This window comes from Poecilia formosa, unplaced genomic scaffold (assembly GCF_000485575.1).
Source record: "Poecilia formosa unplaced genomic scaffold, Poecilia_formosa-5.1.2 Scaffold31, whole genome shotgun sequence".
Lineage (NCBI taxonomy): Eukaryota > Metazoa > Chordata > Actinopteri > Cyprinodontiformes > Poeciliidae > Poecilia > Poecilia formosa.
The window spans coordinates 1,044,144-1,107,863 of NW_006799970.1; the positions used below are offsets into that span (position 1 = coordinate 1,044,144).

General features: G+C 39.6%; 3 protein-coding genes across 8 annotated transcripts; all 3 read left to right on the plus strand.

The window, feature by feature from the left end:
• The first annotated feature begins 2,603 nt into the window (after positions 1 to 2,603).
• On the plus strand, positions 2,604 to 11,729 carry pde9ac (phosphodiesterase 9ac). 3 transcript variants are annotated; one of them, XM_007549412.2, is made up of 19 exons: positions 2,604 to 2,789; positions 3,034 to 3,224; positions 4,763 to 4,833; positions 5,185 to 5,262; positions 5,853 to 5,896; positions 5,976 to 6,030; positions 6,213 to 6,283; positions 6,362 to 6,449; positions 6,517 to 6,598; positions 6,703 to 6,777; positions 6,879 to 6,965; positions 7,069 to 7,173; positions 7,412 to 7,494; positions 7,781 to 7,937; positions 8,261 to 8,374; positions 8,618 to 8,722; positions 8,812 to 8,940; positions 9,029 to 9,112; positions 11,259 to 11,729. In XM_007549412.2, exons 2-19 carry the CDS (start codon positions 3,156 to 3,158, stop codon positions 11,304 to 11,306), a joined length of 1,545 nt encoding a protein of 514 aa, XP_007549474.1. In that variant the 5' UTR covers positions 2,604 to 2,789; positions 3,034 to 3,155; the 3' UTR covers positions 11,307 to 11,729. The 3 variants fall into 3 exon arrangements, with proteins under 3 accessions (XP_007549474.1, XP_016525644.1, XP_007549473.1); XM_016670158.1 differs by having other exon boundaries at positions 2,605 to 2,789; positions 3,031 to 3,224; positions 9,017 to 9,112; XM_007549411.2 differs by having other exon boundaries at positions 2,605 to 2,789; positions 9,017 to 9,112.
• Positions 11,730 to 32,181: 20,452 nt separating this feature from the next.
• Positions 32,182 to 53,711, plus strand: oafa (OAF homolog a (Drosophila)). Its single transcript, XM_007549413.2, has 4 exons — positions 32,182 to 32,937; positions 49,636 to 49,770; positions 51,192 to 51,372; positions 51,835 to 53,711. Exons 1-4 carry the CDS (start codon positions 32,707 to 32,709, stop codon positions 52,107 to 52,109), a joined length of 822 nt encoding a protein of 273 aa, XP_007549475.1. The 5' UTR covers positions 32,182 to 32,706; the 3' UTR covers positions 52,110 to 53,711.
• A 513-nt stretch (positions 53,712 to 54,224) lies between these two features.
• On the plus strand, positions 54,225 to 59,595 carry tlcd5a (TLC domain containing 5a). Of its 4 annotated transcripts, none has more exons than XM_007549414.2 (3): positions 54,225 to 54,558; positions 57,395 to 57,598; positions 57,760 to 59,595. In XM_007549414.2, the coding sequence occupies exons 2-3, from the start codon at positions 57,400 to 57,402 to the stop codon at positions 58,272 to 58,274; spliced, it is 714 nt and encodes a 237-aa protein (XP_007549476.1). In that variant the 5' UTR covers positions 54,225 to 54,558; positions 57,395 to 57,399; the 3' UTR covers positions 58,275 to 59,595. The 4 variants fall into 4 exon arrangements, with proteins under 4 accessions (XP_007549476.1, XP_016525735.1, XP_016525737.1 ...); XM_016670249.1 differs by lacking the exon at positions 54,225 to 54,558 and adding an exon at positions 55,695 to 56,234; XM_016670251.1 differs by lacking the exon at positions 54,225 to 54,558 and adding an exon at positions 55,699 to 56,234 and having other exon boundaries at positions 57,489 to 57,598.
• Positions 59,596 to 63,720: the final 4,125 nt, after the last annotated feature.

Sequence of the window (63,720 nt, forward strand, 5' to 3'; positions counted from 1 at the left end):
CAGACAGATGTGTACATTTCACATCTGTCTCAATATGAAGTGGTCCAGGTTTCATAAATCTCAGGTTGCGTTTTAAAGATTCTCTACTTGGTGTATAATAAATGAGATGAAGTTGAGTGAATGTGATTGTGAATTGGAAAGCAGATACAAACTTCAGTATTATTAAAGAGAATTATTTACCAACTGTGCTATTAAAAGTTCAATTTCAAGAAGTCGTGTCATCGTTTTCCCAAGCAGGCCACCTAGTTGAACAAACTGTTGTTTTATTTTGACTCCTACTGCAATACATGAAGTGACTCAGTGCAACTTTGCGTTGCAACTGACAGATAACGTATTTTTTCCAAGGCTCACTTGCTTGTTTGTGTTGCCTTGGGCGGTGAGATGTAAGACCCACACAGCGAGCCCCTTGATTGGTGTAAAAATAACACGCAAAAGCTTTCATACTGCTTTTAACTATTCCCCCTCTGGAGACAGACACCAGCTCCTCCACTAGCTTCCACAGGACTAGCGAGTATAGATAATGGAGGGGCTAATACGAAGCACTAAGGAAAATGACACATGCTTCAAATGTATTATAAAAATCTGACGCTGTATTCAACCCTCCTGAACCAATCACTAAATGCTTCACAGTAATTGAATCTCACAATTCCACCTCTTCAATAAAAGCTTCTAAAGTTTGTTAGGGAGTGTTAGGAAACCAACAGCATGATGAAGATTAAGGACAGAGACCAGGAATAAAGTCTACCAGGACATTTTCATCCACCTACCATAAAGGAAAAACAATCCTCTAAGAGGCCTATAACTCCAGAGGAGTTATCTGGAAAGCTACAAGTCTTGGACTATGCAAATATGTCCTTTGAGGCAGAGATCCTCGGGTGTTTGCATTTTGGGTTTCGTTCACATTTGTCACTTTATTATTGCTCAACAGGTCTTGGCAAACTCAGTTCATTAGTATTTCCTTAAAGGTCTTTTCACATATGTTCTTTCTTCTGTCTTTAGTTTCTTCACTTTTCATTCTTGCGTTTCGTCTGGTGTTGCCCCAACATGACAGCTCTGTCCATGCATAAGAGGAGCAGTTAAGCAACTCTATGATTTATTTCCCCCTGCTTTATGTTGCCAAGTACCTAAAGAAACACTGAAATAGCATAAAATGTAAAAACAAGCCAAAAAAAAAAAACAAAAAATGAAATTGGTAATGAGGTGTATTTACATGTGAACTAGATGTGTAAAAATTGAAACAGGCCCGATCTATTAGTATAATCAGGATAATGCGTTCTCCTCAGAAGTCCAGCTGCACATGTTTTGTAATGGAAATCCTCCCGATGTTATCGATTGCTTTTATCCCGAAATGGATCTTCTCTCGCCGAAGGTGCGAGTCCCGTGGTTGCATAACCTCATCAGATCCGCTCGGTTTGATCTGCTCATTGCTGTCTTTGTATTAATGGATGCACCATTTGTTCACTGGTGCTCACTCGCACTCATGAATACGCATGCAGCACGCTGTCCTCACATGACAGCAGAGAAAGACAAAAACACGCAGAAAAGTGGTGCATAATAATCACTCGTGCGACGTGAAACGTCGTCAGATGGGTAGAAGTGGGTGAGCGGTGTTGTGCTTCGGAAAGCTCCTTTTAATCTCTGGTGATCTCACTTACTGAACGCTGGTCACACGGTCTGTCCTGTGATGTTCCACCTTCTCCTCCTGGTGTGGCAGGAGAGCTGGGAAGGGGTGTAATTAGACTCTGGGGGAAATGCATCACTGCAGAGCACAAAGACGATGTGTGTTTGTGGGTCTGCAGGTGTGTGGAGGGAAGGTGTCCTCTGAGTTGACAGGAGGTGATCTACGCTCTCCAGTTCCAATTAATCACCTCCTGCCGCCTGCTTGAGCCGCCGCTGCAGATGTCCTTGTTAACACCAGTCAGTCAATCTGAAATTCCCTGCAGAAAGACTATTTTATTTTTTAAAATCGTTACTTTTTTTGAAATATCTTTATAACTTTATTCAAATCATGGTAGGCTGATGGAGCCTTACTTATAGGTATTTTGAATTTTCTCAATTCCTTTTTTTTAATCATCAAGAAATATTAGAATTTTCATCACAATGCAAAAGCAAATAATTCATTTTTATTATAACTAACCAAAAGCTGTACGGCAGACAAACTGATTTGACTTTGATTTCATAGCTACTTTTTGTCTCTTGTCTTAACAACACTGTTATACCATTTTAATGCTATTTAACTTGCTGATTTATTTTAAATTCCCAAAAACCAATTGACCTTTCAACTCAGCAGAACAGGTTCCACTATTACCAAACTGAAACCTGTTTGGTAACACCCCCATGCTGGCAGGGGGGGGGGGGTTGATGTTGTTTTTTTTTTCTTTTCAAATGCACTCTTCATAAAACCTGATCCAGCTCGAGGTATTTTGCAACGAAGAACCGGCTGAGGCGAAATCATTTGCAAACATAGTTGAACATCTTCAGCCTCATCTGAACCCATTCAGGTAAAAAACCTCTTACTCTTTCAGACCTGATGATTGTCTCTTTCTTCTCCATAGTAACAGCCCCATGGCAACAAGTGCTGCTTATATTCACTGCTTTCACATGTCCAGGCGTCACCAGCCTCATCACTCACAGCCTCCCTCTCCTCTCTTACTGTATGTCAGAGGGCGTGCATGCGGTTGTCTGCGTCTAAACGCGCCGCCGTCATGTGAGATGCGAGTAAGCCGGATCTTCTGCACCTGGGACTTTGTTTCCAGTCTCCACGGGGGAGAAGGAGGACGGCTGACACCGTGAGTTCAGTACATGCACTGTTTTTTTTTGTTTTTTTTAAGCGTTGTATCTATTACATGTGTTTTATCGATTTATTACATCCATTGTCTCACTGAAAGTTACAAATACGACTTAAGTGCTAAGTTGTTGACATAGTGTTTGTTGTTATTGCTTGAGTTTTTTTTGTTTGTTTTTTTTCAGATTTGTATTTATTGCTTGAATAGCTGTGCAAATCATACCAAAACATCAACCTATTTCCAGCAGATCCTGAGACGCAGAACAGGGATTTTGATTCTTCAGGGTTGCTATTTTGGTCTCCAAAGCAAAACGTCTTCAGGTGTTTAGCAAAGGAGACCAAAAAAAAAAAAAAAAAAAAAAGCAGCACCATGGGGTCCAGTTCCTCATCCTTCCCCCCCGGAAACATTTACCTGGATGTTGATGGGAAGGTGCAGAAGGTGAGACTAATTTTGCATGTTCAAATGAAGAGTTTGAAGTATTGAACTTGATAAGTATTATGTATCAAATGGATCCACACTTAAATATGCACAGACTGGATTATGCATGAATGAAATTGTCAAGGAGCATAGAAAAGAAAAAACATATTAAAGAGCATTAAAGGTTATTGTCACCGTCAGGAACAGCATCATTTCATTACTGAAAAGACTAAATCTTTGTTACTCAAACCCTTTGCAGTTCACAAGCTAATTTATGGATTTATTATTTTGTTATGCCTGCAAAAAGACAATGAGCACCAGAGAGAGAGAAAGAGAAAGCTTGAACAGCAAATGCAATAACATGAATAAATACAAACAAAATAAATATGAATAAATGTCTATAAACAACAAAAAAGATATGTTTGAAATATTTTCGTCTTATATCATTTTTCAAGTAGGTTTGTCATTATATATTTGACCTATCATGTATCAGAGGATCCTTTTTTTTATTTATTAGAGCTAGCTAACATAAGCAACATAACTTTGACACAAGCAGAATCAAAATTAATATTGCTGTTTGTTTTTTCTCTCATATTTGCCTGTCTTTGAGTTTGTTGGTAAATTGTAGCTCAGTCATTTCAAATTAAATGAGTTCACTCTCAATAACATGGAAGAAAGAGCGCCAATCTTTCCAGAAAGGGAGTTTACAGCAACATTACCGTAAAACAAACTAAGATTAACAAAAACTTCCAAACATAAGTTACCTGTTCAAAAGCAACTGCAGTTTCCCAGAGGATTCAAGAACCATAACGAGGATCTAAAATTAGACACTGATGTCAGTGAGCCTTAACAACACTCGCGTCTCTTCCTGCATCCAGAAAACATTTTTGAAACACATAGTGCTCTAAGTGTTAATAGATCTTGAATAATGTTTAAATAAATCCAGCTCAGCCTTCAATAAGCAGCGACAACAGACAGCTTCTGGCTCAGGTTTTTGACATATCCTGAGAGCTCTTCATCTAGTGATGTAAAACGCTTTTTAAGTGGAGGCCTGGCTGTGACACACGCCTCTACAGGAGCTTCAAGCCCATGATCTGGACAGCGATGTGGTTTGTTTTTCTGCCTTACAGCTGGGTCTAATGCCCCCGCTCCCATGAAAGCTACAGTTTTCTGGATCGTTGCTGTAAATCATTGTTCATTCCTTCAATTACACGGCCTGCAAGTGCTGACTTACTCTTGTAAACTAGGCTGATTTGTTTGCATGTGACATCTTTAAGGGCTCCGGGAAAAATCTCACACTCCAGCTGTTGTTTTCTGTCAAAGTGTTCCCATGCAGCAACGCTGCCTTTAGCTTATTCTGATTTATTCCTGAAACAGTCTAATACTCATTTCATTTTCTTAGATGTTTTTTTTAATATATTAAAAGAAAAAAAATACAATAAATTGTATGACCTCAATGTTATAAATTTGTGTAACAAACGCTTTTTATGCGAATTGTTTGTCATACGCTCTCTGCCGTCTGACCTTGGATTTGATTTTGTTGAATTACGACATTTCAGGTGGTTTTCAGTCGGCACTGCAGTCCGTGTGACATCAAGGAACTTCTGTGTTCCTCATCCAACCTTCCCAGGTTTGTTGTTTGGTTTGGTTTCACATCCCAAAATAAGAAACGTAAATATACATATGTATGTATATATGTATGTATTTTTCCGTATGGCTGCATACACTTTCAAAAGTCTGCACACCCCGTAAAGTTTTTCAAATTATTTTATGTTACAACCATAAACTTGAGGGGCTGAATAAAAATAAAAAAATTTAAAAAATTAGCCCACCAAACTATTCAGATTGGCAGTGTTAAGAAATACACTGAAGTTTGTGGTTTTAATGTAGCAAAATGTAAAACCAAAGGGTGTTGAACATTTTTGCGAGGCATTGCATATAATGCTCACATTTTTCTTCAAATCTCATTCTCTTTCAACAGGAACACTGCCATTAAAGTTCTAAATCCAGAAGGTGCCATGGTTTCTATTGATGCCACAATGCCCGCCAACTCTCCGAAGTAACTTACCAGACATACTGTAGAAATATTACAGCTTTGTTTCATTTTCCTCACTTTCCATTTTCTTAAAAAGGGCGGTGTTACGTAAAACCAACTCTTTTGACTCCCACAGTCAGCTCCTCCAGGCTAGCGGCAGCAACAATTAGCAAACATCTGGTGGAACTGCAAGTCTGCAGAGCTCTTCATGCAAACTACTTCTCTGTCCAACACTCCTAATAGTTGTAGATGGGATAAAATGAACAAACATTGTTGTGACAATGTGGAGGTGGAGTATTGGAAAGAGCAGGAGCTTCTTAAAGAGACAAAGGCCCTATTTCAAGGTGTCAAGTTTTGAAGTCGAAAGTCTGTTAAGTCATGTTTTTTACATGCAGCATTTTATTAACAACTGAAGGTAAAATAGTTACTTGATTGTGCTATAAAACAGCACAATGTTCCTGGGAAATACATAATACTGCCCTTTTAAGACGTGGTTACATCCTTTGATGGTTTCATCAGCTCTTTAGGAGCACTAAATGAACTTCAAAGTGACAGATGATATGAAAAGGGAAAGACAAATCTAACTAAAGTGTTCACATCTGATTTCTTAACAGTTTTCTATACAAAGTTGTCCCACTATCTACCGATCAGCCAGGAGGTAAACAATTTAAGAAAACCGTATGAGAAATTATTGAACTGGTGTTCAACGGCTCATCAGATTTTTATTCCTGCCACAGACAGGGAGGACATGTTTCAGAGCGTGTTGTCCCAGGTGGCAGAGCAGTTCACCAGGTAACACGTATTCATCTTTCGTTGTGTCCGAAGCTTTCCCGTCTCCGTTTCGCAAAATACCCGTGTTAACGTTCTCGAAACTGAAGCACTTCCACGACAGCCCATTTCGCTACCCTCAGAGGTAAACTGAATCACTTGTAAACAAAGCTGATTTCTCATTTGTTCTCATCTGTTTGAGACAGAGCCTTTCGCATCAGCGAGCTGAAGTCTGAGGTCACCAACAGGTTGGCAGCGTTGGAAAAGAGAGTGGAAAGTGAGTGATCAACAAAAACAGAGAAGCATCTAGAAAACTCTGATAGGGAACTCAAATTTGTCACCCGCCCCGTTTCAGTGGAGGGTTTGAAAGTAGTCGAAATCGAAAAATGCAAGAACGATCTGAAGAAACTTCGGGACGAGATGACTTCAAGAGGTGGAAGTAGGTGAGACTTCACGCCGAGTACTTTAAAACAACAATAAAAGATCGATTTACTCTACTTCTGACCTCAGGGTAAGCTGTTCGTGCAAATTCAATTTCTCAGAAGATGGGAAGAAGGTCACACCTAGAAGAGACGTCCCCACTTACCCAAAGGTATTTTTCTCCACAACGCATCCTCCGAAGTTCACAAAAGGTGTGTGTGTGTGTGTGTGTGTGTGTGGATTTCCTGACCGTGTTCGTCGATCTGCCATATTCAGTACACACTTTCTCAGGAGACCATCGAGGCGCTGAAGAAGCCGACATTTGACGTTTGGCACTGGGAACATAATGAGGTTTGGTGATTTCCATCATTACACTTTAGTGTTATCCCTCCCACCTCCAAAAATGAAGGTCAACATATATATTTTTTTTCTTTCTCCGTTTGTGGCGACAGATGCTGAGTTGTCTGGAGTTCATGTACCATGACTTGGGACTGGTGAAGGAATTTAACATGAACCCCATCATACTCAAACGCTGGCTGGTAAATAAAGCAGACACCCGTCGATCTATGTATTTCTGTTCGAAACACAGATTAAAGTAATATTCTGCAATACAAAAACAGTGGGTGTTCTTTACTTCTTTAGCTGGCAATACAGGAAAACTATCGCAACAATCCTTTCCACAACTTTCGCCACTGCTTCTGTGTTAGTCAGATGATGTATGGCATGATTCACCTTTGCAACCTGCAGGTACGGTAGATGTTTGGGCTCATTCTGGGCCTTTCAAAATTATTCGCACGTCCTCAACTTTAACAAAGTATGATGCATGCAATATTGAAGCTTGTTTTATTGTGGCAAGACGTACAAACATTCAAGAGATACGAAGCACTGAACACATCTTAATCTTATTTACTAAAACCAGATTAAAGACGGTATTTCCAGTGAATTTCCAGGCAACAGGCTTGTTTCATCATCCGTTGTCCTGCAGGGTAAGCTGACCCTCACAGATCTGGGAATTTTAATGACAACGGCAGTGTGTCATGACCTGGACCACCCTGGCTACAACAACACGTAAGACTCACTCCTACGTCTTTGGTGCTGTTTTTATGTGCAGCACTGGAGAAGCCCACTGACCCTCGTTATGTTTTGATATACTCTGCTCAACATTGTTGTTGATGAGCTGTGAAACTAGTTCAGCCTGGAGAGAATTCAGGTATGAAAACATTCCCAGCGAGCAAATCGTGTTGATACGTTTGTGTCTGAGTTTCATGCAGGTGAGAACCTTATCAGAAAAGCTTCATGAGAACCCACTATCCAGCCATCTCAGGTCCATTTTACTATGCCGTCCGTTTATCAGATACCAGATCAACGCTCGCACAGAGCTGGCGGTGCGCTACAACGACATCTCCCCGCTGGAGAACCATCATTGTGCTGTGGCCTTTCAGATCCTTTCGCTTCCTGAGTGCAACATCTTTGCAAATGTTGATCCAGAGGCATTTAAAAAGATTCGACAGGTGAGATTATGGATATTTGACTCGAATCTTTTACAGTGCTGTCACAAAATCTGTGTGTCATTCTGATTCTGATTTCACGAGAAATCAGCAAAAATCTTCTTATTTCTGTCCAGACTCATGAAAAAAAAAACTTATCTTAACTTTTTAGACTTTTTTGTGGCATGATGATGGGTTCTCTGACAAACTCAGTATTTGGCAACAAAAAAGTTAGTCAAAATAAATCAATGTGACAAAATTTGACTACGTTTGTATGCCAGTGTATGTTGACTTCAGATCTAAATAGTAATAAAAAAAAGATTTCAACTTTCCTTTCATGTTTTCAGGCTATTATCACCCTCATTCTGGCCACCGACATGGCCAGGCATGGTGAGATTCTCGAAGGCTTCAAGCAGAAACTGGACAACTTTGATTTTAGCAACGAGGAGCACGTAATGTGTGTACGTAAACATTTCCACCAACAAAATCCCCATCTGTTTATTTTACTGTACTGCTACCCTCATGAATCTGGCCTTTTGTGACCAAACGTGTCGCAGCGAGGCCACAACGCTTTTCTGATGAATGAGAAATTAAAACGAGAAGTACGAGCAAAACAGATTATTTTCACAGCTGCACTTGTTTTAGTCCTCAGCTCTTGGACACGTTGAATTTGAGTTTGAACAGGCTTGTGTTTATTATTCCAGTTGCAGAAGGTGTTGATCAAGTGCTGCGATATTTCCAACGAGGTGAGGCCAACTGAGGTTGCTGAGCCGTGGGTGGACTGTTTACTGGAGGAGTACTTCATGCAGGTGACTTGAGCGCCACGGGAATTTCCTTTCATCAGAACGATCTGATCTTCGTGACAAAATGCTAATGCGGTGACCTCTTCGGTTTGAAGAGTGACAGGGAGAAGTCGGAGGGCCTCCCAGTAGCTCCCTTCATGGATCGAGACAAAGTTACCAAACCCACAGCTCAGATTGGATTCATCAAGTTTGTCCTCATCCCCATGTTTGAGACCGTCATGAAGGTATTGGACAAACGTGAACACAGCACTCTCTTTTCTACAAAAATAGTTGTTTACTCTACATGTGTATTTTGACCAGCTATTCCCTCAGATTGAAGAAATCATGGTTCAGCCTTTGAGAGACTCTCGAGACCATTATGAGGAGCTGAAGCAGCTTGAAGACTCAATGACAGTGGTAGGATCTGAGTTTTTTTGGTTGTTGTTTTGTTTTTTGTTTTTTTTTGCTTTGCATCCCTTATTTAGTTCAATTTAGCTACACAGAGAAAGCAATGTGTGAGAGACACCAAATTATTGACATTTTTCTAAAGCAGTCACAGGGCACTGACTGCTTTTTCCTAAGATGCATTTGTTCTAGATTTCACTCAGTCCAGCAACATTCAAACATTAGTGGAGACGCAGGAAACAGCAGGGATGATTTTTGCATTAAAAAAACAAACAAACTCATAAACATCCAACTCTCCCTCCAGTCCTCCAGCCAGACAATATTTAATACATAATCTGTAACAAACCCGAGCCATGAAACTAATCTATTTCCCTCATCTTTTGCCAGAAAACGAACGAGAACATTTTCCCCCTGCTTTAAAGTTCCAGTGTGAAACTTTCAGAGACATCTATTTGCATGACATATTTGCTGCAGTAAAAACAAGAATAAAGGAGCAAAAACTGTTACTGTTTACATCCAATAAAAGAATTAAAACGTCTCTCTTACTCTTGTGAAATCTACCATCGAGTCTAAACACACACGCAACACTGACAACACACACACTTCTAATCACAGGTCGTGATTAAGATAAGAGTTTACGAGCATTTTTAAGATTTTAAAGTTATACATGATTGCAAAGTTCATTGGCATTAAACACGCACAATTACTTTATAACTTGAAGTATAATTCCTAATTCTGACAATAAAGCATGCCCACCAGTCATGGTGCATAAAAGGAAGATTGCATAGTGCCAACATAATAAAAATAATAACAAAGAAAAACACCATAAGCATTTTCCTACTTTTCCCTGATGGCGTACAAAAGGCTGTGAAAAACTCTGAGTCTTCACACACACCAGCAGAAATCAAAGCTAGCATGTGCTGACAGATTAGATCAGAGCATGAGGATTTGATTGGGAAGCTATAATGTAGAGAGTCTGTTTTGTACCAGGATGAAGTCACTCAAATGTTCACACACACACAAACACACACACACACACACACACACACAAACACAGGCTCTCGTCACATGCAAACGTAAAGGTATCTTTTGTTTAGTGAGGCAGAGAAGACAAAAAAATGTGTGTGTGAAATAAAATCAGCTGAATTCTTAGTTGTGTTTTGTGCGTTTTAGTGTGAGTGCGGTGAGCGCTCCGAAGACATTTATAGCCAGGAATGTTGCTGCACTTTCTCCGCGTTTGATTTGTCATTTCAGCTTTAAGAGATCAATTTGCTCCCATAATCCCATGTAATTGAGTTTTCTGGCAAATCTAAATCGTTCACTTTGAAAGCAAGCATAAAATGTTTTAGAGGGCTTACATGAAAGACAGAAACAAAACATGTTTGAGTGCAGATGTGATATAAAAGACTTTGGTGAAAACAAGCTGGTAAAAAAAAAATGCGTATTTAGTCTTTTCTATTTTTCCCCCTTGTAGTTATGATTTTTTTTCTGTTGAGGAGCTGAAATCATAACTTCTTTGATGTATTTCATAAATTTACTCCTCACTAACAACCTGGCTCTAAAACTTTGCCTCTTGCAGAAGTATTTAAAGAACCGTTTATGTATTTTGTTTGGATGTTATGTGACGGACCAACACAAAGTAGAACATGTTTAATATCTCCGAAGTTCTTCCTGTTTCTCATGTGTTTGTTCACAGATTCTCCTCATCAAATTTGACTAAGACCTAGCCATTTTGGAAAGAATTCGGGGCTTTTTTGTTTTTGTTTTTTATCTCTTGATGTGCAAACCTGGTAGAAAAATATCCCCCATAACCTGCAGCCATAACCTCAGGCGAACATGGCAACAAGGCCTTGAAATCAGGGGGGATACCACACTTTTCAAGTTTTGTTGTTTTTTTTTTAAACATTATGAACACAATGTAGAATTTTCTTTTGTACCTCCAAATAACTTCAACTTTGTGGTTGTGACGTTACAAAATGCAAAAAATAAAAGCTTTTGCAAGGCCCTGAATCAAGGCTTTTCAATACTGAATCGTCTTGCGCTGTCTGAACTGGGCAGTGGGTGTCTATTGATCTAAAACCCAGTCTTAACATAAACTTTTGTCCTTGAGGCAAAAATAATTCCTGCCTGTCTGAATTCGGTTCTTTTTTGATTGCAGGAGTCGTCTTTCATGAGCCGATTGAAGAAAGACTTGAAAAGTGAGTGAGGCCCCAGTGAAGAGATCCAGGGCTGCATACTGAAGATGACAGCTGAAGCAGGGGCCTTAGATAAAAGCGACACAGCTCTGCAGCATGCTGAACTAAAATTAGGCAATGCATTTCCTGAACTTTGACTTTGATTTTTACAGCAGATGATGAAGGGAGGTGCTGACCTCCCGTGCATATTTATGCGGTGAAAGCACTAGCCTCTATAAATGTGCATTTTCTTTTTATGTATTTATTTTTGGCAAAAGAGTCTAAGGGGATCGCTTTCTCCAAACAGAAAGTAATTTATTTTAATTTGTGATGTGCTTTCACAAACTATAGAACAAGTTTTCTAGTTTACCAAAGTTTTAGCTGTTTAAATAAATAAGTGAAATAAAATGAACCAGAGTGGCACATCCATCCATCCATCCATCCATCCATCCATCCATCCATCCATCCATCCATCCATCCATCCATCCATCCAACCATCCAACCATCCATCCATCCATCCATCCATCCATCTTCTTCTGCTTCATCCGGGGTCTGGTCGGGGGGGCAGCAGCTTCAGAAGGGAGGCCCAGACTTCCCTCTCCCCAGCCACTTCTTCCAGCTCCTCCGGGGGAACCCCAAGGCGTTCCCAGGCCAGCCGAGAGACACAGTCCCTCCAGCGTGTCCTAGGTTTTCCCCGAGGCCTCCTACCGGTGGGACGTGCCCGGAACACCCCACCAGGGAGGCGTCCAGGAGGCATCCTGACCAGATGCCCGAGCCACCTCAACTGGCTCCTCTCGACGTGGAGGAGCAGCGGCTCTACTCTGAGTCCCTCCCAGATGACCGAGCTTCTCACCCTATCTCTAAGTGAGACCCCAGACACCCTGCGGAGGAAACCCATTTCGGCCGCTTGTATCCGTGATTTCGTTCTCTTGCTCATGATCGACCGGTAAATCGAGAGCTTTGCTTTTGGACTCAGCTCTCTCTTCACCACGACGGACCGGTACAGCGCCCGCTTCACGGCAGACGCTGCACCAATCCGCCTGTCGATCTCCCGGTCCCTTCTTCCCTCATTCATGAACAAGTTCCCCAGATACTTAAACTCTTCCACTTGAGGCAGGACGACCCCCCTGACCTGGAGAAGGCACTCTACCCTTTTCCAGCTCAAGACCATGGTCGTGCCAGAGTGGCACATTTTAAATGAAATTCTTGCAGTAAAGTTTCACTTGGTATTACAAATTAATGTTTTTCCCAAGAACGATACTGTGTCATACCTTCATGTTTTAATTAATTGTCCTTTTGCTTTTACTTTTTAGTGAAATACAGTGCATGAAGTGTGTTACAGACAGTGCAACTCGCCAAGCCCTGTGTACTTGTGTTCAATATAGTTTATATAGGAGACAAAAAAAAATGCTCCAACTATTCAGGACCTCGTGCTGCACCAGATGTTACACAGTAAACTGCAGCATTAGTACACACTAAATAAGGAAAAGCTTCATTCTCGAAAGTTATATTCATTTACTCAAATTTTTATTCTAATTTAGTCATTTCTGCTGCTTGAGTTAAAGCCACAATTGCTTTTTGTTGTTGTTGTTGCTGTTAAAACATTAAACTTACATTTTTAAAACTGTCACAAATATGTACTTATGGTAAGGGGCTTAGTTTTACCATAATTAGAGAGTTTTGCTTAAGATCTTGTACTGTACAGTGTTGGGTCGGTTGGTAACTCTCTGCTCTAAAATGTAATTCGGTTAAACTTTGAATACTCTCTTACTTCATAACAGACTTAATCTCAAGTTTAATCCAGTTAATTTCAACACCACTATAAAGTTATGTCAAATGCAAATTTGATCCGGTTTTAATGCAGTGCAGTGAGAGTCAACAGCTTTTACAAAACAAAGAGAAACCAGCCAATCACATCCAATCTTTACTCTGATTTGCACCTTCGTCCTGAGAAAACATGGGGTGACTGTGAAGCCAAAATAAACTCTCCTTTAATAGGAAAAGATAAAAAACCTCAAGTAGCAGCAATTTGCCTTGTTCAGTTTAAAACTAAGCAGGCAGGAAAATACATGGAACAAAAATATGAGACCTGAAGCGGCAATTAAATCAAAAATAGTCCCAACTGTTAATGGAGAACAAAATCAAACTGAAAAGTGAAAACTGGTCCAAAGCTAAGACAACCCAAACTTAGCTTAAAAAAAAGAAAAAGAAATAGTTCTAGGCTCAGTCTTAAAAATAGACAGGGTGTCTGGCTCACAGATAAAGACTGGGAGTTGGCTCTACCGGACAGCAGCCTGATAACTTCCAGACCTGCCTCCCATTTTAGAAGCAACAGGAACCACAAATAAAACCTGCAGTCCAGGAGTGAAGGGCTGTGCTGGAAATAAAAGGAACTACGAAGTCGTCAAGATAAGATGGAGCCAGACTATTTATGGCATCATACGTACAACAAACAACTTTAGATATCATGAGAATTTTCTTCGGATCATTTGATCAAGGTCGTTTTTAGACCTCATTGTGATAAAGAGTAACAATAGCCCAGCTCCTGGTTTGACGTTCTGCATCTCTTTCTGCACCTACTTTTGGAAAAGTTTTTGCAAACAAAGACGGAAGAGGAAAGTGTTAGTAGGGTCAGTGTCCTGCAGCTTTTAGATGCGTCTCTGACGCATCACACCTGAATCAAATGGCTCATTATGCGGTCAAGTTCTCCACAGTCCAGCGAATGACCTCAGTGTTCGACTCAGGCGTGCTGAAGTAGAAACGAGCCTAAAAGTTGCAGTCGGCTTCAGTATGTGGGTTGTTCTCTGCCCCTGCGCCACCACAGCGCCCCATGATAAGGTCCACTTTTGAGGTACCGGTCAGGACTCTGATGGAGACATTTTGGATGAGCTGCATTGGTGGACTTAGTTTTTACCTGTAAAAACACTGTGACAGTAACGTAACCCTCTCAAGGAAACAGCAGACACCAGTTTCTCTGTCTTGTTGACAGAAAAACAAGATCTATGTTTTGATGTCTCACATCTTTCCCTCTCTGAACACATTCTCAGTCTACAACAGAGTGCAACTTCAAAATAGTCATATACACAACTCATGTGATTTAAAAGTTCAGGCAAAAGCACGATAAGTTATAGGAACGTAGTTAACGGCTGGTTTTTATGTTCGTGTAAAGCGTAGAAAACCTTCCACTTGTTCCCACTCCACCATCATTACCCAAAGCGTTTCTTTCAGCTGTTCTACGGCAAACGCCTGATACACCTCTCATGGGTCAAACTCATCCCTACTGTTTCCCAAGTCACGACAACCCAAAGGTGTAGTCATGGAAACCCGCTCCACAGTCCACACCCAGTTCTCCTGCCACAGATTCCCTGTGAGCCACATGGACGCTGGTGGTTTTCCTCCAGGTACTTCACGCTGTTTTTATGGATGCCTTTTTATGCAGCATGTTGTAAATTGCTTTATTACTTCACCCTAAGGCTACATCTGACATCCACTAAATGCCACCTGTGTAGATCTGACGAAACTATATGACTACACACCGGCAAACGGCGCGGATCAACAACGTTTGTGCTCTGCTTTAGGTGGACGGTTTGCCTGAAGTTTTTGTAATTTATGTGGCATGACTAAACTACATTTGCAGCCCATCAGCGTGCAATCTATTTTGATTAATGTGTTCATTTGCCTGTCAGTCTGAGTGTTATTCTGACTTAAGCTACTAAAGAGATAATCTTGAGGCAACAACAGAGAAAACAGCAGACCACATGCTTCAGTGGCTGCTCAGATGAAAGAGGAGAAAAAGCTCATTTTGGACTTGAATAAAGGTAATTTACCCACCACCTTCACCACATAGCGTGACAGAGCGTTGAGAATTATCATGTAAGGAATGCCGTAATCAAATGATGTTTTACCTCATCGTATTACTGCCCTGTTTATCGCAGTGCTACCGATAAATAAGATGAGTCATATATAATTAATGCCTAAGGTATGCTTAATTAAAAATAGATGATGGAACATGTTCATTTTAGAGATGTTTTTTTCTGGGGGCTGGGGGGATTGTGAGAGGCGAGCAGCTTTCAATCTCTTTTTTTGTTTTTTCTTCTTTTTTTACAACAGTTTCCAACTTGTTGACTGGTGTTTTTCATGAAATCAACACTAATTAAATCTGCTCATATTTAAACCTCTGTAGCTGTTTTGTTTGCCTGCAGGCAGGGCGTCACATCACAGCACATTCAGCTGCTCTGTTTGTGGACATGAAGGGAAATACATTAATTATATCTGGAATAGTTTGACATTTAATGATTTTATATATATATATATATTTTTTTTTTCTTCCTTATATTTCCTCATGCTGAGCTAAGAGGCTGCTTTATGCGTGCATGTTTTTTTTTTTGTTTTTTTTTGACAATTAAACCACAGACCTTCAGTGTTCGGAGCCGAAATGTCACATACCTCCCACAACTTTCATTGAGCTCTAAATCTGCACTGGTGGTCTCACAAATCCTGATCTCGGAGCCAGGAGAGAGTTTGAAAAAGAAACACGGGGGTAATTTGATCACGCTTAATCCCTTTTTATCTGGTTTCATCCACACTTTATCAGATTAAAGAGCACGTGAGAAACACGCAGTCAGGAATGCTGATTGAAGCTGATAAAATGTTTGTTGTTTGAAAAGAAAAAGGGAAAAGCCCACTTTGTGTGACAGCACAGGTAATTTCTTGTAATTGACGATGCAGCGATTGACATGTTGTGACTTTCGATTATTTGTAACACAGACGAGATAAAAATATAAATAATTCCAACACGATACCAAGCAGGGTCTCTCGTAATTTGAATGCCATTTCTATCTGAATTTAGTCAAATTTACAAAAACCAATTGAAGTTTAATGCCATAACGTAACAACAAACATACAATTACTTTTTCATAAGCATTTTCTCCAGCAAATGTACTCCTCGTTACTGTATTTATACGACACTTTAGGCTCCAAAGATTCAGTCATCCAAAACGTTCTCTGGTTACAGGACGACAGCAAGACTGGCCTGTTTTCACGTGACCAAACAAATCACGCACACAAAGGCGGGCGAGCAGCAGGGATGGCTAAACTGTCCAGGAACTGACGCCCACACCTCCAAGAATGCCGAGCTCCTTGTTTGACCATTAAACTGCGAGGACACAAGCTGGATTTACAGACGACAGCTACATCCCCGCTAATAATGGCAGAACGTCAAAGGTCAGAAGGGAGAGTATAGGATAAACAGTGTTTCTACATTTTTGCACCAGCACTTTGAGACCCGGTGGAGGAGAGAGAGAGAGAGAGCAAAGAGTCCTGGAGGATGGTGTGGAGTAACGTGTAAAAAAATATTTTCACCCTCGGGTGAAACCTCAGTTCATTTTTTTTTTATGAAAAAAACAACTCTTTTTTCAGAAGAGTTCAAATGTGTTCAGAAATGTGAAGTGGTTGGGTAACTTCACAAGATTTTCTAAAGATTTTTTAAATTAAAAATCTGAAAAGTGTGGCATGCATTTGCTTTCACCTCCCTTAGTGGAATCAAATGTTACCAAACGTCTTCAGACCTCGCCTACTTAAATAAACCTGCGTACCTGTGCGTAATCTAATATTAGGCCTCAGAGGGGTTTTTTTTGTTGTTTTTTTTGTGACAGCTTTAATGAAGAAGCGGCTTCATAAAAAGGAAACAACATAGAGCAGTTGCTGAGAATCGCAAAGCAGGCTAAGGTTTTAATCCCAAGTTTTCAACGAAAGTCATCTGTCAACGTAATAATCTCACTGACACTCCAACTGGCCTGAGTGGCAAGAAAAAAAGTCAATAAAACTAAACCACCACACGCACAGTTTGCCTCTGTTGACACAAAGAACATATGAAAGAAGGTGAAAACAAAAACTTGTGTTCACAGATGATCTCCATCCTGTCTGGTTGAGCTTAAACTGTTCTGCAAAGCAGAAAAAAGTACAATTTTGATCTCAGTAAGTAAGTAAGCATTTCAGGCTATAGATGTGCAAAAATGGTGGCAACATAGCCACAAAAAAAAAAAAAAGGAAAAAATAGACTTGCATCTATAAATGCAACCAGATGTGCTTCTACAAACAATCAATGCACTTTTTAGGAGGGGGTGGGGGGGTTGTTGTTGTTTAAAGAAATGAAGTATATCTTGTATATTCTTGGCTGAATTGATACACATGGACACATGTGCTATGTAGTATTTAGTGGAAGAGGTGGAAGATTTGTCAAACTATTAGAAGAGTGTGTGCGCTAAAACAGCATTAATGACTTTGGTTCTAACGTGAAAATTAGAAATATGGTCAATTTATGGCATAAAACGTTGAGGCGCTGCCTAACAATGGAACATTTGAACAAATGCTCATACCAGATTGTTAAATTATAATTTACACCTCAGCCAACATACATGCACACTGTGACAGAAAACCATAGCAATAAGACAAAAACCCAAACAACCTCAGGGAAAACCACAGAGAGGCTCCAACTGGGTTTCTGGGATTCCCAAAGGGGACTGCATGACATTATGAGTTCTTTCTTTTTCTCTGACTGTGCTTGTGTTCCAGACAGGAATGTCAAAATGATGCAACAAGCCAGCTGGGTGTTGGCAAAACCACCAACAGCCATGCTGTAATTAATTTGTTGCACATAATCTCGTGAAACCCTCAACTTTACTCCGGGAGACTTGTGCTCGCATTATTACGGGGATTTTTTGCAACAGTTTTAAAAACAAAACCTACAAAATAAATAATTTTAGGAGTATTTGCACCATGTATCCAAAAACAAGAGATTATTTAGGATTTTACTTTCTTAGCTGTTGAATAATGTTTGTATAAGCAGCGTACACTCCAATGAAAAAGCATAGTTTCCATCTTTTAAAACAGGGAAGCCGTTTTAGCCCATTCTTTTTCTTATTGTTGATTGATCTGCAGTGCTTTGCTTGTTGTTCTGTGTTCTTTTATGGCCTTTTATATTAGTTGTTGGTGCAATCTTTGAGTAAATTTCCCCCACCAATCCTGAGAAGGTTCACTCTTGTTCCACTTTTTCTTAATTTGTGGATAATTGCCGTCACTGCAATCAGAAGAACTAGAAATAGTTTTACGACCACTTTCACATCTACATACATTAGTGACTTTGTTTCTTATCTTTTTTTGGTTATATGATACAAAATGCGTTTCTTTTTGCAAACATCATTTTGTCAGACAAGTTTGATTTATTGCATAAATAGACAAGAGAAAGTAAGTGTTATGTTGCGACTGAAAATTTATCAAATGATCTTGCTAAGGAACAAAGATGACAAGAGAAACTGAGCATCCAGTCTGAACATTGACAGTGAAGCAATTATGAAAGAAAATCAACAGAAAGTTCAGACAATTTAAGCGTTTTCGTGATTCTCCAAGTCTTGCAGTAATCACAGTTTGCTAAAGAAAAAAAAAAGTGTTAACTGCAGTTAGCTCATGACTTAGCAAGGGGTGGTGGTGTTTATGATATCAATAGGACAGCATTGACTTGAAAAGATTTTTTCCTCCTAGTAAATCAAATCAATGAAATCTTGTCTTTGTCGCTACATTGGTCATTTTCCATTTCCTGCCCAGTTGTTGCCTTTATTGCATCTATGTAAACCAGTCACAGTAGACTTTGGCAACCCCAAAAGAAGAGGGAGATATCAAAACGAAGGGACACTTTTATTTTTTTTCTTCAGCAGTTTCAAATGTTTATAAAAGGATTTCCATTTGTCCAGAATTATTTAAAGCCGTGAGCCTCGTCATCACTGGATCAGCAGCACTGTGTGGTTCTTCAACACAGTTGGCAAACTTACGCCGTGACGTTTCAAAGTACAGAGGCTCCTTTGAGGTTGCACACTGCCAGATTTTCTGCTGCACTAATCTATGTAAAGGCCAAACCAAGAAGCAAATGCCAACAGGAACGATCGCCCTGCAACGCTCATTTATCAACAGCACAGATTCAGCACAAAGGTCAGGCAGGACACCGACTACACCCAAAAGCCACAGTTCAAGTTGAAAACTAAGTTTGGGATTCTGTTTTTTTTTTTATATATATGTATTTCCTCTCATTCAGTCTCTATTATAACTGGATTTATTTTTTCATTTATTTATTTTTGCTCTACCACTAAGTTGCTCTCAATTACAGGTATATAACTATATCTGTTTCCAAAAAGCACTTGGTTAAGGATAGAAATACATCACGGTCTGGCACAAAACCCAAAAGAAAACACAGTTTCCTGCTGTTGGGGACAGTTCCCGCAATACTCCCTTCACCATCCCAAAATATCCTTCAAATTAAATATAAGCTACAGCTTCACTCTGCACGTTGAAAACCGACGCTTCAATATTTCAACCTAATGTGAACATGTGAGACATTGGAATATAATATCAGGTTGCTCCAAACAAAACTCTACAGAATAAAATGGTTGAAAATAACCAATGTGCATTGATCTGACGCCATAGCAACTCGGCAGCGTTGTACGTCTTGGCATGTTAAAAAAATATATATTTTCCATGACAACATTCTTTAACTATCCCATGAAACATAGAGGCATCTGATAAAAAAAAAAGAAACTTTCACGTAGTTTATCTCGTGTGTCGTTTACCTGCATACCACCATTTCGCTTGTATCCTTTACTGCCCTGGTTCCCGCATGCTGACAAAGAACTACTTCTCCTTCTTTACATATTTTATCAGAGAATGACCTTAACCTGAAGCCTGCACTGGCTGTTTGCAGTTTTGTACATATGCACATTCAGTATTTTCATGCCAAGAAAGAAAATCCAAGAACTTGCTGTTTAAATTGTTTTTGAACTTGTTTAGGATCAATAAATAGCTGAGATCACTTGATAATTAAGTGCATGCTGTTCTCATCTTGCAAATTAAGAGGAAAATATTGTGTGTCACGCTAAAAATTGCAAACATGCGCAAAGCAACCCAAAAATGGGGGAGAATATTTGTTTGTGAAAAGCTTGGAAGCTGTTGAGAAACACACTGGCATTTTTTTCATTTGCAACCCCCGAGGTTGGTGCACCGTAGTCCAAAATTTAATTGCACCACAGACAATTAAAACATTTTATGTAGCTGAATGACTTTATGTTTCACATGCTAATTTAAAATCTGCAAAATAAAAATTTATCTCTCTTCATCTGAAATTTCCTCCCCTCATACCAGCAAAACAGATGACTTTTCTGGTTTCTTGGGCGAAACGGCACTTCATGTAAGCAGAGAACCAGCAAAGCAAACACACACACGCACACACCCGCACACACGCACACACACACACACGTGACGCAAACTGAAACGCACAGGCAGACTGAGGCTTAAAACATGTCAGACAGTTTGCTCAAGGAAAGACCTTCACCAGTTTGTTTACAGCGTAATAATCTGAAGCAGAGATCTTGATTGTGTGCTGGCAGAACATCAGCAGCCATGCAGTGACTCAACGGTCACACAGCAATTACACTGGCCTCTTATCTGTATGAATAGTAGGCCTGTTGCGGCAGCAGAGCTGGCTTAAAGACAGATGGACGTATGGAGAATAGTTATATAAAAATTTTAAAATAGGCCAAAAAGTGCTTTGATGTCCTCCCTCAATAATCTCAATCTTAGTTAGAACATTAAGCAGAGGACGAATTATATGGGTTTGAATTATTAGAGAATTTGATTTTACGAGATTTTTATTTCGATATAAAACAGTGATAGCTTCTTTTTGAAGCTTATCTAACTCTTAAACTGCTTAAACAACCTTTCCAAACAGCTAAAGTCCATGGTAAAAACCAATTCTTCATTAATTCTGGTATTTTAATCCTACACTAAAAATGTAACCTTTAAATTGAATACATTTCAAAAGAGAAAAAAAACCCAAACATGACCAATGGCAAAATCACCACCAATTAAATGTACCAAAAGCATTTGGGTGATTTGTACTTCAGTATTAATGCTAAGTTAATGAGAGAGTTCTGGAAATTTTAATTAGCAATCCAAAGCTTTTTGTTTCCCAGGGGTGTAAAATCACATGACACAGAGGAACATTTCCAGGCTTCACTCCTCTTCCTTTATGTGAAGAGTTAGAAGAGATTCTACCAGCTAAGGGACTAAAGTCCTTTGGCGTGAAGGTTGTTTTCACTTCAGATCTGTTCTAGAAACAGATAAGAGTTAACTTGCCATTCAAGGAAGGCGGATGTGTAGTGATCTCCACGAGACAGGAAATTGCAACAAGAAAATAGCTGCTTCTCTACAATTGCCCATATCTGTAGTTGTCGCAATCCCAAGAGCTTAATTAGAAGGCTGCCGAACTCAAGTCGGCTTCTAATTAAGCATTTAGGATCATTACATCCTTAATGACTGAGAAACTGTAGAGTTGTAGAGTTGCAGCCGTAATTACAAAGTTTAAAATAAACAAAAATCACTGTTTGACTGAAGTGCATCTTGTCAACACAAACAGTGAGGAGGATGGTAAGTGTCATGATTTGCGGTGGTTGAAGGTTCAAATTCAGAAGCAGAGAGGTGAGGCAGCAACTTAGTTTGATGATTTAATGAATATAATGAGCAAGAACAAGGTCCAGGCAGCACAGGTGAGCATTGCACCAAGAACTCAAACACATCAAGACTCAACAGAACACAGAAACCTAAATTAACACACAGAAAAACCAAATCCTCACAGTTAAGAGAGGTAAAAGAAAAAAAAAAAGATTAAAAAAACTCTCCAGATCTCACCGTTACAGAGGCAAAAAGTGGCCCCAAATCTTCATGACCAGAAGTAGATCGCTAAAGATCTACATGCTAACGAGTTATTTTTTTCAACACGGTCATCAAAACAGCTTCACAAGAGTAACCGTATACTGTTTTGTTTTTGTTTTTTTTTTCCTCTAAACTCCACAGATGTTTTCTTTGGTCAGAGGAGCCAGACTGGTAACAGGTAAATGCTGCAGAGCCTCTTCTCGTTTTAAACGTGTTGCTGAAGTGCACTGACACCAAAAGTGGGCAGAGGTCCCCAAACACATGTGGTATAGCCATTCAGCAAATGACTCAAATAAGAGTTAAAAGCATTTGGTAAAAAAAAAAAAAAAAAAGGTTGAGTAACTCATAATTTGGTAAATACTGAGTAAATGGTCAGTTGATATTACTCAAGTAAAACTGAAAAGTACAGAGCAGTACTCCTAAAAGTACACTTTTCCAAAATGTAAGGAAATGTAGTTGAATAAACGTCAGCGGTCGAATCGCTGATTACTGGACTGGAAGCAGGGGGATGTTTCAACAGGGACATCAATACTTTAGAGTAAAAAGTTTTGAAAAGATTTCCTCTGGCCACCATGACTCGGTGCGTTGCTGTGGGCTCGCTTCTCTCCGTGCGCTCTGGGGAAACCTTTAGGAAGCGAACAGCATCATGGAGTCTTTCAGACAAAAGAACATGAAGTTTTTCTTAATAACAATCTGGTGGCCTGTGCCAGAAAGCTTAAAATGACTTATGAGCCACAGGTCATTATTGGATATGTCAGCAGGATAAAGTTCCAAGACCATTTTTCGTGGCCATTAGCAACTTAACGTATCGCACAGAGATCTTAGACACAAACAGTCGACAACATGTCATGTTTCTCCTTGTGTTGGACAATTTTCAGGACATGCTTTGTTAAACTGGTATTCACACTCTGATTTACTTTGTTCCTTTGGTATCCATCAAAGTCTAACCCCTGCATTCAGCATAGATTAGTGATTATCTGCCTTTAAAAGTCATAGGGTAAGAAGATTTGATATCTCACAATGACTTAGATTCATTCATTTATCTACATCGTTCACCAAAGGCCCTGGAGAGAATCTGCAAACTCAAAACAGAAAGTCCTCAATTAGGATTCAGAACCAGGAGCTTACTGCTGAGAGGCAATGAAGCTAAATACTTCAGCAACCTTAAAAAAAAAAAAAAACATTAAAAAAAAGTTAGGAGAAAAAACTGGGTTTGTGAGTCACCCCTGAATGACTCTACACAAGCTTTTTAAAATCCCCCCGCTGTGAATTAGTAGTAATTTATCCTCCAAACCCAGTAGTCTGAGAGTATGATTAATTAAATATTAAGGAGGTCTTCGCAGCATACCGAACAGATGTTGTGAGTCATGTAGCTCCTTAGGACGAAGACTTTAATTAACAACATCTGACGCAGGGAGAGGGTACATCCATCTATTCCCAACAACCATGAGCAACAGCTATGAGCATCTTGGCTTTTCTTTGATCGTCTCTTCATTAAGCACAAATAAAGCTGAGTCAATAAGCAAAGTTTGTTTTAAACAAATCACTGAAGGGACGCTGTAAGATTTTTGTTTTTAGGAAAATATTTGTCACTTGTAAAAACAAAACAAAACAAAAACAGGAGTTGTTAAACTTTTCCAGACATGTTCAGACAAGCAATAATGAAGCTTTTTTTTTTTTTTTTTTAGTCTCCAAAGCATACAGAAGAGGCTCAAAGTATTTGTATGTGAATCTTCTGGAAACAAAGAGAGGGGTAGCTCCACCTGAGCTATCAGATCATAACAGCTTCAGCCTGCCATAATGGGGAAGGATAAATGATACTTTCCTACGCCTGTGTTTAAAGGAGGATTGCCTTTCATCTTCTCCTGGGACTCTGCCAGGAAAGATTCACACTGTGGAGTTTTAAAAGCTCCTAGCCATAAGCCCAAGCATGTTTATTTGTTTTTACAATTCAAAAAGAGTTTTGTTTTGTTTTTTTGTTCCCCTCCCAATGGTGTATTTGTAACCCCCCGCCTCCCCTCTCTCTCTCTCTCTGTGATTAACTTTATGGGAATTTCCATGAAGTACACTCCTCACAAGTTATTGTGTGGGGTTGGGGAACCATATGGTAGAATGTTTTCTGAGGAACTGCAGACATTGGTTAACCAGGGCTCTTTTCTACCTTTCAGCCCTACCCTAATGACTAAGGAACATCTGGACAACAGAATCCAAAACTCCATCGTCATCACGTTACGGGCCATCAAATGTAATCATGACAAAAGAAATCTAAAAAAAAAACTAAGTTTACTTTTTTGTAGCCAAACTACGCAAAATCAGAAGCTACTTTACTACATCTTGCTGAACTGCAGAACCTGGACTAAACCCATAGATGCATGGTAAAACAACTCCATGCGGAAATTACCTGGTTGGGAATTAAACCCAAGACCTTGCTGCAGGGCAACACCACCGATGGTAACCTGAATTTTGTCAATAGTTAAGTTCCTTACACACTCAGGCGTATTTTACATTGTGGACTCAAAGTGGTTGTCTGCCGGACACGTCCGCATAAAGGTAGATTTTTGCAGCCACATGTGAGCGCATGGTGTCGCACAGTAAGCTGCTTGACAGAACATGGTGTTCGCATCAAACGACAAGGAACTGAGATGATTGAGAGTCGGCACGACCAGTCACAAAGATGCTCATCAGCCGGACCAACAGCGGTGAGATTGTGGGAAACGAAGGAATTTGTCGCGAGAAATGTACACAATTGGTATCCAGACAGTGTGCAGAGACTGAACGGACCACAGAATATACACAATATGTCAGCGTACGTGGGAGTCTGATGATTTTCCACTGACGTAGGCAAATGCCACCATGTTCACTCTCTGTTTCGATGTGACTTGTATAATTGGGCTCTTGGCAAATTTTAGTGCAGTTCCAAAGCAAATATGCAGACAATAAAAAAAAAAAAAGTTCTACTTCAGAAATTAAGCACTTTGTGTTTGGTGTTCAGCTGCTCTCTTCCACACAAACAGCTGCACAGGCCGCACAAGATTGCACGAAACAGGCGAGAAGAGAACATTGTTGTGAAGGGTGAAAAACAAACCCAAATTTGTCGGCGGCACCTAAACTTTTCAGCTTCCAACCCCCCCAAATAACTGGAAGAGACGTGTGACTCCAACCGTTGGCTGAATGTGCAAATAAATGCGAGCAATTACTGATAATTCAATTGAAGACCCAGACTGTGGAGTTTTCTGACCTGTGGAGAAATTTCTTTTCACAACACCGTGTGAATTGAGCAAGTACATTTTTACTGACAGGCAGAGAATAATTGCCATGGTAAACATTCCACATGTCACAAATGCCTCACAGAATGTCCATAATTTGCACGTGAATCTTGTCAGAACGAAGCTAAAGTCCTCATAAACCGCTGCAGTGAAGTTCAGACGTGGCTGAGGGAATAAGGTTTTCCCCAAAATATGTTGTTGTGAATCTCAGTGTAAAACAGACCCTCAGCATCATGCTTCCACCACCATCCTTCACAGTTATTCTTAAGTTTGAAAGACGTAACTCCTGCAGTCTTGACCAGAAGACATGTAAGTTGTCCGTGTGGGCTTTGGGAGATTTCAGTCAATCTGGACGTTGTTTGTTTTGAAGGGCCTCTTAGACTTGAGCCTTGGAGGTCGATGGTTCGTTGTAGAAGAACATCCAAACCAGAGATGAACTGAGGCAAACTGTTTGTGTCAGATAAGTGAAACCTGCACATGATGGGGTGTTCCAACAAAACAGTGATCCCAGACTCATCAGAGCAGGCTTTGAGATGGATAAAACAGACTTGTAATAAGCCGGTGGAAAGCCAAACCTCAACTCCATTGAAAATTTCTGCAATTACTCAAAGCTGGGTATTTGCTGGGAAACTTACCAGCTTGCTGATGGCTTAAAAAAAAGGGTGTGGTTTCTCTACAACTTGCAACGGTGCATTTTATCCAAATATTGGTGAGGGTGTAAGTACGTATTTCGGCCGTGTTGCGTAATTTTGACTTGCATGGATCGGAGAACTTCCAACATTAGTTTAAATTTCCGTATCAAATTGTTATTTGTTCAATTTATTTTACTTTTGCATTGTTCTAGCTGTCAATGTGGGGGAAAAAAATATCTCAAATCTCATCAAAACAACCTCATACGCTGTCTCTAGTAAGTAGCAACATCATCTTTCAGCTTTTCTCTTTGTTCCACCATGCAAGCCTGCGCTCCAAAAGGAGTTTGCTGCGGCCCCTGAGCCCCACAACGTGTAAGAGGATATCTTGACTCAGGCTTCAGCAGGGAGCTCAGTGAGCAACTGGCCGCTGGCCTCAACACACTGACAGTTAAACGGAGGGAAGAGAAAGAGCGAGGCACAGATATGAAAATATCATCAGAGGGAGCGGGAGGCGGCCTCGGCTCCTGCAATCCCAATGTAAACACCGCGCACTCTCAAAAACACATACGCACTCTAACACTTCTGGCATCTGTTTGAGGGAAAGATCAGCGATAAACCACAGTGCTTGGCTCTTCCCCGCGCTCTGCCCTCATTCTGCAGTGCTGCAGAGGTGAAATACCGTCAGGCTGTTGGTTTTGGAGAGGTTTTGATTGCACCAGAATAGTTTGCTCAGGCAAATCAGCTTAAAGGAAATTTGTATTGGACTCCTTTGTGAATAGCTGTTTGTGATAGCAAGAAAATCTTGCAAAAACAGAGATATTTTTTCCTCAATATTTTTCTTTAGTCTTTTTGGTCCAATACATGAAGAAAGATATTTCTGTTTTGGACAGCTCAAACAAATGTAATAAATATGACAAGCCTGGTAAGTTGTAAAACAATCACCCTGTGTTTTATTTTTTATTTTTTTTATTTTTTTTTTTGTCCTTAGCTTCCAGCAAAAATTGCTGTTTTGTTGAAAGCTTCTGTCTGGGTGGCACAAATCCCTCCCCGTCAAATTCAGCCATTTAAAGCTCTCTTTTCAAATGCTCTCACACGCGTGTGTGCATACGCACAAACCAAACGCACAAACGAAACGCACGCACACGTACGGAATGCAGTATTAGCGCCTCGGCTGGGGTCAAATCCAAAGAAGAGGAATGGTGCCAAATAAAAAGGCTGAAAATACTTCACATTTCTCACAGCAAGATAGGAAATGCCTGTTCGGGATCACGTCGCAAACACCTTGAGCACAAAAGGAAACTAAACTAAAGGCTCAAGCCAGGTTTACTGATAAATGAGTGCAGTCCTGTTTAAACAAAGCAGAGACTCAAAGCTGTTTCCAGAAGTCGTAACTGCAGGCGACTGGAGAAATTAATGTGTTTAGTCAATGAACCTCAGCAGCTGGGTTATTAAAATGAGCTGCATGATCTCATGGAGAATGAGAGGAGACTGACGAGACAAAACTCTGGTGTCCTTCTCACAGGAAGTGTCTTCTGGAGTCTAAACTGCTTCCCAGCTTTGCCCTATTAATGGAATGTACATTTTGCCAATGAATAAAAAAATATATGTGTCTATATATCTATATGTATTTATAGATATATAGACATATTTAGGTCACAAGTTCAGATTGTGCTACTAAAAGTTGTCGTGTGACAAAATGTGAACCAGTTCAGAGGGTGTGAATGCTTTTTACTAGGCACAGTACGTGAAACTTTAATTACGCCGACTTTAAAAGTTTTACAGGACGTAGAATTACAATTAAGATTGGGTTCACCCAGATTTATTTGGGACTTGTCAATTAAAACAATGAAAAAAACATTGCAGAGCATCTGGCTGAAAAACAACATGATGGCAGACGAAGCTGGTTTCCTCCTTCATCCTCGGATAACAGCAGTGAATGGCCTACTTCAAGTATTTAGAAGACAAAGAGCTTTGCGGTGACAGAGCGGACCATGTAGGATTCGGTAGAATCTCTGCTAAACCTCTTCACCCAGTCGGTGGGTAAAATACCACTAGCAGATCCATTCATGCAAAAGGCAGGTTCGAACTGTGATTAAACCCACTTTTACTTGTTCACCTTAACCAAAAGAGTCTCATAGTGATCTAATTGTGGTAAGCCTGCTCATTGTTTAAGTAAATAGAAAAATAATTTGTATATCCTTTGTGTTTAATTTCCTCTTGCACTGTCTGATAGTAGAGTTACTCAAGCAACTGTTCTGCTTCACATTCACCAGCAGACAAAATAATGAAGCGAAACGCGGCCATGGTTAACCATACACTACAGACTGTGCCAGTGATTACCACAGGCCAACATGGTTGTTAATCATAAACTTCTTCTGTACACTGAAGCTTGTGTCTGTTTCCGCTATCAGTCTGAATAACCTCTGTTAAATAGCCTCGCAGAACCGGACTTTGAACCGCTGCATGCATTTCAGACTGATTTTAGAATGACGCAAGTGCAACAAATAAACCCGCTGTTTACTCACAAATAGACATGTTGAACCCATGTTACACTATGTCAATGAAGGGGGAAAACAACACAATACTTTGGTTGATTGCGTAATAGGAATTATATTGCGGGTGTAATAAGGTTTGAGAAAACTTACAAGAAGGAAACGTGCATTTCATTCCTTTCTCTTGGCCCATACTTCTTCATGTGTTTGCATGTTAGACATAACTGATGAATGCTTGAGAGCAACACTTCAAAACAAAGGGGAGTGTTTGAATTACCTCCGTTCCTCAAACCTATCAGGACCCGTGACTCAGCTTGGTTTCTCGGTTCCACCTAACAATGTTTGCACTGCTGTAAAGTCTTCTGTTTGCCTTCCCCTTGGCCGAAGCAACTACTTCTGGGGTCCAGCGGCTCCAGAGTGCTGGCACTTTTGGAATCACCAATCAAGGGCTCGCCTCAACCTGATTGTAGTGCTTCAGCTTAGAGACATAAATGTGCATGAAGTATCTTTGAAAGTCTCTCCAACACCTCAGAGACAATAGTTGGACGCAAAGAGGAAATCTGCCTATCTGTGGTGAGATGATTGGCAACTTTTATCAACATTGGCAGCTCTCTAACATTGGCAGTTTGTCAAGATTTCCTTTGAGGAAGCTACAAGGACAAATTAAAAACTGTGCAAGAAGAAAACAGGAGTACAGGCTCCCACGTACTCGGGCGTAATGTTCATATTCTGTGAGCCGCAAGGACTCCAAGGACAAAGTCTGCAGAGAGTAGAGATTTCATAGTTGGAGCATATCAGAACAAAACAAAACAAAGTGGTTATTCAACCAAACTAGGGATGAAGCTTCCCTCCATGTAACAAGTAGTTACAAGGACGTGACTGTCACTCTATGACCCCCCACACTGACAGGTGTCAGCTCGGTGTCGCGTACAAAACAGTTCGATGTGAACACTGCTTCCCGCCAAACAGCGAAGTGGACAACATCAAGCATGAGTGCGCAATCATAAAAAACTGACCTTTGTGCAGACGTGTCAGGCAGACGTAGTTTTTGAGTCCACCTTGAATATGCACAAACCTCTGCAGAGTAACGTACGGCTACGTATGCAGGAGCCTTAACTTTCGTTTTTCAGTTGTAAAACAGTCAGTCATCTGATAGAGGTAGTAATTATCTGATTGAAGGCAGCAATATTTATAATGCCTGTTACAGCTGAATCTTCAATATTTAAACTTTTGGGTTTATTTAAACTCCAGTGGGGATTTCCAGTAAGTGTGGAACCTTAGTTGGCCTTCAATTGCACACAGTCCTTATTCTGCAGACCCTTTTGCAAAACACTTTAAACGGGGATTTACTGTAGACACCTTCTGTCCATCCCTGCTGTGTGATTAACCAAGATGGTGAGAAATAGGGATAAAGCAGATGAAATTATCCATGTTCACATATTTTGTAGTGGGGCTGACTAAAAGGTTATGACCATGGGCAGGTAGTGCTCTTACATTCTTTACGTTGAGGAAACAACGAGTACTTTTCCCACAAATGCCTAGTAGTCAGAAAAGAGTCAAAACAAAACCTGACTTCTACCATGTTGAAACGTATCCAAAAATGTCAGAGTGGTTCCTGCAGACGCTTGTTTTGAAATTTCTGTCACATTTGCATCAGATGATTATCAACACAGAAGTCTGCAATTATGTAATAAAGACCATAGCCAGCTAACAATGGACAAAGATAACGATGCAAAATGAGGCATGTTAATGTATCCAAATAAAAAAAAAGTATTGATAGAAGTTTAAAAATCAATAAAATAGTGTCCCCTTGAAATTTTACAACGTATTATTTTTCTAACAGTAAGTCTGACTTACTTTGCCTAGCACTGCAATTTGCAACAATGTTTCAAATGCAATGCTATGTTATGGACTGACTTTGTTGTAAGCAAGTTTAGTATTTGATGTAAATTCTGATACAAAATTGCAATGGTTTATATCAAATAAATGCATGTGCCACACACCTTGTTTTGCACCTTTCTTGCAAGCTGTTAGATAGAAAACTAAGTGTTGTTTCATCAAACTGAAGAGACACCTATCTATTGCAAAACTTGCAGCAGCACATTGTGATGCGTCAACCCAAATTCCAGAGTTTGAATTATAAATGGCTGATTCAAAGCTGCATTTTTTATATTGCCAAGATACAACCTTAAAGCAGAAAGTTGCCTCTTAAATGCCTTCTTCTGAAGGAGTAGTTAGCTTCAGAACTACTTTGCCCATTTGTTTTGTTTAATTAGTTTATAGAAATAGTATTAATTTAAAAGATTTCAGATGAAAACAACCCAACTTTATGTTCATAAAATTATTGTATGGTAATTCAATTGAATTTAACAATGCTTAGCTAAAAAAAACGCATGGATGTTTTTAAATTTTATGCATTATAATATTTCTTGCAACTACACAGTACTTTGGAAAAATATCACTTTCATTTCATTTCACTACCACACATTTTAAAGCATTTCATCGGGAATTCACTTTATAGATCAACACATCAGAGGGTGTGATTGCGATTACGAAGGAAAATGATGTGTAAATTATTTTGCAAATAAAGAATCTGAAAACGATTTAGCTCCCTTTACTCTTAACCCCTTCCGACAAAATCCTGTGCAACCACTTGTCTTCGGAACCCTTCGAGTTACTAAGTGGATCTGTGTGAAATTCATTCCCAGGATAAATACAAACGTTCTACGAAGTTAGTTAAACACCACTGTGGAACAATGAGGAGGTAACTTTAGAGGAGCTGCAGAGATCCACAGCTGAAGAGGGAACATCTGTCAACTCAACAACTGTTCAGCAATCCGCAAATGTGGCCTTTATGGAAGAGTGGAAAGAAGAAAGTAATTGCCGAAACAAAGTCATAAGAAGTTCTGTTTGCAAGTTGCCACTAACCAGTGAGGGCAGTGGTCCATAACCCTGTTCCTCTGGGACACATCAGAAGATGGAATTAGCTGGTATGCTGAGGATGCTGCGATGCAATCACTTGAATCAGGTGTGCGGGAGCTGATGCACAGCTGAAACATGCAGCTCAAAGTTGGAAGAGGTTGCTGAAGACTTCTTACTGGAGTGGAGGTTCTCCTCACAGCACAACAACAACCCTAAACACACAGCCACAGATGCAACGAAATGATTTTAGATTGAAGCAAATGTACGACCAAGAGTGCACAAAGATCCAGACCTACATCCAATTAAGGAGGTGCAACACGTTTTGGAAAGTCGCTATGTACAGTTGTTCTCTGTTTAACCCAAATGAGCAGGAGCTGCGAAAACTGTGAAAAGCATGGAGCTGTAATTAGAAAGTGAAAGTTGACTCAGCCTTTCTGACTCAGCTTGCCACACTTTCAAGATCTCATTAGCCAACAAAATAAAATCTAAAAGATGTGTGGTGACAAAACCCACACACACACACACAAAAATCAAGGATTAGGGAAACCTTTGCAATACACAGAATAGCTTTTTTTCTTTTTCCCCTTACCACCAGCTGCACGTTATTTTTTGCCGTTAATTTATGCCTACATGGGAAAAACAACGATGAAGAAAGAAAAAAAAACCTCGGTGATTTACAGCTCCTCAGTGCACCTTTCTTATAATTACAGGGGTATTATTATCCTACGTGTACTTGCAGCAGTGCCAGAGAATCACATGAGGCCCTTTAAGGGGGCTGGGCAGAGTTTTGAGAGGTTGGTATGACTTTAAGAGTTTACTACCAACACCTCTCACTCACACACACACACACACACACACACGCACCGCAGAAAGTTTCGAGGGTTGACGAGCAGTGGGATACCTACGGGCAGGAAGTGACGGAACTGCATACATTTCAGAAGGAGGGGGGAAAAGGCGAGAAAAGGTATCAACACAAAGCAGAGTGTGAAGCAACGTGGGACCGTTGTAGAGTTTTGTCGGAGGAGGAGTGAACTGCGCATGATCTCAACAACACCGGAGCGGCGAGCAACTTTTTTCAATGGAAGGAGGCTACCAGCAGTGAGAAGCGGAGATTTTACTCAGCGGCTCTGATATCCATGACTGTGCTCACACTTCTGGAAAGTATCGGCACACAACGGCACCATATGGAGCAGTGACCCACAAAACCTCCAGCCTCCCCTAGCTTTGGAAATGAGGGGGAAAACTTAGCGCAAAAGGAGGTGGAGGAGGAGAGAAGTGTGGGAGACAGTTGGAGGATATGAACTCGGACCTTCAGGTTTCGCCACGATTATTCGCTCCGTCCGGTTCGGTTTTGCGTCTTTGGGGATGTTTGCGGGTTGCACCTCTGCGCCTTCCGTTCGGACGCTGGCTCGCCTTTGCACCCTGGTGCTGATGGTCGCCGTGGGACTCGGGTCGGAGCTTCGGGTTCGGGTCCGGCTCTCAGACGGGTTGGTGACCGAGGAGATTTTGGAGGCGGACAGTGAGAGAGACTCGATATCGCTGGAATTTAAGCAAGGAGACGGAACCCTCATCACTTTTGTAGCAGACTTTAAACAGGTGAGAGGAGGTGAATATTTTATTAATGCCATAAATTCCTGTTGGTTTATGACAGGTCAATGTTCTGGGTGCTCAGTCATATATTGAAACATGGCTTTTGTTTAATATTGTGTACTGTAATCATTTTCTCACTAACAAACATTTTTAGCCATTAGTTTTCATTAAAGTTTGTAAAACTTTTCCTGCTTACCCCATCACCTAGTAAAGATGGCAGCTTTCACTTTACTTAATACAGAACCTATTAACAACCTTATAACTTCCCCTTCAGATCAAAATCTAATCAAGGCCCCTCTTTAGACTTATTATTAGTTTTAGGAAATGGGCTGATGTGTGTTTTCATTTTATTGTGCATGCCTTATAGTTTGAAGACCATTTATTGGTATCCCAAAGAACAGGCAGAAGTGATAATTTTACCTGGCTTTGCGAAGAACAAAGCGATGTATTGCTGCTCCTTCCCCACGTGTTGCTGCACACTGTTTGTTAGCTGGCTGAATGAACTTTCACCTTTCCCTTGCTTACTAAAATGAAGAATGTTGAAAAGAAAACACATCCATGGAACAAACATGGACACTGAAGGCATGCAGTTACTTGCATGCCTTCATCACATTTCCATTTTAAACATGGAAATGTGATTTTTTTTTTTTTAAACTAAAATCGGAATTTCAACAGGAAAAGTCAAAGGTGGTTTGACAGCTCCCAACTGAGCATCCAGTATGGGTGCCACACTTGTAAAACATACAGAATATTTTTGAGGCACTTATGAGAGTTTATATCACCTTATTGTAGCGTACCTACTGGATTTGTCTCAAAACTCACCTGTTGTTGTAAGCGCTGAATGAAAACATGGCCATGCACTGCACTTGACAAGTATCGTTTATGTTGGCTTCTATTTTGTGACTTTCCACTTAGTCCTGAAGTGAAATGACTAACTGAGGAATTTGTACTACATGTAATTAGATCACATCAAACTTGTGTTATTATTTTAAACAGCAGAACAATAAAAAAAAAAATGGAGTAATACACTTAACTAAGCAACCAATAATTTAGAGGGCGTTGGTCCTGTCTTGTGAGTTAATATTATCCAAATTGAGTTAATACAATATAAACCATGAGAATCTCATGTCGGACCATGCAGAAGGCAGATAATCAGAAACCCCTCTTAGCTTTCCTTGACATCCTATTATCTTGTCTTTCCGTTCTTTTTCAAAGAAATCTGCCATCGCTACAGGGTTTTGGTTTCGGCTAAATCATTACCCCAAAGCATGCATGACGAGTCACAAATCTACGGCTTTGCAGAAATCTCCCCAAAGCGCAAAACCCGCCCCTTGGAGAATTTACTGTAAAACCATGTCTAAGCTCTGTCAGAAAGTTTCATTCATCCATCTCCATCAAAGCGCGAGTTTCAGCAGAAACCAGGACAGATGTTGCTCCCCAGATGTGGACGCCCACAGAAACCTCAGCAGCCCACGTCTCCAGTCAAAGAGGAGATTATAAATGGCCACGTTTACCATTCTTCTGAAAGTAGATGAGCTCATTGAGCGTCTTCACCCCGGTCAGCGCTGAAGCGTTTTTGGGGGGTTATGTTTCATCTTGGACGAAGAGCACAAAGAGACGCATAAAAATCTGAGGAGGGCTCGGAAAGCTGGAAAGGCATGCGTCTGTTATGGTTGTCACACAGAAGCTGGCGAGATGTGAAGGGGGGAGATTTGCCGGGATTAGGTGGGCATGTCTGACCTTTTTGATCTGCATGTCTGCTTCGCTAACCAAAACAGCTAATTTAGAGTTGAAAGAGAGGAGGCCGTCATCTCAAATCGTTGGTGCCAAAGCAGCCAAGAGACGGACGTGTAGGTTATTTATCGGCAAACCAGGAGTGTTTCCCTGCCTGCTGCATGGCCGTGTGCCTGCGCCCGTACTTCCGCATCCATGTGGTCATGCTTATTTGAATGAAGCCAATAAAACGTTCTTAGATCACTTTGCTTTTCCGCTGGTTGATTTATCTTTTCCAGTTGGAGAGTCGGCCGTCTTCTCTCCCTCCCTTTTCTGTCTTCTCTTCCCTCTCTGCTGCTGCATGTGGTTTCCATTCAGCTCTTGTCCAGTATCTCAAAGATTTATGCAAAGTCAGACAAGCTGCCAATTCCAGCTTCCATAAGTATACAGTTGGGATGAACGTGATCCGTGCATCTTCACAGGAATGTCAACCAGAGTCAGTACGGTGCTCTGCTGTCAGTCTGTCAGGGATAAGATGAACTGGTTAATTTACTACTTGAAGGCATGTAGAAAATATTTACTGGTTATGTGGAGTAACATCAGGATCATTTACAAATGAAATCCTCCTTCTTCGTTGTGTTCTTTCCTAAGACTTCAAGACAAGGGGGTTGGGGGGAAGCAGTAAATGTTATAGACATTAAATGCTAGAGAGGTCTGCTGAATCTGAAAGGGAGCTTTATCTATGCAACAATCTCCCCCACAGGATCAGCTGTACTCCTGGAACACCGTGTCTGTTCTGAAGGCATGCGGACATATGGAAAAGATGATGTGGTTTAGCTAGCGCACAATGTTTCTGAGTCAGTTTTGAGTCAAGCACAGCAAATGGATATCGCTGTGTTTCAACTTAAAACCGCACAGGAACTCTTTAAATAAGACCATTCCATCAATAACATGATGACATGTCGCTTATTCTGCGGAAAAATCGAGCTGTTTACCTTTGTCACGTTCAAATGACCAACTCCAAAGGTCGCCAACGTCATGATGTTGATGCTACGTTTATTTGTCAGCAGAAGAGAAAGCGTGTTTCTGATTGAACAGCTTTCTGCCAGTTCACTTCACATCTGCGTTTTTCTTTTCCCCCCTTCTGTAACTGACACCATTTATGGCCTTAGATGGTGCAAGACCTTCTGCTGAACATAAACCACGTCTCGCAGATTAATCTAAGGGAAATGTCTTGCATATTTCATGGATTGGTTTTATATCTCCAGATGTCAAACCAGCTTGTACCAATGTAGTTCTACGTCTATTACCAAGTGATTGGTTTAATCAATCCAGGATTGTGAGGGACTGCAAAGACTTGATGACTCAATGATTTTTCCTATTAAAATGGCTCCAGTGTTGAAGTTCTGTCTGTTTCTACCCCTCCAAACACACACTGGCACAAAAAAATAAAATAAAAAATAAGAAAAAACTTGTGCCAACCTTGGCCAGTTCTTTGATTTGTCAGAAGAAGACACGCCGTTTTTGTCTGGGGCTGAACTCGGTGTTTCATCAATCGCGTCTTTTATAATGTTGACAAATCGGCACATGTTGTCGAAGAAGGTTTCGCTTTCAGAGGTTCGAATTTGCATTTCCAAGTCATGAAGGAAGGAGCTTGTAGTTAAACCATCAGCAAAAGGAACAAAACCAAATCATACCTGTTTTTCCACCTGAAACGCGTTCGATTCGAGGATAAAGTATTTCGGAGTTCTGAGTTCATCTTGAGACTAACTTTTGTATACCTTGATTCTGTAATCCTGCCCATGCAAAGTAAAAATATTGAAATAATTGAAGTGATTTGTGATGTCGGTGTCCCTGGACTGAATTCAGAATACAACAAGAAGAGGATTTTATGTCTTCTGGAGAAGGGTTTATTGTTATGCTCTGAACTTGTTCTCCCTTTTTGGGAACCACTGCGCTGAAAGTACCAAACTTTCTGCTTCTGGCTCGCAAGCTAACAACTGAAGAGTTCACAGCAATCTGTTAAGCATTTAAACATCTACTGGGCTATAAAAAAAAGGGGTGGGGGGGCACAACATGAACTATACTAGCAGTCAAAACTAGGCTTTTGTGCTGTTTTTATCTCCGTTTATAGAATAGATCTGCTATACCACTAACATTTTTATTTTAAGTTCTAAAATGGATCAAGAACCCATACCAGTTGAATTGCAACCACAATCTCTGAAGGCCTGCCATTGTTCTAAGACTTAATCTCTGACTTCTTAACTTAACCAGATGAAGTATGCAGCGCAGTAATGCTTCAGCTAGAGAGCGAGTTCAACATTTAATCATACTGAAAGTGATTCTTAATCGTCAACAAATAAAACATTTCTGTCTCCCAATTAATTGCGTAGTTTTATTAGTCTGGGTGAGCCTGCTAGTGTTTTACTAACAGGCTGTTATGTAATAAAGTATTTAAAAATGTAAGGTTATAGTGATTTTTGTGGCTTTCCCATGACATGGGTTTCTAAAAGACTCCTTTATGTTATCCTTGTTTTGTGGAAAGTGAATCCACATCAATGGAGACGGTGCAGGAATGACCTTTTGTAGTGATGATGGGTCAGGCGACCAGCAGATGACTGGAGGCCACTTGACACCATCTCTCATTATCATGCTAAACGGGCCTGGATTTTGTAAATGATGGTACTGTGGCAGGAGGGCTTGAGTAGTTGAACTTATTTGCAATTCCTGACGACCTAAAAATGTGGCTTGTCTATCGGTTACAGTTGTTTCTCTCGGGTCAATTCACTGTAACGTGCTTTTGGAGCATCTTCAAAGCACAAAGCGATGCCGAACAAAGAGGTTTCTGCTTAAATGAATCGGAGATCCTCCACACACCCTCATGGCAAACCGTATGTTGCGAGTGGAAAGGCAGGTTTGTTAGCTTTTACTGTACTGATACACAGGTGTTTGTGTTTCATTTCTGTTTCAGTTGGGGTGTTTTTTTGTTGAGCTTGGACTTTGACCTTTACTAAGCAAAGTTAATTTCCTGTGCGGGAAATCCTTTGGGAATGCATCAACTTAAAAATTGCTTAAGAGAGGCATAAATAAAATGTTTTTGTCGTGTACGTCAGTCACAAGTCGGTACATTTTTGCCACACCTTGTTTCTTGCTGAAGCCTGAAATATTGTCTCACTTTGTCACCTGCACAAACTTGTTAAAGTCCTTGCAGGGAAGTGTCACCTGTTCCAGTAAATGCTTCTGAATCACATATACAATAGTGCAAAGGGAAATTTCCAACATTTCTCTTGAGAAGAAGTGATTGTGAATCATCACCGAGTCACTAAAAGGCCATCCAACGTTTACCTGGTATTATAAACATGCAGGTCAATGAATCGCATGCTTTAAAATCCTTTTTAAACAGTTGATGTCTAAGTGCTGTTTTGGGGAAGGGTGCTGGAAAGTTTTTAATTCCATGCATTGCTTATTGGATTATCTTGATTTGTCCATTTTTGTTTTACATATCTGCCCCTTTTTTTTAAATATAGGGCAAAACACATTATAATGAAACAAATCTTTGAATGAAGGCATGCAATAAATTTGTTCTGGCAATCACAATGTTGATTAGATTATCAGTATCTTACAAGATATCCTCAGCAAAAACACTAACCTCTGTGGAATCTTCGGGGAGCATTACGTAAAGGTTAATTGGCGCGCTGAAGATTAGAGCTTTCCTAACATTTAGGGAACCTTCAAGAGAACATTCCTTAAATGTTCCCCGGAGATTTGTTTCGACACTGGCACTGTGACCTGCTGGTAGCAATGGGAGAATGTACTCTTAAATGTTCCCTGAAGACTACTTACAACTAACATTTAGAAAACCTTAAAAGCTCCCTAGATGCTACAAAGTCAGTAACCTTTAGAGAAGAAGGTTTCCTGGAGGTTAGAATATCTGCAGCCTTCAGTAAACATTTGGATTACTGTCCCAAAAGGTTCTGGTACAATAAGTGTGTGTTTGAGGACGTCTTCAATGTTGTGAAGATCTGGTTAGCATCCCCTGAATGTTTTTTTTTTATTGTTATCCTTAACATCAACATAACATTAGCCTCTGTTTTCTCGTTAGCTAGGTCGTCTTGATAATACTTTGTAAGTGATGAGAACCTCATTTCTTTTTTGTGGCGCTTTAGTGAAGCTTATTTGTACCTTCCATTCAATAAAAATGTAATTTTTTTTATTATTATTATTTTTTTTTTTACGATGTACAATGAAGTTAATCTCCTCACACATTGTGTCACATTGCGAGAATGAAGTGGAATGTTTTACAGATGAAACGAAGCCCTTTTCATCCTTTTACTCCCTGCTGACTCAGAGTCTTTACAAGCTACCTTCTTGTGTTGCGGCTGGTCCCATTTGCCCTCCCTCTGGCCTTTCATGGCCCTTTTGCTCCAGCTGGTGTCCTTATCCTTTGTTTCCCTCCCACCAGCAGGCCAGATGTTCATTAACAATGCTGCAAAGGAAGATGGGGAACAAGAGGCAATTCCAAAGTTGTCCTGTATAATGATGGTCTTGAGTACTTGGCTTACCACCTAGGACAAAGATAGTAACCATTAAAGGACAAGGAGAAAGCAGTTGTGGCTTGTAGTTTACAAAGTTGTAATCTTTTCAAACAATCGTTCAGGTTTTAGAAATGCTCTCGGGAACAACAAAAGCAAACAAAGGGGTTAAGGTGCCAAAACCTCAGATTTAACTGAATCATCCTCAAACATCCCCTTGTGTCAAATACGTAGACAGCCTATTCAGTTTTTGGTCCTTTCTGGTGTCTGGGACGTTAGTCACTTATTGCCTTTTATTTGTCAAAAGGTGAGAAAAACAATTGTATTTTAGCAGTTTTGCTTTTAAGACTCTTTTGGTTAATGTCTGCAGTAATGCATCAATAATTGTGTGGGTTTTTTTTATTTATTTTGTCTGTTTAGACCAATTCCTTTTGAATGTTTGTCATTTAGTATAAATATTACTGGAATCTTTTGTCCTGAATCTGGATATGAAAAACGCGAAGTAACGTTTTGAGGTCAAACAGCACTGCAGCCATCTCTGCTGTTTGTCCCTTATCTATCTGCCTCATTTCCTTCCCTGTTAGCACTCACTGTTTGCCTTCCTCTAATTTCCTGAATACAAAAGTCTCCGTAAACTTTGTTTGGTTGCCTGGTTAATTGCATCCAGACTGTGTGCAAATGAATCCATAGTTCTCCTGCGGCGGACTACAGAGAGTTCGTAAAGCTCGTGTGTCCTAAAAACAGAAGTCTGACGCCAGTGATAATTGTTTTTCTTAGTTGATGTTAAGAGCACAGCAACATTCTTTTTGGAAGAATAGCCAAAGGGCGCGCCTTTCTTTCCACGGCCTCCGGTGTTTTGATTGTCCATTCACTGACTCTGTTTACTAATTGGTTCGTTCTTGGGGCAGCCAGGTGTGACCAGCCCTAAATGTGACTCCACATTCCTTCCTTTGGAGCATCTGTAATTAACTTCAACTCAAGCATTTCTTAGCTCAGCGGTTTTTTCCTCCTGCTCCTTTTGTCTGCGCTCGTCTCCAACTCCGTCTCCCAAACTGATCTTTAATCCCTGGCCACACCTGTGCTTTTTGACTGGCTCCTCTCTTACTCCAAGGCAAAGACCCTACTTATCACCACACAAGGAAAAATCCACGTTGTTTTCCTAAAACACGGGGGCGTTGGAGGAGTTGGTGTTCAAAACAAAAAAAAAAAGGCGAATCGTCACTTGCATTTTTGCAAAAAAAGAAGACAAATGCGCCTAAAGTCTGTATCGTATACAATGACAGTTCAAGTGTAAAGGTCAGTCAACAAATCATTTCAGCCAGGGTTAGAATGCCTTCACAGACTCGCATTGATCTCAAATGACTCATTAATGTGTGGCTGGCTAGCAGTTCTTTTCAGCTGCCCTTATCAACACACCAGGGTGTTAGAGGGGATTTAAAACAGGAAGAACCCCCTCCGCTCGGGCTGCAATCGCTACGCTTTTTGTGCCTACATGTGAATAACCATTCTTGCACTCGAGTGTCATCTTGTGTGTTTAGTTAAGCACCCAAAAAAGATATGTACAAATCTTTGCCAGTTTTTCTCTTGACGTGATTGTGTTTGGCTAGGTAGTTTGCAGTGAAATTTCACTGTAAATGGAACCCTTTTAGTGCGTGAATGGGCTTTTGTGGACCTCCTTAAATAATCTGGCCCACTGAAGGTAGCTACCATTGAAACAAGCTTTCCTCTCTCCCTCTCTCTCTCTCTCTCTGCTGTGGAACAGTTCTTAGTATGTCCCACTTGCAAGGGTGCATAAATACAGACTTGTGTTTGGCTGGTATCCAGCGGTAGTTTGTCTGCAAATGCACTAAAACTCATGGTGCAAGTGAGCAAAGTTACAAAATCTGTACTTATGTGGATTATTTATAGCTGTGCTGACATTCACGCTGCACCAGTTGGGGGGAAAAGGAATCACAGCTATGCCATCCTCTTAATTATGGGATTGCGTCACTTTTTTTTAAAGACATGCTAAACATTTCTGATTCTTATGTCCATACCTGGTGATTTTCTCTAAATTATGTCTGGAAGCCTTGAATTTTTTTTTTTCTTTTTTTTTTTTTTTTTTTTTTTTTTAGGTTAAAGGAAATACAGTAATTGATGGGTGAGTCTTTTACCCAATGTAGGGCACATTGTAAATGCTTATTGAGTGCTTTTAATTTTCCAGTTCATGGCTGTTTTTTTTATTCCCTCTGTCAGTTTGATGTATTTGATCCAAAAGTTGCTGCACTTGAGGCAAAGCAGGTTTTTTGCAGGATATGTGATTATCTTCTCTGTTTGCTCATAGAAACATGATTCCCCTCATAAGGCTTTTTTTATTTTATTTTACACTACACTGGGCATGCTTCAAAAAAATTGTGGACAATTCAGGCTGTTATATTTTTTTCCTGCAGTTGCTGTTCACACATGTACTTTACAGCTGGAGATTTTCTGCTGGATATATGTTCTCACAGCTGACACTATAGGAGGGAGTGGAGGGTGATCTGTCCACAACATAAAGGATGAAGAGTGTGATTCTGATTACTTTGCTTTACTTCAAACATTGTGAGTATAATATGTGTTGATGTAATCACGAATTAAATCACATTCAAAAATGTATTTGGTGAGTAAAAGCAACATACAGGTTGCTTTCACATAAAGCAGGAAGCAAAATGTACACTAAATTACTCCTCTATATAATGTGAGGCTTACACACTGTAAATAGTGTACAAAATATTAGCATTTTTGCATTTTTCTTGAAAACTTGAGGGTCTCTTTTTAACCCTTCAAGGCAGTTTTAACTGCATCTGTCTTTGTGTTCATTTCTAATTTTCAAGCTTTGTAAATTTTGTCACCCAAGTTTAGTCCAAACAAGTCTTGAGTTGTGTCAAAGTCATGAACTTTTAAATTTCAAGTCTTAAACAATTCATTTGCAAATTGTAATTCATTCAGAGTAATGCTTACTTTTAGATTTGTTTTAAGTATCTTGACATTTATTTTTGTTTGCTAGAAAAACAAAGAGGAAGGGAACTTCAAAACTATCTGAAAATTAGTGCTGATGCTGCTCTTTACAGTAAATATTAACAAAATAATAATTAAAAAAAATCCAATGAGCCAAAATACATTATTAACATAGCAAATGTTTTTTTGTTTAGCACTTTAGCATTTTTGCTAACTTTGAAGCTGATATTGTACATTCTTGTTATCTTATTTGTTTATATTTAGGTCCTAATTAAATTACTTAAAATATCACACATATACATTTTTGATTTTTACTAATTTTGTATCGCTCATGGTTATATTTGTATTTACTAGTATTTAACAGTTTGGATGGCGTAGTTTGCCAACAAATAAGCAATTTCGCCTCGGGGATCAATAAAGTTTATTCTATTCTACATAAACAACAGCAAAATAATGATAAGCAAAATGTTGAATTCTTTGAATAACAAATTTTTAAACTGATCCAAAACAAATGTGCATTTTCCATATGCAGCAGCAAACAACAGTAAACACAGTCAACAAAAACAAGACACTGTAAAACCATCTTCTTTCAGTGTTTTTCTTGCTTCCCCATCAGATCTGTTCCTCTGTAACAGAAATCACAGAAAGAAAAAAATTACCATCAGGTCTATTACAGGTCAAAAAGATGTAAAAACAGCTGTCACCTGATCTGCAGTCCATCAGTACTGTTTTCATTTGCGTCTGCCTGTGCTTCCAGCTGTTCCTCCCACAGATTGTGAAGTTTAAGGCATTCAAACGTCTCCTTGCTTGGAATGAAGTCATTGCAGCACAAACTTTGCCTCCTCAGTCCATATTTTATGTGGCATATGCAGCTGAGTGTGTCCTCTCCCATTCTGCTCATCCGTTTGGACTTGATCAGGTTTATTTGTGCGAAAACGTGTTCTACCTCAGCACTTCAAGGAAAAACGGATAAAATAGGGCAGATTCGCGGAAAGCCTGCTCTCCACTGCTGTCTTTGTAACTGAGCACTTCAAACCAAAATGCCTCTGCTTGGGTGTCCTCCTTGTTTGTCAATGGATGGTATGTAACGGCCTGATGCTGTGTGTCAAGAGCTGCAGGATTTCCAGACTAAAGTTTCAGAAACAGGAATGTGCTGCTGTTTTGTTTGTGACAGACTGACAGTTGGACCGAACACACAGATTTCATAGATTTCCAAATCTGAATGTTAGCTAGAATGTTAGCTTGTCCGTTGGACCGCTCTACGCCTGGTGCAGGATTTCAGCATCATAACATCTTTGCTGATCTTTGCTTCGCAGAAAGTGAAGCTTCAGTTTATCCCATTCAAGGAGTATACGTGAACAGCTGTAATATCTGTTCTTTCATTGATTACAAGGGAATAGCGAGCATCTCCAATATCGCATGACGTCTTTGAACATGTGAGGGGCAAATGCATGATTTATTAATGCAGTGCATTTTGACCTTACTACTCAGTCGAAGTGGATCGGGTGAGTTCTCCAAGAGGGTCCACAGCACCGATTGAGGAGTAGCAAAGGTTATGTAGATGGCAAGCTTTAGCTCATTTCTTTTTGTTTTGTCTTGGTGTGCTTTGTGGCATTGAGATTCATGTTTGTTAGCTTCACGGAAGAGACTGCGCACAGATTTTGTTGTCCTTCTCAGTTTTGGCATGTTGAATTAAATTGCAGCGGTGAGCAAGTATTTCACATTTGCAAAATCTGCTGGATTCCTTTGAAACATCTCCCATTTGAGGTCGAATCCATTCTTTAAGTGCACTCTCCTTCTCCCACTCTTATAGTTTATTCCATATTTTTACCACTTACTGCAGCTCACTCTGGGCTTTGGCTGCTATGAGTGCGTTCGCCGAGTCAAGTTGGACAGAAGACTAAACCAGAATTTAGTGAGCACAAAAACATTGTTAAGATAACATTGAGCATTAGCTCGCTTTTTAGCTTTGAGTCATCATTCTCTGTATAAGCTTAAATGTGGAAATGAAGTTAGAGGTTGTTGCTATTTTTCTTTCATTTGAATAAATAATTGTTAACTTAAAACAGGCAATTTGATTTTTTTCAAATTTGCATCTGGACAAATAAAACAATTTTTAGCATTAAAGTGTAATTGAACTTAAAACATAACATGTAAGGATTATTTAGGTAACATAAATTTACCTAAATAAAAAGACAAAAATCACAGAAAAACTAAAACATGTTATATTTTTTGTTTTTTATTTTATGTTTTAAAGGGGAAAAAAAAACACTTCAATTACAACTTCAGCAAAGACATTGTGGTTGCTCTCCAGCCTGCTGCATTCTGTATTGGGTCCCTAACCCAAAACAATGTACACATATTTGTGGCATCTCTGGCATCCCATACTTAATGTGGAAACAGCCACCTTCAGTCCTCTTATTACCACCTCTTGGCTTGCATTTAAGAATTGGTCTGAGACATTTGCTTCTGTCTGGATTTAAAATCCAGAACATTATGGTGCACATTCATGCTGCTTATTAGTCTATCCATGATTGGGGTGATACTTTTTTTTTTTTTTTGTACTTTTCCCAACATTGCACACACATCTCTGTTAGCGTGGGATTGCAGTACACCTCAAGCACGTTGGATTCAGAAGGTCCCTGTTTACATTAAGTGTTCGGTTGGATGAACAGCAGACATGCCTCCATCAACATTTGTTCTCCTTCTAGCTCTTGTCTTCATTTTTAAACTCCTCTCTACCATCTCCCACACTGAATTCAGTTGTTGTTAGCACCCGTTCATGCTTAGGCATGGGCCGTTCGCTGATTTGTTCGCTGGTTGGCTGGTCAAGCTGAAAATTAAATGGGTTTTGATCACCTGCCAGTTCTTAGTTGTGTATTTGCTTTCTGCAGGTGTTTTTGTTGTTGCCTGCCTTGTAGCATATAATATTCCTTAACATCACAGTTGTGTTATATACACTCTTGTGTATATATTTTAAGTGTGCCTGCAGAAACAAGGATGTTTTCACATCTAACTGGCGATTTTCAGGTGGACGTCAGAGTTTTTTGTCTAAGCAAACACTTAATGCCACTGCATACTATTATTCCAGCTGCACTGTTAGAAAATCAGCGATGGTTTGTTTTTATTGCAACAATGCATCATTCAGTGAACAGTTAACACTGAGTGTTAAATAAAGGGCTTAATAGGATTTCTATGCCTGGATTACCAACATTACATCATGTGTGCTAAATGTTACTTGATCTTCCCACAAGGGGTCAGCTTAAGAAGTTTAGTTTTCATCTCATTTTATGTCATTAACCAGCAAGATCTTTTAAAAAGTTTAGCTGGAAAGATACATTTTGTGAAGCGGTAAAAAAAAAAAATCTTTTTCAAACAAAATCTGGACGCATATCATTCAAATATTAGGTATCCTGCCTTTGTATTTAAAGACAATGTTGGGATATTTAAATTGCAGAGTGTTTAGGTTCCACTCTACAATTTGAATAGTAATTATCAAATTACTATGAAAGAAAAAACATTGTACTTTTTACATCTTGTTTTTACCAGCACCTGGTTGTAATGTTAGACTGTTTCCACAAAGCGGCGCTAGTGCACAAAGTTGCATACCTGTAACAACAGCTGCAGTTATTTAGTGTTTTTAGGTATGGAAACAAAGCTAACTGAGATCTGTTTGTTCCTTATTTCCAATGTAAACATGTTCATTTTACTAGCAAAAATACAAGTTGGCTTTAAACGGTCAATAAAATTAGTCCTTGTTCAATATAACAAGTAATATCGTTCTCTTCTGTCTGATATGATGATCATTATCACGTTATACATTAACTTATTATGTATTTTGAAAGGTATTTAACCAAGTTGGAGTAATCAACCCAATTTCTTCCTCAAGTCAGAATTTTAGTTTGGACTTGTTTGAATTTTCTCAGTATTCAATATGGCTACCTTCAACATAAAGAGCAGTGGTAGTTCTGATTGTTTAATCTCATTTCAGTTGCTGTATGGCAACACTTTTGGAGAGCTGTAAACTGTTGCTTTGCTATGTTAGATGACGTAAGGTTGTACTCATCAATACTTATGGGAACCATAGTCAGTAAGTGCTGTTCATTCATGAAAAAAGGCATGAAGGCACATCAGTTGTAGTTTACATGGAAAGAAACCAACAAGGTTTTGTATATCTGGAAGAAATAATACGAGAAAATAATCTGGCCTTCTCAGCATCCTAAAATAAAGGAACTGCCTGTTCAGATTAAAAAACAACTGTTTTTGGATGTCCATCCCTTGGAAGTTTGGCAGCCGTCTTAAATATTTTCCACTTGTGCAAATCCTTTCTCACCATAGAATAATGGACTTAATGTTGCATGGAAATGACCTAATAGCCCTCTTCAGATTGATGTTCAGCAGCAATTGCTTCAGTAACATCATTAATGATGCTTCTCCTTTGCCGTGAGAGCTGCAGATCTGGAAAGTTCCAATACATCTGTTTTTATTTTGACACCCACACTTCCTGATGACCGTTTATTTCACATATATAGAATAACACCTTCCTACTGCCCAGTCTCCTAATGAAAGCAGAATTTGCTGCTGTCCTCTTCATTCCTACGTTTTGCTTTAGTTTTATTCATATTAATGAGTCTGTAACATGTCAGTGCTTTTCTTTTTTCCTTCCAAGCCTGTGCTTTAGCCGAGCATTGGAGTTCTAACAAGGTTCTCTGAAAAAACTCCTGCACGTTTTTGAAGGCTACCTTGATACTTGGCTTTGTGCAGACATGTTGTTGTAAACTATGATACAATCTATTTGACGTCTTAATATTCTTTTGGAAAGACCAGACAAATTGCTTTTTGACTTGTTTTTCACTCTACAGCTTGCAAATGAAAAGACAAGGTTCACCAGTTACAACTTCACCCAACTTATGCAACAATTTACATTCAAAACCTCTTAATTTCTAATAAATGCAGTTTCTCCTTTCAGGTTTTTATGTTTTTAGTTTGTTCAGAGGCTTAGAAATAGCAGGTTTTCTTTGGTACAAGCTTCGCAGCAATTTTAAATGATCTTGCTTTTGCTTTAATAACTATTATAACTAACTCATTTGTATGCTTACTGCCATCAGCCAGTTTCATTGTTTATATTGGCAGCAGGGGCATTGTCACTCCATATTTGTGAGAGAGCAGCTGCAGCACTTACATAATGCAGTGTGAGCATTTTAATTCAATGTAGCTAAACTGGTTGACGCGGATATGGTGAATTTCTAGACTAAAAGGATTTTTGACCAGTTGGTCACCGATCAAGGTGGGTCATGTTCAAAATGGTCTGATTCCTTTCACCAGACAATTTAAAGGCAGATCTGTAGTGATCTGATGTTGACATGATTGACATACTGGTTCGCGACTATTTGACACCGATCAACCAATAAGACCTTGGAAACAGAAATGAAACTTCTCTGTGGGTCAGCTGAAATCCTACATCAAGCAGAGATTATTATTGTAGAAACAAATTAAATTGTTTGGCACCTTTTCTGTCTTCTCTCTCTCTCTCTGTCTCTCTCTCTCTCTCACACACACACACACGCAAAAGTAAGAGCCAGTATGTATTCGTTTTTGTCAGTTTCTCTGCAGAGACCTCCAGGAAGTGACATCACCTGGGGTGTACTGGAGTAAACCAAAGGCTTCTATTGAACACCTAATCATTGCCACACTCTAGCTAGTTAGAGCTAAACAAGCACCACATAACGCGCCCTCTACCTTTCAACTGCACCAGTGTAGCTGGCTCTGCTTGTTCCCTGCTTTACTACATCTGTTCCTCTGCTGTATATTTGTATCTGGCAAACAGGTACAACAGCAGTACTTTTTTTTTTTTTCCTGCCCGGAGTTCAAGAATAAATCAAGTGTTGCCAAATGCCATGCTTCTACCTTGACATCCTTTTTTTTTCTTTTTTTTTTATTGTCCGGGGGTGATTTGGCCACAGTCGGCACCATTGTTTCCTTGCACAAGTAGGCAATCATTAATCAGTACACAGAACATCAAAGTGTAGGAGGAGATCTCGTATACTAAACTTAAGCACGGAGTCGGTTCTACAGCGGTATCTTTGGCCCGCTTCTCTGTAATTACCCAGAAAACCCTGGGGCAAATAGAACATTTCTCACTCTGCCTACTCAAAACAGCGTGGCAGTTCAGCCCCATGTGTCTGCAATATGGGAGGTCTCCAACGTTGCGGCCTCTGCGTTCCCCCCACATATGATGAAACTTGCTCGTCCCCTGTGTGAGCATTGTACACCCTTCTCCCTTATATCGCGCTGTGATATATGCGAGGCTCCTCCAGTCTTGACGTCCTCTTTAATCATTTCAGCTTTTGTCTTATTATTATCTCCGCATGGAAAGAGCTGAGGTTTCTAATTTCCTCTGTCTGTGTTCTTGCGGTTCTCTGTGGTCTCCAGGCCAGCTTACAGAGATGTAATCAATATTTGCTCAGTTTTTTTTTTTTTTTTTCCAAAGGTCAAATGGTACTGCATGATTGTCTTGTGTAATAAATACCCCTGCTTGTACTGTACGCCTGCCAGGAGATCCGTTCACAGGCAAAAGCGTCTCTCGGACTGAGCAACCGGTGGCCGTGCGAAGTTTTCTGTCAAAATCTGCATAGCAAAAAAAAACAACAAAAAAAAACACTTGTGAGGCAGGATGTGTTGCTTTGTGGTCACTCACTCCCCCCAACCCCCAATTCAGAAGGGGAAGACCAAAGAGTTTAAGGAGAACTCTGCTGGGTCATCCATGAATGTTTATCTATTTCTACTACTCTGCAGCGACTCACTCGCTTCAGAGCGGTGTGTGAAAAGTGGAGGAGGGGTGTTTGGGACTGCGCTGCGGCGCTTCAGGGAGGAGGGAGTGGGGTGTCTGATGAATAGAAAGACAGGTCTTCTGCTCTGCTCTCTCAGCTTCCCATCATGCTTTGGACGCCCCTCCCCGTCAGGACTCTTTATGGCCTCTGGTTTGGTGCCAGATCTGTCACAGACATGCCAAAAGCAGCACTTTTTAAAAATGTATTTTGTGCTCCTGCTATCTGCATTTTACTACAGATTTAGTTCCAAATAAAATACCAAGGAAATATCCCCCTCCCCCTCCCCGTTTTTTTTTTTTTTTTCCTTTTTTTTTAAGAGAACTTTGTGCAGCAACTTTAATTTGACACTGCAAATAGCCAGAGTGCCACTGTAGCAGCGCTGGGAAGGCCTACGCACAATAAAAGTATCAACAAACTGTCAGATGAGGCTTTACTGGCACAGTGAACATAAACTCCTCTGTACTTTAGTCAGACGGTTGTTTGAACATCTTTGAACTCCACACATTGAAATGCTTTCGAGTGTCTGGAAAAGTGCAGCAGTGGAAAAGAATATTAGCTGCAATCTGAACGGGCTGCACGTATAAACAGCAACTCATTGCAGCGTCCTGCAGGAGTCGTCTGTTTATGCGTTCATCCTCCCCGGCCTCTTGCAGGAAGTGAAGATCTTCCGAGCGCTGATCCTGGGCGAGCTGGAGAGAGGGCAGAACCAGTACCAGGCGCTGTGCTTCATCTCACGCCTCGGCCGCAATGAAATCATCCCCAGTGAGTCCATGGCGCGACTCAGACAGGTATGACGCACCGGATCTACAGTAGCCGTCCTGTGAGCCGGCTCACATTTAATAAAGCAAGAGGAAGACGCCTCGGGCGAAGCCGTTAATTTACACAGTTTGTCAGCTTTTATCCTCTTTCAAACTAGTGGAAATAAAAAACACATGCAGATCATCCTCTCCTCTTGCGTAAGCTGTTTTATGGAGAGCTATTACAGTTTTGCTTCCAATGGATCAGAACTTTCTGTGTAATGTTTAACGAATTATTTGGACAGAAAAAGCACCTAACTGGACAAACTAGAGCTGTGTCTAGGTGTAACCTATAGCATGGAGAAGAAACCACTCAGAATCATTCTCAGTTGTAGATTTTTATGCCTTTGGCAAACGCAAGGCTCCTACTCCGTCTGGAAAAGTAGATTTCATTGTTCTTCAGGTCTGAAAAAAACAGATGAGAAAATGGCAAATATTTGTATCTTCAAACTGTCTGCTGTCTCCCTTTGAGTATTGTCTTTCCTTTTGATTTATGAGTCGTTCTTTTCTTTTATTCCAGGTATACAGCCTCGTGTCCTCACTTCCTTCCTTGTGTGCTACCTTGTATTCATCCTTCTTTTTACTTCCTTCTGTTGTCCTTTATGTCTTGTGTTCTTTTGTTTCCTTTTTTGTGTCCTTTTTGTCTTCTTTGCTTCCTTCATTGTCATCATTTTATCAATAGTCCTTTCCTTACCTCTGTCCTTCATTCCTTGGATCTCATCTCACCCCCTTGTCTCCTCGTTTTCTTTATTCCCTTTTGTTCTTTTCTTCTTTGCTTCCTTGTCTCCTCCCTTCATTTATTCTGACCTTCTTTGCTTCCTTGTGTCCTCCTTCCTTTGTTGTTTTCTTTTAGTTTTGCACCTACAAGCTCTTCTTCCTTCATTCCTTTGTTCCCCCTTGTTTTTTGTTGTTGTTGTTGTTGTTTTGTTTGTTTGTTTGTTTGTTTGTTTTTTCAAATTGAATATGCAGTACCTGGGTGCTGTAGAAACATTTGCTAGAAATATTTAGCTAAATTTGAAGGAGTTTAAACACTGGAAAGTTATTCCTGGAAACTTGTTTCTGAAAATTAAGTAGAAACCCTGTAAGTAGACTTCACCGTAATTTGAGAGAGACCATAAACAATGTTGCATTGTATAGGAATTTTTTTTCTCTCCAAAACAGTGATGTGTCAAATTTTAACCATTTGACGATTTAGGAGCTTACCATAAAGCATAATAAACTTCTAAGCTTCCCTTCTAGTCCCTCAAAAAAAAAAAAGCTTTTGGGGGAATCATAAAAAACACACACAATTAACCAAACTCAACAGGCTTGTTTTTGTTTTGTTTTTGTTTGTTTTTTTTCCATCTCTGTGCACCTGTTGCATCTCACCATACATTGAGTTTCTACGAATCTAATCATTTGTTTCGCTTTAGAAAAATCCTCATGTCATTCGCCTGGCAGAGGAGCGAAAAGGGCTTGAGCAGCTGACGATGAGCGCCGCTGTGAACCTCAGCCGGGCCTGGCAGCTCAGCTCCCACATCCACAACATGTGCAGCGAAGCTCATGAGGCCATTTACACCAGGGAGGCAGATGTGAAATACTGGCTGCAGAAAGGTAATCAGATCTGTCGTGTAAGCATTCATGTCATTCTACTTTGTCTTTGCATATCTGGAAACATTATTTATGTTGTTTATGCGTATTTATGTTGTCTATTTGAGGTCAGATTTGGGTTTGTGACGGCAATAAAGCCCGACTGTCGAGGCTGGAGAGAATCAGTATGACAGCACTTTTTGTTCACCGACAGCTACGTTTGAAAGAAAACACTCCTGATGGTCATGGTTCAACAAGCACCATCATATCCAGAGGGAACCACATAAGCGTCTGTTTAACATGACAAAGCTCCTCTCTTAGCCTACCATCTGCCCTCTTTAAAAGAAAAAAAAAAAACAAAACACACACTTTGTTTTCCCTCTACAGAATTTAATTGAGTGAAATAAGAAGATTGCTCCAGACACCAGTGTGATGGCATGCTTTTGTTTTGGCTCTTGTTGACAAGATTTTGCCTTTGTGTTGCAGGAGTGGACGGCTCAATATTTGAGGTCCTGCCTCAGACGACGGAGGCGCCCAGCTTTCAGGCCTGTCATTCTACTAAAGACTTGTGGCAGCCGTGTCTCTGCACGTACGGCCTCCGCCTGGAGTGGTACCCGTGTCTGTTGAAGTACTGCCGCAGCCGGGACGGCACGGCCAAAGGGACCACATACAAGTGCGGCATCAGGAGCTGCAGCAAGGGCTACCATTTCGCCTACTACGTCCCCCAGAAACAGCTCTGCCTGTGGGACGAGGAGACCTAGTGTTCTTTTTTTTTTTTTTTTTTTTCTCTCTGGGAAGTTATAAATGGAGGAAAGAAATAATTGTTCTTAAGCCAGTGTTTGTCCACCAGTTCTATACGTGGCAATATCGGACCTTTGACAGAAAGATAGTAAATTAATCTTTTATGTATTAGGACACGATGAGGAGGGGGTGGGGGGAGGGGGAGGGGAGAGGAGATTTATTCAGGTTCCAAGTCACGCCAAACAAAAGAAGGACAAGTAGCTGAACCGTCACGAATAAATGACACATTATTGATATCCTCATTGTTACTTTGCCAAAAACTACCACTTCTGTGCCTCTTTTTGGAAGAATTGTTGGGGAGAAAAACACAAGACAACAACAACAACAACAACAGTGACCTCTGAAACAAGCTACGATGTGCACAAAACTAAACGGTGCATTTGCAAGGAATGAAACACCAGCAGAGGAGCATCTATGTCTCACGTTTCCGCAATGGAGGAAGACAAAAATATGGTCTTCCGTCTTGGTGAAGGACGATAAGGATAGTAGATTTATCTTCACGATAAAGCTCTGTGGAAAAAAAAATACACATCTAAATATATACGGCCAGTTGAATCACCTGTTTAGGTTACAATAAGCAGGTTCACTAAAAATGCCTTGGCAACAGTGGCTTTATTTTTGTTTGGGTTGTAAAACAAAATCATCTAGGGCTTTGTGTGATGTCTTATTGCTTTCGTAATTTTTTTCCACACCTTTTCTCAGATTAAACAAGTCCTCAGCAAAAACAAGTATTTTAAAACATTTATATCTCCTGGGGCTTTGCATACTGCTCGTGCAGGTGCAACGTTTCTCTCTTTCCAACATCCCTTTCCAACATCAGTCATCTGTTCCACCTCATTTGTATGTTTAAGGATACATAGGCAGCTCTTGCCTATTCCTTTTCTCACACTCTTAGGAAAAGTGCCAAATAAAACTAATTTAGCAGAAAAACTGTTTTTAAAAGGGCCTTTCTTTAGTTGCCTTTTCTAGGAAATTACTCTGTACGTTTTATACAAACTTTACGATCTTTGCTGCCATCTTCTGGTAGTTGAAGATACAGGTTCCAACTGCCATAAAATAGTTTTTTTTTGGGTTTTTTTTTGTTTGTCTGTTGAAATCATCACTTACATGTTTAATTTATACATTTTAAATCTTTTGGTCATTACATGCATAATTCAAGAAGCCATTCTTGATCTCATGGGACCAACTTAAGCTGTGTCTGTCTGTTGTCAAGAGTAAATATGTTGAAGTAAGGTTTTGAATCATCTTACCTCCACCATGGTCTTCAGCTACCATATGAACATTTAATTTTTTAATTTTCTTGTTGGCATCTCCTGCTAACTAAAGAACCAAATAAGTGAAACATTTGTCATTGTGGCCTTTTTGTGATAATCAAGTGCCTTAACATTTCCACTGATGTTTTTGCAATGTAATTGTAGATTAAGTTGTTAAACATATTTTTGTATGAGAGAGGTTGTTGAATTGTTGTAAATAGTCCTCAACAGTAAATGAAGCAATTTAGGTAATGCATCTTTTAGAACTGTTTTGCATAAATTGTTTCAATAAAGTCTTTTTGCACTGCATAAGAGATTGTGTGAGTTTGGGATAATTTTCAGCATACTTAAGGGAGAGCAGCAATGCTTACAAGAGGTAGGTGGATATAATCTAGAATGGTCCCGATCTAAATCTAAAACGTGAATGCTGATGTTCACTCATCCAATCTACTATTTTCAGTTAAAACTACCACTGAAAATAGTGGTAAGAGTAGAATTTTTTTTTTTTTTTTTTTTTTTTTTGCTGTGCTAGGGTGAAAGAGACATACCCAAAGATTTGCATGTAACTGCAGTGATTGTATGTTATGCAAAGTACTGATTCAGGGCTTAATACAGTTCCCCTCCACATTTTGAGGTTTGTATTTGTAAATAAAAACAGATAACAATCTAGAATGTCCCTTCCATTTCACAATTACGTTTGATTTAATTTTTCACATAAAATCCCTTTAAAATTAAATGTTCACTTCCTGGTTGAGTTGTAACTCCACGTGTTGACCATTAGGTGTCGCCATTGTTCTGGAAAAAAATAAATATATACTTTCTCTCATCAAGCCGTCAAGAGAAATTAAAACGCTACATTTAATGTATTTAATGAGCCTGTTATCTCTCACTACGGCCTGGTTCGATATTATTTACTCAGAGCACCTTCCTTGTGTTACTTCGGGTAATATAAAATGTTGACATTTATAGTACTCAATATAAGCGTTCTGAGAACCAAAGGATGCTGATGGAGGCTGTTGCTGCCGGAGCAGCCTGGATAAAGGACAACAAATAGCAGCTAGTGTGTCACACTTCTCTTTCCCTTAGAAAACATACATAGCGAGGAAAACGGCAAATTGCATCTAGGCGCAGAGACCGACTGATGTTTACCAATAAGGTAATGCTATTTTATAGCGCTTGTGAAAGCCGGAGAAAATGCTTTAATGTTCTATATAAGCATAGCCTGCTACACAACTAGTTAGCTTGCTATCTGATACGGCTAGCAGGTTATCAGGTGGGGTTGCAACATCATCCTAATGGCTGGTGGATAAGCTTTAGTACCGGTTCCTTTAGCTGTCTACCAGCATATTTCTGTGACGGTTTCATCTCTAAAATACTCAAACAAAAAAACAAAAATATATATATTGCTTCAACTTGTCACTATGTCCTGTTTTCCTTTAGGTTGTCATGGAAACGACACTTTCGCCTTAAAATGTCAAGTCTCCCTCTTCTTTTAGGTTCAGTTATAATATATAGAATGTCATATATTCAGGAGCGGTTCCCAATTCCCACTTGCATCCTGACAAAACATAATGATGTTGATTTATGTTATCTAAACATTTCCTTGCATGGTCACGGGGATAGGGGACTAGTCGACAGTCCACCACGGGGCAACACAGAGACACACAGGAATACAACCATGCACACACTCACACCTAAGGACAATTTAAAGAGATGAAAAAGTCTTGTTTTGGACTGTGTCCAGCAAGGGAGAACATGCAGACTCCATGCGGAAAGACACCAGGCCATGATCGCCTTCCTGCTGCTAGACAACAGTGCCACGAACTGCACCACTGGTGCAGCCAGTTGTTTTATGTTCTGTATATAGTTTTACAATTTGTAGTTATTGACTTAATTTGGTACATTGCTGTTGTTTGAAATAAAACTGATTTAGTGGATGTATTAAAACTCGAAATGAGCTGAATGAACTGTAATCTTTGAGGAACAATAAAAGTAATTAGATATCATCTAATTTTTCATTTAAATTAAGCATTTTAAAAAGCCAATAGACCATTAAACTGTAGTGTTCAATATTTAAAAACATTTAGATGTGCATGAGGATGTATCAGGACAAAGGAGCCCATAAGTGGAGTTCCTTTGCAGTGTGGAAAAGTATTAATGTTTTTTTTTTTTTCAAACGTTATTTCTTGTCTCATTGTCTGAACACCATCCACCTTCGTGTGCATTATGTCCATCCATCCACCATATTTTACTTAAAACCTAATCTCTGTTTAAAAAGGAAAAAAAAGCCAGCATCATAAATTGGAAACTTTCGTATTTATACTTTAAAATTTGACAAATAGATGGGGAATTCTGAAATTTTGCATCTGAAAAATGATCCTAATTATCGTTAGGTGTTTAATGATTTTCATGTATGCTTATGTTTTTGTAAAGTCTTCGTTGTTTATTTAATTAGATTTTGCCTCTTCAGTTTTGTGTGCACTGATTCATCCTCATTGTTTGTGCTTTGGACTTGATTCCTTAGATTTGTGGGGGGGTTTCTGTTGACTGTTTAAGTTATTTGCAGTTTTTTGTTTTTCATTTCATCTATGGTTTCTATCTGGTCTCATGATCAATTTTTTTTACCGTTTCCTAGCAACAAGGGGTGACTCAGCTTTTACATCAGTCTCCCCTATTTGCAGAAACATGACAGAGTGAGAACTCTAGCAGCAAACTATCTTTGACGTATTTTTCTTCTGTAACCATGTCAACAAGAATTTAGGCAGTTAGGAGAAAATAAAGAACAACTGAATGCAGTACATACGCCTTGCACCTTGGAAAACTTTTGTCTTTGTAAGTATTAATGGCATTTGGAAGATACTTAGACCTGTTGTTTTTCCTTTGGTTAATAAAATGTAGAGCAGTGTACATAATCTTTGAGTGTAACATTAAGATTTGTGTATTATCTAGCAATGTATTTTTCTTTCTGTTATATTTCAGTTACAAAAATCCACTTATAAAAGTAGGGGTGCTGTCCCCATACAGCACCCCTACACTCCATTTTTGAATGATGCTTTATTTAGGAGATATTCAAAGCACAGTGTTATTGTTTCCTTACTGAACCTTACACTTCTCCACAACTTTAAATCTGACCTGTCTGCTGTGTTCTTTTGCCTTTATGACACTAAAATGTCTCACAATTAGGCCTTACTTTGTGTAGTTCAGTAATATGAAACCCTAACGAAATAAATAGAAGTCTGTGGCTGTAACTTGACAAAATGTGAAAAAGTCCAAGGATGGGAATATTTTTAGCAAGGCACTCTAAGTAACAGCCATTATCCATATTTAATAATAATATTTTGTAGATGCAAGTACATTTATAAAACCTCTTAGGATAACAATAAAAATTAAACCAAAATAATATTTAAAAATCAACGTCTGGTATTTCGGAACGGCCGTGCAGACTGAACAAGGACAGTCTGCAAGTGAGCTTTAAAGACACTCAGGGTGTCTTTAAAGCTCACGTGGCATTTGACAGCAGCAGAGAAAGTGTGTGTTCCTCTTGGGATCCTGTCTGAGGCCCATCGCCCGGTAACCTCTCGCCCTGTTTAGAAATTAGCTCCTAAGACATCCAGAGTTTAGTGTGCAAATCTTGTTCTACTATTAGAGGGTGGTTCTGCCCGTCTGCAGTGGTCTCACCTCCTAGCACAAACGTCACGGCAGAAGAAGAGACGGCCCCCTCACCCCACCAGATCCTCAGCCTGCCGACTGTAGTACTATTATAGTTCAAGCAAAGGCTAATTGTTGGTCATTTACAAAGGCTGCACAGTCCAAGGCTTCGGATGGCATTTCTGCCTCTCGCTACTGTAAGTGATATTACAGGGGGGCGATATCTGCCTCCTTGCATTGTTCTCCTATTCCGTAAGGTGATGATTCAAAGGACGCTAAATACTTATTTAGTTGCTTTAGTTCTTGTTTATTTCTAGCTCTTTCCTGCTTGTTTTTGTCTTCAGGGGAGATGATGGTGCCGATTGTGGGTTTCACACTCCTCTGCCTCTGCTGCTGGGCATCTTTCTACTTCATCTTGTGCTTCTTCAATAGACATAGGAGCTACGAATGGAACTGTCGCCTCGTCACCCTGGTACACGGCATGGTGGCGATTTGCATCACAGCTTACATAGGGTATGTGGATGGACCCTGGCCATTCAGTGAGCCAGGTAGGAAACAGATATGGTTAATTTTTTTTTTTTTGTTGCAGATATGTAAAATCTCATTGTTGCTTTTTTATATATATATATATATACTTAAATAGGTTTTTCCAAGTGATTGCATTTTTGTATTTAAAAAGCTGAAGTCTGATTCTGTTTCTTTCTGTCAGGCACCAAGAACACCCCCTTACAAATAAGTGCCTTGGTGATCAGTCTGGGCTATTTCCTTTTTGACATGGCCTGGTGCTTGTACTTCCACACCGAGGGACTTGTCATGCTGGCCCACCACACCATGACAATTCTGGGGATTATAATGACCCTGTGGCTGGGCGAGTCCGGAATTGAATCGTGTGCTGTTCTCTTCGGCAGCGAAATCACCAACCCCCTCCTGCAGACGCGCTGGTTCCTCAAGCAGACGGGACGCTACGAGACTCCACTCGGGGACGCTGTGGATGTCCTGTTTGTGCTGCTGTTTGTTGTGATGCGAATCTTTGTGGGAGGTACAATGCTGTACTGTGAGCTGATCTCGCCGAGACCCTTATTCCTCATCAAGTGTGGAGGAGTGGCCATGTACGCTATGTCCTGGGCCTTCATGGTGGACATTGTTGGCTTTGTAATGCGGAGGGGCAAGAGATGGCACCAGGAGAGAGACCAACGGCGGAGGGCTGCAGCTAAGAAGGACTGACAGGCGTTTCGGCTTCTGGAGGAAATCAGTTTACCTGACTTTACATCAGCTTTTCACTTCAGACACTCAGTGGATTTTTTTTTTTTCAGTCTACAGGAAAATCAGCTTTCTGCATTGACAGATTTATAAAAAAGTAGTTTTTTGTGTGTAAATGGAATGCACTATGCCATCATTTTTGAAAAGTCTACCATGTGTGCATTTAAAAATATATATTTTAGTTTATATGCACCTGATGATTGTTATTTCAAAGGTACAAACAACATGTCTACAACGAGGACTGAAAACCAAAGCACTTTTATAAAAACACATGTTGCTTTCAGCTGCTGTGAACTGTGGCCCAGTCATTTGTGGTGGTGCTGTTCCAAAAAGGGAGTTTACAATTTAGAAAGTGAGACAGTCAGACCTCGGGGTGGCTGTTGAACAGTTTTTGTCAGACAAAAACATTAAGACAGCTTTCTGTGCTTTCTTTCAGTTGTTTTTTTGTTGTTGTTGTTTGTTTGTTTGTTTGTTTGTTTTGTGTGCTCTAAGAGAAACACAGTGCTTATTTGAAAACACAATACAGTTTGGGAAATTTTTTTCCACTCGCATTGTGAATGTGCTAATGTGATAGATCTACACAAAATCTGCGACGTTGTACTTCGTTTCCTGTCTGTGTGAGCTAAAATGATCCTGAATTACTTATTAACATTTTACCTTTATTTGTTGTATAAAAGCCTCATTTAATTGTAATACAGTAAAAACAAAATGCCTGGTGTAACTAGTTTAGAGAAAAAGTATTTGGTACTAGAACCATTATATTCAGATAACTGACATTCACTGAGTGTTTGTGTGATTGTCGAGAAAGTCTCTTCAGTCTTTGTTGACAGCAGAAATTACCCTTATGGCAAATTATTTGTCTGGATTTTGATGTTTTTCTTAAGGCACTGATGCACTTTTTTAACATCCCTACTGTTTGTTGAATCTTTGGAACAAACAGGCTCTGTCAGCCAAAATGTTGGAGATCAGGTTTGAGCTTAGAGCATCAATCCGTGCCAAGGAAGGTACCAAGCCATCAGCTTTCATGTTTGCTGACACAATATCTTTGTGGCATATAATCATTTGTTTGTAAAGAGAAGAAAGTACAAAAATAAGTTATCTGTGCCTTATCTAAAATGTACTTACTGCCCTTTGTATGTGTTATGTTTTTCTTTTCTTGTGCTGTGATCTAAATGCTCCAACACTAGACTGTAAAGTGAAAACATTGACGATGGATTTAATTGTCTTTGTAATCCCGATTGAAATAATAATAAAAAGATCTTTGTGTATGTTTTCCACATCAAAATGTCACCTGAGAATAATTGTCAGTAGCTAAATCGGCATCGCGTATATTCAGATGGAGTGAAGTTACCACAGCCGTCCACAAGATGGTGGTATTTCAATTGTATTTGAATGACTAGTGAGGTAATATCCGTTTTACTCCTTGTACTGGACTTAGGTGTTCTATTTTTTTGTTTGTTTATTTTTTATCTATGCAAGATTTTAAGACTTTCAGAAAAGTCCATGTAGTTTTTAAAATGCAAGATATTTATATAAAAAATAGGTTTTAAAGCATAACACTGTCTTTTAGGTGGGATTGATCAATATGACTAATACACAACAAAAGAGAAATGAATAAAATTTATTTTTGAGATGAAAAATGTTTTTTTTTTGTTTGTTTTTTTTTAATTGAGTGCAAATTCAGTGCACTAGCTTAGTAAAAATGGATCCAAAAGCTGTTAGAACCACTTACACAAAAATGCATTCTAATAAATCCAGCCATGACTAGCCATGACAAGTAGCTTCTAAAATACATAACTAGTTCATTTTTTATCACTATTTTAATTGTCAAATAGTAGATTTAATGAATCTCTTTTCACCCCTTAATCTTTGCCTTACCTCTGTGTTTTTCTTGTTTGCACACATGGGGACACAGTTTCCCAATTTCTACTGGATTTCAGGCCAGGGCTCTGACTTTCTAGCTCTAAAAACAGATTTTTCATAGGCACACTTAGAAACCAATTGGGAGGAAATGTTCTGTAGATCCCCTCAAAAATTGTAATATTTTCTTCAGTAACACATTTGCAAATATAATCACAATATATGGCAACTCTTCAATGTCTGATTTGAAGACTTACCATATATTTTGGGTGTGTCTTAATTACTCTCAGTCAACATTGAAAAATGTAAAAACATTATATAATTTCAAATACATTTAATTTCTGTGATTGAAATGTGTTGCCCTAACCAAAACCACAAAACATATATAAGTTTGTGAATAAATTGAATTTGATAATAATTTTGTTCTTTCTCAGCAAGCACAAAAATTACATCTGCTTCAGGCTTGATTACTGTTTACGTGACAAATACAGTCATACTAGGTCATATCTTTTTGAAGTCAAAAGGATCAGCCCATGATGTATCAGCACACCAAAGGCCTTTCCATTTCTCTATGAAGGGTTTAACCACCACCTGAATTAAGTGTCATCAGTTAGGTGGGACGAGGAGGTCAAAGTGACAAAAGGTCAGGATTTAGTCAGACTGTTTTTGTCAAACTTTAAATAAAAGCGCTCAAATAAACTGCTGAAAGGGTCGACAAAGAGATATGACTTAACATTTGGTTTTTGACACTATTTTCTCATGTGGATGCGCCACTAAACCTTAAGATGAATTTAATTTTACCCCTTAATCTTACCACTTAGCTCTGTTACTAGGTTTTACATATTCTTACTGCGGGAAAGGAAGTTGTCCCCATTTTATGTTGAGGAAAGGAAAAATGTCAGAGCGATCTAATCCTTATTTGCTCTTAGTCTTTTGTGGGCAAAGCAACTATTCCTATGTTTGTTGTGACATCCAATGCACTGTGCATTGACATGTCATTTTTTCATGTCTTTAAAAAAAGACATAAAACCAATGTTGTATGCTACATTTTGTTACAGCTCAATATCTATACATAGATATTGATGTTGCATATTTTTATTTTTAAGGAGTCTGGGTTTTTTCGGTCATTAATAGAGGGGCTCAAACAATTTTGATCCATGCATAAATTGTAGGATTGTAGATTATAAAAGAAAATATGTCCCTTTTAGAATAACTTTCAAGCATAATTATACTGAAGATAATTATCAGTATAAACAGCACTGTACATTATTTTTACTAGACAATTTTAATGTTTTAAAAGTTATCACTTGGATACCAGTCATTAAATATATACTTCTTGATAAAGCAGAATTATGAAAGAACCTGTTAGGAGCAATTAAAATAAAACTTGTTTTGCAAAAATGCTGCAATTTTTGCATGTGTAGATTTCAATAGTTCGCCATAGAACTTATGTTAATTTGACACAATTTGACTGCTTAAAGACAGATGGATAGCTTAGTTAAGTGAGAATCATTTTTTAAATTGTACTTTATTTATTTAACTCAGTTTTAATTAAATTTTAGTATCATTTTGGATTGTTCCTATGTTAAAATTATTTTTTTTAAATGATGCTAGCCTGTGGTTAATGCATAAAATATTTATTAATAGAGTATGCTAATAAACTTGTTGAATCTATTTCAAGAAGAGATTCAATCTGTTCCTTGACAATGGCAACAGTTGCCTCAGGGTAAAAAAAAAAGCTTGTTTGCGAATTTGACTGTAATGGTAGCCCTGCAGCTAAATTGCAGGATGATTCTAAATTGAGTTCTTGCTCTAACAAAGTAACTTTCTCCCAGTGCAACTCTTATCACAACTTTCTATAAGAATTTTAATTTTCAATGATTAAAACACATGGAAATTAAGTTTTAAGNCAATGATTAAAACACATGGAAATTAAGTTTTAAGTTTTTTAAAAATACATTTAGACAGTTCTATCTATCTATCTATCTATCTATCTATCTATCTATCTATCTATCTATCTATCTATCTATCTATCTATCTAGCAATTTAGCTACCGCTCCATATTACATTAAAAAAACATGCCTTTTTCAAATGCAAACGATTCCACTTGAATTTAAAGAATTTTATTGGCTAATATTTAATGCATCCCAAAATCCATTTTTATAGTGTAATTACACATGCTCAGCCTGGATTTGTCTTGATAGCGCAAGGCCTGTAAGAATGCACCATATACTGTAGGAATTGATATTACGTTGTTGTTTCGTGTGGAAGTAGCAGTTGGAGGGCTGTTGTCACATTTGTAAGCAGTTTAACAATAATGTTTGCTAACGTTGTGATGCAACTAAGCATTTTCCCATCTCCCGGCGGAAGTGGTCAGTGGAAGCGCTACTGGACTCCAACTGGTAGCGGGCTAGGGCGTTGCTAGCGGCAGAAAGTGGGATTTTTTTCGCTACCTTTCCTCAAGTTATACTCTTCTACTAGCCGCGTCTTCCATCGGAAAACAGCGCCTTTTGCGTTTGCCAAAAGTTTTAGGGCCTCTCCGAGGCTTTCGGTCGTTGTTTACAGAGGAGCGGTGGACAGTTTGTGTCCCGTTAGCTGGCCGCATAGCTAACCTGCTTTCCATCCACGGGAATTCTGCCGAGAAACGACCGAATTCTGGAAACATGGAGTCAAGCAACGTAGCGCTGTGCTAACCGACTCCGCTGGATTTTCTCTCTGCTCCCGGAGACTTTTCAACACGGAGACATACCGCAAGTTAGTCTGGACTCGAGAGGGTGTTGTTACATATAATTTTCCGTCGCGGCTCGGTTCATTGTTGTGAACGGGAGTTTGCTTAGTTTGCACTCGAAACAAGAGCACACACGAAGCAAAGTTTTTTTTTTTCTTCTTCTTTTTTGCTGAAAGGGCTCATCTGTTTTGTTTGCTGGTAGCAGGCGAGATTTAACCCCACCAGTTTACCGTGAGAAAGGATTTCCGAAAACCCCCCAACTGTATTTCTTCTTTTAGATACATAAATATGATCATCTTAAGCCGCTTTGTTTTTTAATCTCAACATTTAGCCGCAGTTGTTTTGCTAACTTGCAACACGGCTCGTTGATACTCGCTACTGAGCGATTCTCATGATCACGGGAGAGTCGTTCCCGCAGCCACAGGCAGGCATTTCTGGGAACAGGGAATACCAAATGGGACTGCAGGAATTTCCAGCATCTTTAAAGATCATTTAGGCACCGAGGCCACTCGTAGCTGATCGAGGGGTGGTGGCAGACGGACTGCATCGCTGGGCCAAGGTGTCTGGTGCTGCATTTGGATTGTTTACACGTTTCCTACCGGCGGAAGCTGGGGATGTGAATGCAAAAAAAAAAAAAAAAAAAAAAAAAAGAGTCTCGCAAGGAGTTTATGCATGCACGGCAACTTGTGCCAGCTGGAGCTGTTTTTATATTTATTGTCGCTGGCAAAAAGCTCTACACTGTAAGGTCCTTGCTGCTGTTTCATTTCGACAAGGATTACCTGCAAACAGGATCAACCAGTCAGTGTTTTATTAGATTTTTTT

Coding starts and splice junctions, on each gene's coding strand:
- pde9ac (XM_016670158.1), top strand. CDS start 3,156: ATGGGGTCCAGTTCCTCATCCTTCCCCCCCGGAAACATTTACCTGGAT. Junction 6,284..6,361: donor GTTGGAAAAGAGAGTGGAAA/GTGAGTGATCAA, acceptor GCCCCGTTTCAG/TGGAGGGTTTGAAAGTAGTC. Junction 6,450..6,516: donor ACTTCAAGAGGTGGAAGTAG/GTGAGACTTCAC, acceptor TTCTGACCTCAG/GGTAAGCTGTTCGTGCAAAT.
- oafa (XM_007549413.2), top strand. CDS start 32,707: ATGTTTGCGGGTTGCACCTCTGCGCCTTCCGTTCGGACGCTGGCTCGC. Junction 32,938..49,635: donor TTGTAGCAGACTTTAAACAG/GTGAGAGGAGGT, acceptor GGCCTCTTGCAG/GAAGTGAAGATCTTCCGAGC. Junction 49,771..51,191: donor CCATGGCGCGACTCAGACAG/GTATGACGCACC, acceptor GTTTCGCTTTAG/AAAAATCCTCATGTCATTCG.
- tlcd5a (XM_007549414.2), top strand. CDS start 57,400: ATGATGGTGCCGATTGTGGGTTTCACACTCCTCTGCCTCTGCTGCTGG. Junction 57,599..57,759: donor CTGGCCATTCAGTGAGCCAG/GTAGGAAACAGA, acceptor TCTTTCTGTCAG/GCACCAAGAACACCCCCTTA.